We start from the raw sequence: 72,089 nt of genomic DNA on the forward strand, positions 1-72,089 counted from the left end.
TGACATAGGCATTTATCTTTCTTGTTTCCCCAGGGAAAGTGCCCCTAAAAATTGTAAATATAGTTAGCTTATTTTTTTTTTTTTTTGGTAGACCAGAGAAGTGGTTTTAGTTGCCAGGTTAATTTAGGGATCAGGATGACTCAGGTTTGGGACTCTCATCCATTAAATATTTGGGCACTGTTATATGGTGTGGAGAACAAGATAAGTGCCCTCTGTGCAGACTCTCTCCTTTTCCTGTGATTTCTTCCAGCTCATCCTCAGAAACAGCCTGTCCCCAGACATTAGTTTCCTACCTCTTTCCTCTGCCCATGTTTTCTCCTGAATTGGTGGGCGTACAAGGAGCACGTCCCTCCTTCCAAGCGTGCATATTTCCTCACAGCCTGTAGCTTGCTGAATGGCTCTGAAAAGTATGCATATAAAATTTAGTCAATGTAGAAATTATTTGCATGCATTTTGAGGGCATTTACATGCTTGATGTGTATTTGTGCTTGTGCGAATGTTTGTCGCATGGATAGGCATGTCATGTTCATTTAAACAGCATTTCTTTTGAAGGTAGCTGTGAAATTAAGGGCCCTTAGAGTTCACCAGACGAACTAGGGATAGGGTAGAGGAGATGTGTGCAGGAAAAAGAGAATCTGAAATGGGAATGTCGTGTTTTAAGAATGGTAGTTTCCCATTTAGTACTCCTGCTAAAACCAGGTGCCACCCCTCCCCTCTCCAACTGGAGGCACAAAAGGCAAAGATCATGGGTTGAGATAAGAACAATTTATGGGGGACAGCAATGAGCTAAGAAAAACTAACATTAACAGCAACAATATTAACAACAAAAGTGTACAAAAGACAGAGTGATTCATATGCCAAATGCTCATCAAGCCCAATCTGACAAGACCACAGCCGGTGCCCCCCACCCCAACCAATCCATACACCACACTTGCTCCCTGGAATAGAGTTCCTTTCCTCTTCCCCTGGCAATGACATGAGGTGGTATAGAATAACCTCCCTGTCTTAGCCATGCCGCCTGCTGTAAAAATTAACCATGTCCTGGCCAGAACCAGGACAGGAAAAAAAGGGGAAAGTAGGGGAGTAGGTTTCTAAAATATATAGGGTTTTATGGTAATGAATAAAACTTGGGAACTTTATGAAGAGCAAGGGAGCCAGGGGGTCAAGGGGCCAAAGGGTAGGACGAGAGGATCTGTGAATTTATCTACTCATAACAGAAATGAATTGAAGGCCCCAGTGAAGAAGAAGCTACACCTCCTTTTTATGGCCTCCCCAGGTGAGAGAGTGCACAGATAAGACATGGAGCTACAGGAAGGTCTGAATCATAGGCTAGCAGCTCTTTCCTCCAGAAACGCTTATGATTGTACTCTCCCCTAACAGGAAAAGGTGAGCAACATGTCCAAAAAATGTAAAGTGGAAAATATAATTACTGTGAGCATATGGAAAGGGGCAGGTTCTCCTGTGGCTAGTTTTTCTGCCTTCAGCAGGAATCCCTGCTTCTTGTAAGATGCTGTTTCTTCCATTGCCAGGAAAGGGCCATTGCAGGTCTTTTCTTTCTTTGTATTGACATCAGGTGATTTTGCTTTAGGACTTTTCTAAGTCTGTGAAGGACCATGAGTTGTCTCGTAGAGCAAAATGAAGCAAGAGTTAAAAGAAGAGATGTGAGATACCAACTCATATCTCATGTGAGCTCTAAATGGGGCTCATGGGATCTATTTAAAAATTCTGAATGCTATTTTTTTGAATGCCAGTGTTTATAAAAATGTTTATATCAGTGAAATTCCTTCTAAAATGTTACCATTAAGTTTAAATGAAGTTGATTTTTTAAAACAGATTTGTGACTCTTTTTATTTTAATGAGTATACTATGTGCGCGAGAGTTTGAGATGCTTCCTACTTATCTTAAATGACATGCAGGTAGAAATAGAGGTATTGAAAATGCATCCTCTGGTAGAGTATTTCTCTTGGAAAGTATAAATGGGTGCAAAACGGGAATGAATTGACAAACTCCACCACTGCTGATGAATGAAAGAGTGGGGAAAGGAAGGAAGAAAACATCCCATAAAATGCTAAAGGATGGATATGGTACTTGCTTATCTTAAAATCAGAAGTATATGTGAAAAATATATGGTATTTCCTTTACATCTTGAAAAATAATAACAGCTTGTGACTTTTCTTTTTACTTTTGATCTTATTAACTGTTGGAGACTATTTCAGTCATCTACTGCAAACACAAAATTATATCATTACACAATACACACCTTTGTCCGTATCACATAGCTTGTTAGGAGATGGTGGTGGTGGTTTGTAACTAATGAGTCTGTGTTGTATTTGCTGTAAAATCATATCCATCTGTGTAGATGATTTCAGTGAGTTTTAACAGGGTCTCTGTAAGATGTTATTACTTCTGTCATGCAAAGACAACTATATAATGATTTGCATAATTATAGATGGAGGAAAATGTTAGCCTGAATATTTAAAACTGTTATATACATCTCCACCTCATTAAAGGAAATCAGTGGAGCTAGGTAGTGTACTTAGTTTGGAGATCAGGTGGCAAAGTGTATACATTACACAATCTAATTTTCTACTGTTAAAGAGTTCCAGCTGAACAAAACCAATAGAACTGACCTTGCTCACTGAAAAAAGTTAGAAAACTCATTTAAGAGTGCTTCTGTGAAAACAGACACGTTCCTCTCTGTCATTGTAACTCTAACCTTGGGGATCAGTCACTTTGGATGTGCTAAAGAGATGCTTTCCTGAATAAGTGATGATAGGCTTTAATATAATTATGGATCTTAAGAGGCAGAGCGGGAACAAGATTGCAAGTGCTTGCAATGTGAAAGCAGGGGGAGAGCTTTGCAGAGGGGATGCATGTACTAAAATCTATAGTTTAGATCTTTTATTCTTCTGCCTAAATTTGGTATTGTGTAAATTTTTGCTTTCTGGCATCTGTGGAAGTGCTCAAGTCTTGACAACTCTGGATGTCTCAGCACATACTACATGCTATGACTCTGGCAGGACCTCCAAGGAGGCAGATTCTGCTAATCTCATACTTGAAGTCTAGCCCTGTTCTTGTGACTGCTTCAAAATACTACTGAACATGGTCCTACTGAACATACTGAACATATGAACAAATACATGCACTTTTGGTGTGCTTATTCTAATTAAATGAGTAGGAATACAACTTTGACCATGCTATTAATTTGGGTAACATGCTTGCCCTTTTTCCATGTTTCCTTGATAAAAGCACAAGAACAAGGAGTGTGTCTAAATCAGTACAATAAAGAGTGCCTGAAAACAAATTAAGGAAGTGAACCTTGATTATCCACATTTATTAGCTTAGTCCCCGCCTCTGTCTTGGATTGCTCCAGTAAGTTCTCTGAAGGACTGGTCTGTAAGAGGCTAATCAAATGCAGTGTGAACTCCATCCTTGATCTTGGGTCCAGGAGTGCTTCCTGTTCCTTTTTGGCTTGTTATTACAGATGTAATTTAGAGATCTTACCAAATGCTGACGGAGCAAGGATTCTTACAGGCACTGGTAGGAATGGCCTATTCATCCTAGTAAAGTGGTGTGCAGGGGCTCCCTGCCAGGGAGCAGCGTTTGGGCTGTGTAAGGTCCTACAGGATACCCCTGCATATTTCTTGATATACACAGAACTGTCCAAATTCTGCATGGGGATTTTCCAGTTCTCTCTCCAATTTTAGCGCTGGATTAGGAAGAGCCAAAAGAAGCTTAGAAGTAGAGATCTCCAGGATAACTTCAAATGACCTGGGGTATCTGAAGACTGGGAATCAGTGCTGGACAGAGATAAATGCTCAAGACTTGGAAAATATACATCCTGCTCAGAGTTGATAGTCTGTCTGGGGTTTCAGTTGCATGTACCATATCAACTACTGGAAGTCAATCAATGGCAGCTAAAAGCACTGGCTTTCTGTTCGGGGCTCTCATCATCTGCTCACTGGACCACGCCTACACCAGAGAGATGTGAGAAGGCAATTACACAGTTGCAGTTACAGAGAAGCTTGATAAGATGTCTAATAAAAGCATGTCCAAGTCCATCATCTAAGCTTCTGGTGTAACAGAGATTCTTCAGTATCTTCGCTATTAATTTTGCACTGAGATTTAAAAATATGACAGGAATTCCATACTTTTTGTTTATGAAACTGTATCATATAATCCAGATTTAAAGGAAAAACATTTTGACTATGCTATGATTCAACTGAAAATGTAAAAGACACTATTTTAATTAAGAAAGGTTTGAAAAAGACTTTCAGTGGTTTTTTTGGCAGGGAAAGCAGAAGAAATAAGTTTCATACTTCACTTTTAGTGAAAATGTGTCTGGAATTAAAAATTTTGAAGCAGGATCCACTATGTATTTTTCCCTTCTATAAGATTTGGCAAAACATAAATTCAACATGCCTTAAACTATTATTTTGTGATCACTAGTTCTAATAAATATTTCTATTAGGCTGCCATGGTCTTCATACAGTCCTACTTACATCAGATGAATTTCATGAAAAATGAGTGTAGCAACAAATATTTTTGAAGTTTGCAGGTTTTGTTGCAGGGGTGGAACTTGTATTCAAATAAGCAGTGCTAGGCAAATGGATATTATATAAGCTCAGTGAATCATGGAAAGTGATGAATGGTACAACACCTAACTCATTATGCCAAGGGAAAAAAAATAATCAGTTAAAAATATTTGACATGACAAATTTCTTTCAAAACTCCCAACTGCGTTTATTATACATTTAACACATTTTGTACATGCCTCACTCAAGTATTCCCTTACGTGCTAATATGTTTTTTAGGTAAGAAAGCTGGAAAAAGAGGTTTTTTTAGTTATTATTGACACAGGCAAAGTAGCAACAGTGCAACATGCTGACACTGGAAAACAAAAGATTGGGTCAGACTAAATTAATCATAGTCCCCCTTGCCAGTACTGCTTCTCCTGGTGATTTTAGCAGATGCGAGCAAAAAAATCCAAAGTCACTGCAAGGCAGTAGTAGTTTTGTCACTGATTCAGTACCATTACATTTTCTCTGTGATACTTATCATTAGATAAAAGCACTGAGTAGTGACAAACTGATTGATCAAGGTCACTGTAGAAGTATTTTTTGAAATACACGCAGCAATGTCCTAAAATGGCAAGCAAGTTCTAGTTCTGTCATTTAGATGCATGAGCAAAGCTTCAATAAACAGTGAACATTTATAAAACTCCTGCCCTGGGTCTGCTGGTGGTAGTCTCATTTGTCAATAGAGGGCCCTGAAAACTCAGTGCTAAGATGCTTCCAAATGAATTTTGATTCTGCGAGTAGCTACTCACCACAGGAATGATTTGTCTTTACTCCATCTTGCTCAGCTTTATAATGCTTCACCTTTTTATTTTGTAAGTTGGCCCCAAGCAAAACTGTGTGGAGTCTGTTGATGATCCTCTCTATCTCACGCAAAAGTACTTTGAAGACAAGAGAGATAATGCCATCAGTTTTTGAAAGAAGACTATCTGCATCTTTGGTTCTGTGCCAAATCCAATCTTTCTTTTCATCTCAAAGTATCCAACAGATATGGATGAACTTGATGTTTCCATAATGTCCAGAATGACCATTTTATATCTATGGATTCATCAAATACTCCCCTCCCAGGAGCTCTGCTCAGGGACTTGGATTCACACAATGCTGCCTGCAATATAAGCACAGAGCAGAAAGACTCCCCCAAACAATATTCTGTATAAAAAGAAGAAAAGAGGTGGTTAAAGACAAGTGGGAAGTACAAAGGGATGATAAGATAAGACTGAGGGAATCTTGAAAATGAACTGAAAAGAGGTCTTCCTAAAGTTTATGGGGATCATTTCAGAGTCATGAGGGAGGCACAGGTGAAAGTGTGACAGATGTTTTTTGAAAATGCAGCAAAACTGTGGATCTAAGACTGAGCATCAAACAGGATCAGATGATGGTGGTGGCTGGTAAGAAAGGAAGTAAGGGATGAAAAGCACTGTTTTACTCTGATTGTGCCTCCTTTCAGATGACAGACAGGTTCTTCAGTGCTTGTTCTGCTTCTGGTCTGAAGACTTGCATTCTTACCCATCCAGTGTTGCAACTTCAACGGTGAGGGAGGCTTTTCCCTTGTGCTGACAGGGAGTCCACAATGTCTGGAATGCCCTCCAAGGATGGAGGGTTTAAGATCCTCCCAGGCTAAGGCTGTTTTCTCTCCAAAATTGTGGCAGCAGTTGCTTCTGTTAGCCCATTGGTTTAAAAAAGTTGCCAGCCCTAGAGGGCCACTGAAGAGAGGCTGGAAGCTTGCTGCACTGCCTTTGCTACCTGAAACGGTCTTGCTGAGGGGTGTCTTACTGCACTGTTCACAGCAGCAGGCAAGCACTTTGGAAGGGCTGGAGATCTGGTCAGATCTTTCTTATATGCCAGGGCTAAGCACACAACAGCCATAACTCACTTCAGTGTCTACCTTAGTGGCATGCGTTCTGGACCACAATCTTCTGATGGAACATTGTGTGAGTACTTGGAGTGTGCAGATCACAAATGTCTTTTCTCCTTCACATTTTTGGTATTACTATTACATATACAAACATCCTTCCTCCCCAAACTATTGACTGCTGACGCAGTTCACACCTCCTAATTCTTGACCAGTATGTTCCACCAGTTCATTCTGAATAGTCTTGCCCATGAGCTGTGCCTTTGTGAGACCACATTTTAAATGTCTTTGACACCGTTGTCACCACTGTCAACAAATGCCTGAAAAATTCCGAGTATCTGTTGCTCAGAAAGAAAGTATTTCCTAGGATGAGACTCATGAGATGGATGAAAAGAGTCCTGATTCCCATGCTGCAGCTGTATTAGTCTGCCTGCCTGGTGTGAGCTCAGTGTAGAATTGTTTTCTGCCAAGGTCATCTTTGGAAGGTTTTCTTGGCTGCCTTGAGGCAGAGCAAACTACTTCCTTTGGAAGCAGCTTGGATTCTCCAAATGCTGATGGGCTTTCCATGGGAGTGAAGGCACATGGTCACATAATCTCTTGCCCCACATATCCCACTCTGTGTTACTGAGGCATCACACTTGTTTAAATGACATACAGTTTTATCAGTTCCTGTGAGCTTGAAAAGTCTTTTTGATGGTGGAATTAAAGATGCACTTTTGCTTCGTGTTGCATGAAGGTTATTTAATGGTAAGATAAAATGCCTTTTTTTTTTTGTATATCTCTTTGGCTTTCACAATCATCTTCAAGGGACATTCAACATGTTGGGTGATTCCTACTGAGGGACCTATCATGTTTTATACTTTCTGTATCCAGATAAACTGTTTACCAAAATAAAGGCTCCAGATTTTCTGTCTAGTGTTTATCTAGAGTGTCTCTCATGTACAACACTGAAAGATTTTGGAAAGCAGTGGAACTATCCGAGACTAATGATGAGAACTTGTTAAGAGCAAAACTAATATCATTATTTCCTGACAACAATTAGGTCTACGCCCAAACAGAGTTTCACCTGATCAGTTGTGGCTGTCTGGAGGTCTTTATGTCTGAGTACTGCTTCTACACTCTTTTGTAGTTGATGGGATGTGGTAAGCACCTTTGTGGCTCAATTCACTTTGACATGAAGGAGAAGGCATATAAATTCTAGGTGAAAAGTGCCTCAAAATACCTGTTTATTTTTTTAACTATTAGAAGAACCCTTGGGCAGTTGGATCAGATGTGAGAATTTGGCTCTTTGCAAGCTTGAAGTTAAGGAAAATTAATCCAGGGAAGAAGAGTCCTTTCTTATCTTAACTGTAGAATGAACCTCACACCACTCTTATGTGAGCAGTGAGCCTCTCTTTGTGATCAGAGGCACACTAGGGAGTAATCTGAAATCTTCATATGCCTCTAAATCAACACAGGTATAGAAGGCTCCCTGCACATTGGATTCCATAGGAATCATTACCAAAGTGCATTTAAAAGATCTGTATCATCAGACCTGAATCTGAATTTGTTTGCCCTTAAGCAAGATGGCCTAAATGTTAAAAGCATGTTTGAAGGTAGGTATCTGAAAATCCCAGTGATTGACTACTTGATTCTTCAGGTACTTAGGCATTGAGTCCCAGGGGCAGTCCTTGTCTATGGCAATGCCTCTTTTCCCTGTTTTTAACAATGTATTTCAAAGCGTGGGACTTGTGTATAAATATAAATTACTCTTTTCATGTTTACTGAGCTCGACAGGATGCATTTGAGATTTTGAAGCAGTACTCAGCAAATGGTGAAGGAAATACGAAACTGAACAAAATTGTAGATGTTTTTATGTCTTTTGTTTGTTATTGTGGCATACTACAAAGCGTAGATTGTTTGACTTCACAAATTATATCTACTATTGCAAAAAAAGAGCTAGGTCTCTCTCCTTTTAAAGTAAGCTTAAAGACAATCAATTTTTTTTTTTTATCCTTCCAAGATCTCTGAAAGTTTAGATTATCCAGTAAAGGGACTATAAAAGTAGCAAAAAGACAAAAGTACAAAATAAGCAAGAATAAAGGATGCATTTAACCTGGAAGCAATTTGCACAGTGCCTTGTGTTTTGTTGCTGTTAAAGTACAAATGAATGTAGGGGTTTATATGTCACCTGAGAGGATAGCTGCAAAGATTTGGAGTCACAGGACACTAAGCCTAGTGTCCATTTCAAATGAATCCATTTCAAAATGGCTAAGTAGCTTGTTGTGCAGCAAGCAGCAATAGATATTTTGATAAATATAATTTTTTTGCCTGAGTAGTCTTGGGACTGGCCACTAGATGGCACTGGTTTTACATAGCTGGACAGTAAGCAAGATTTTTCCAGAGAAAAATCGAAATGGCTGGTTCCATTAAATTCTATGTTATATCGGTAGGTGGCAGATTTGAGCTATTTATGAGGGAAAAAAAAAGTAATGCTTCTTGCGAAAGTATTTTCATTTTTTTTCTTAAGTTTTCTATGTGTAAAATATTATACAAAATAAAAACTACTGGCTGAAAGAGAAGAGTTTTCTTTAAAGCTTTTGTTTCATCGTTTCAAATTACAAGCAAAAATATACAAGAAAGTAAGAGTCTATTAAAGCCATTTATAAAAAGGGAATCAAAACATAAATGAGTAAGAACACACTTCTAAAACCAATTTCCAGGTAGTGGCAATAAAAAAAAATATTCTAACACGTAAAGAATACTTAAAAGGCAAAAATAGAGAAATGTGTCTTGATTTAAAAATATATGACAAAGATGCTTTTCACTTCTGTGCTGCTTTCAGTCTAATATGACAAACCTGCCATTTTTTTGGTCTCTGTGAGCCCTTTTAAATACTTTTACAGAGGTGAGTAAAAATGGGTGCAAAGAAAATTATTGCCTCGTAACATTGATTTCATTCTTGGATGCTTGTGCTCTGTCTAGAGCAAGAAATCAGGAAAGTAGGCTTGGCTTCCCTGAAATCAATGAAAAGTGTTTTTCATGGAGTGACATTTTTCAGCCTAGCTGTCTTTAGGATCCTAACAATCACATCCAAAACTTATTTGCCAGGAAGGAGTGTGTCTACCTGGAGCAGGTAAAGTTCCAGCTAGAGACAGCTGGGTTAGCTCTGAAGCAAGAGCAGAGTGGCCACAGTTCATGTGATGCTTTGTCTGGGGAAATTAGCTTTCAAAGGGTTGGGTGGTGAAGTTGCTCCCAAGACCTGAGCTATTATTTCTGCAAGCAGTGCACTGTGAACCAGCCAACAGAGACAATTTGAGAACAGGAATCAGTCTTGTCCCCTCTAATATGCTACTATAGCATCAGGTGCCTTCATCCACTTGGACCCTCCATTTTGCTATTTTACTCTCAGAATGTTTTTACCTCTATTTTCCAAAGTGGTATACTGGTCTCACAGTTCTTTCTAATTTTAATTTTTTTCAGATCCAAATATGCTGTTGAAACTGTGTCACCTTCTTACGTAACGGACCAGTGCAGTCACCCAAGAAGGAACAGCCCACGCTCAGCTCCCACATTTCCTTGGGGAGACTGCAATCCATGTTTCACTGCTCCTTGGAGGCACTGTGAACACCTGACTGCGGAGTGCTTGAGTGTGGAAGCTCTCTTTTCACTTGTTCTGTGGATGGTGCACAGCAAAAAACATCACTGGGGTCAGAGCAGGAACAAGAGTACAATCCCTGAGAGATGTGGGTTCTGGTGCTCTGCTAAGTGGGTGCATGCCAGTCTTTCCTTCTGCTTCCAGCACTTACGAAGTTAACTATTTCCTATGCAGTGGAAAACCTCCAGGCTGAGGACTTTAAGCAGCCAACTACCTGACTACAAGAGGCTGTGTTTTTCAGAATCTCCTTTGGGATGTTGTTTTAGTCTTGAACCCCCTCGGGCAATGGTGGGGATTGAATGCAGGTTGCCTCTGATCCAGACCTGCTGTAAGTACTGTGCAAAGGCAGGAACAGAACCCTCCTCTTCTGGGTGCCTTTTCAAAACAAGCTGTGGAAACAACAGTGTTTTATAAAGGCCCTAATTGTGTAGGTGTGTTAGGTGAAAAACACGAAACTGAAGGGGAGTTAGAGTGGGTTTCTAAATGCTAATTGAGGTTGAGTGTGAGATGGAGCTCATCAATGCTGTCAGAACTGAAGGTTTATCTGTGCACACCCAGAAGATCTTTAGGCACTGAGGGAGGTTTGATGTAAAAAAGCATTTGGATACTTTTGTAACCAGTAGAATCCAGGAGAAACTGAGGGAAGGTTTTGTCTTTCCACCCTACAGTATACGTGCTGATTCTTGCAGACACCCAACAGCTCTCTTTTGGACCAGTCCTAAATGGTTAGCATAAGGACTCAGAAGAAATTAATGTATATACTTAACCAGAACTGAGCAAACATTTACTCAGACATTCCCTCCTATTTACTTGGAAGCTCATGAAGATACAGGAGACTCCAGAGGGGCTTGAGTTGCGTGGTCTGGCAGAAGGATAGCAGAGATTAGACCAGCGTATTACACCTAGAGCAGACAGATTCCCTAAGGGATGTGTGTGTAAGACGGATTAGGGAAACCTGGATGAGAAACATATAGTACATAACAACTCCAGGCACATTACACTGATGCCTGCTGCTTGGGCAGGATAAACACAATTAGTTATACGTGCTGTGCTAATCTGACAAATCCCATCCCAGCCAATTCACTGAAATTGCATTCTCTAGCTCCCCCTTCGCTTTTTGTGTAGACATTCCCGTGCCTAATTCTGGGAGCTTAACCAGAACGTCACTCTGCACACAGTTGCTGGAGGGGATCATAGCAGGAGTCATGCCCTCACATGTTCTGCTTTTCAGACTTCTAGCAAATGCTGTCGCTGTCTCAGAGTGTCTCTGAGCTCCTGCAATTCCTGTCAAAGCCAACTCAGTACCCTGATCAAATCCAAGCATGAAATTAGCCAGCATCTCCCTCAGATTTAGAACAGGGCTCATTTCTTTTAGCTTTAACTGTGGAAAAGGTAGATGCTCAAGGGCATCCTCTTTCTAGACAAGAGACATTGTCACCTCCAAAGTGATGGTGCCTATCTAGTTTCTCATTTCAGACCCTGTTTTATGACAAGATGATTTCCCCTTTCTTCTGCTTGATTATGAAGGGGGCTCACAGAGCTGTCTGAGACTGCAAGTTTAACTTTGAGGGTGTCACAGCTGGTGAGGTGAACTCCATACTGTCTTTGTAAAGGAATTAAAAAAAAAAATATCCCCTAGATGATAGCTGTACTCCAGAGATATTGGAACTTCTGTGGTGCTGCCCTCTGCTTCTTAAATCACCACAAGAGAAAATCCTTCCAGAATTTCTTGGGTAGGTTATAAAATATTTCAGACTGGGAGTCTTCAGAAGATCTCTAGTCAAACATAGTGCTCAACTCAGGGCTAGCTGTGGGGTCAGACTAGGTTGCAGAGGACTTTATCTAACTGGATCTGGAAAATCTGCAGTGTTCCACTGCCTAATTTCCCCTGGGAATGAGAAATGCTTTCCTCATACCTGCTCAGAAATTCTTGCTCTTCTGCCATGTACTGCTGCGAACAGCCTGTCTCCATCTTCTCAGTGACCTCCTCAAAGGTGCTGGGATCCGCTGTATGGTCCCTCTGATGCTTTCTCTTCTCCAGGCTGGAAAAACCCACTTCCTTGGCCTCTCCTCACAGGCCAAGTACTCCACCCCAACCATCACGGCAGCCCCTTGCTGAACTTACTGTAACCAGAATGGGAGTTACTGGTTCCCATGTCCAGCCTGCAAGATATCTCTCACACACACTAACAGGAGCTGGACTCCCAGTAACCCCGTCCAGGATGCTATAAGGACCACAGATCTCCTGCTTGGTCTCCCAGAGGAGCAGAGCAAGAACAGCAGCTGACAGGGTAATTATTAAGGTAAGTATCTCTATGTCTGTAAGACTTCTAGTTTTCCTCCTCAAAATTTTCAAGCATGGAAGACAATGTGTGCTATGTGCCCCAGTTGTGAGGAACCAAGACTTTGGCCTTGATCAAGACTAAGCTTTGTGAGTGTTCTAGTGTCAGGCCTGCAGTTAAGAAACTAAAAAAGAAGATAGATATGTGCCTTAAGAGATTTTCAAGGGATATCAATGCCTAATCCACCTCCATTATGACTTGGCTGACTCCTAACTACATTCTTCACCAACCTGTACACCCATATAAAAGCTGCCAAGTTCTTTGTTTGACTCTAGATAGGTTTGCATACTCAGAAAGTGTTATTTCTAGCAGGGTTCAACGCTCATGGTGTTTCTCCTGTGTTTCAGCAAAGCTAGTGTTTCTTCCAGCAACTGGTCTCATTAGAGTGAACGGGAGTAGTTTTTCTCTCCTTTTGTATTCAGCACAAAGCAGTGTGGTTCTGACATGACTGAGTTTAAAATGAAGCAAGCCCTAGCATCTGCATTTATGAAAGAAGCTGCAGTTTGTTCTTGCCACTAGATCTATATGCAGCCTAAAGAGCTGACTGTAACCAGACTACAAATGAGATGCCTGCACTGGTATTGTTTGAATTTAGAGGCTACCTTGTTTTTTTCTGGGGATGGTAAAGACAGCTCAAGTGTCACACCTGTGTCTGCAGTGTCTCTGGACAGTCATCAGGAGGAGGTCAGAGTCACGCTGTCCTCCTTTCTGTTCTGCTCTAGACTGCCCAATCTCCACCTTTGGTAACAAATTTTCGCAGTAGCTCTAAGCTATGTGTGACTATTTCTGCCTGCTGTGCATGTCTCTGTATGTCCCATTGTAGTCCAGGTGAAAAGGCAACAAGGAATCTGGCTCCCCTGCTTGTCTCCACAAACCTCGTATCAGTAGAGGAAAAATTCTTCCCCTCCTCTCTTTCACTTGCTGTAAGAACAGTCCCAGCCTAGGATGTTAACAAGGTCTGGATTTCATCTCGGTTTACTTCTTTGACAAATGTGGGATTCCACTACTGCCTTGGCATTAAGCTCTTTTTCAAATGTAAATTTCTCAGCTGCAAGGAATCACATTAAAAAAAAGTATATTCAAAAAGCAACTGTCTAAATCAAAGACTAATTGGCTGCCAAATTATGGGTTTATGCAACTCCCTCATCACAGCTTGTTTTGCTTTTTTACCAGAGGTAAGTAAAAAAGCATCAGAAAACACACAAAAAATATTTTTGTTTTCCTTTCATAATAAAACATTTGATGTCAACCCATTTACTTTGAAAGCTCTTGCTACCTACAGTGAAAATCCTGTCCACCTGAGATTGCCTGTCCGGCCAAAGAATGCGTCCACAGGGAAATGGAAACCACTCTTGTGATTAACTCCTAACTAAGGGGAAACTGAGGCAAGAAGCATGGTCAGCAGCAAACTATTGGGTGACTTTGGAATGGCAGTAGGTTCCTCAAAGACCTGGCCACCATGACTACCTGCAGAGGGTTCAAAGCAGCAGCACTGAGATCATCTTTCTCTAAATGTATGTCAAAGGGCACAGGGATTCACAGTCTTCTTATACCTGGGATTTTTTTGGTGGATACCCTCTGTGACTGGGGCCATATGGGGACTGAATATGCAACTGAAAACTCTTGAAATCAAAGTGCAGCAGTTGGTTAACTTTATTGCTCAGGTCTCCATGGTGGCCTCAATCTCACACTCAGGGAACTTAATGAGAGGAAGAAATTAGTTCCTTGACAGATGTTCACAATTACATGGGTGAAATGCTCTGAACCATGACCCATGAGGCACTGGGGTTAATGTCAGACCTGAGGTACATTATTCTGGGTCACTGTCTTTGTCATTGACCCAGTACCGGTGTGGAATTTGGAGACAATCTCCCCGGGATGTAATAGGAGTCAGATCACATTTTCCTTTCTTCTTTCTTTCTGACAGTTCCTCCTCCTGCCTCAAGCTCTGTACTTGCCAGCCTCTCAAAAACATCATATGCAGCAGACTACCTGGATGCAGTGATCTTCTTCTCTATATGACCTTGCAATGATGTTTTTCTTCCCCTACTCCGGGCCAGGAGTTTTATCTTAATCCTTTGTTGCAATCTCAGCATGTGAATTCACACTTGCAATGAAGAACAAGGATTCCAGGTAAATTACATCAAAACAATGAGAGTTCCTATGAAAGCATTTGCCTTATTTCTTCAACTTTATTGATTACCTTTTCCTCTAAGTTTTCCCAGTGATTCGTGTTTAAAGGGGTAACAAATCCATTGCCACTGGGGAACTGTACACCTAACACTATGCTGCAAAACAATTACTCAGGAATTCCCATAAAGAGTGGGATAAGAAATCTTATCTTATAAGAAATTCTCCTGCTTCAGCAACACAGTACTCAATACTAGAGTATTGGGGAAGGAGGTGCAGGAGGCGAGGGGGGAACTTAGGCAGGCAGAGAGCTCAGTATATAGAATAGTGTCCCTATTTTACCAGCATAAGGGCTTTGTGAAGCAATGAGGGTTTTATCTAGTAACAGGCTTGCTGTGTGTATGTACATACACTAACCAGGTTAGGAACTGACACTCACCTTTGAAATATGCTCTCTGGTAAACAACAACTTAGAAAGAGAAGGGTAAAAATACCATTCCAAGAGCTTTTCCAACCGTGCTGCATCTTTCCTATGTCAAAAATAAACTGCAAAATGAAAAGATGAAGAATGAGCCTACCATTTTGTGTCCTCACCTCTTAAAATAAAAGAGTAGTTTTAAACCACATAAAAATGTTCTGCCATGATGAATTACACATTTATAACCCTATTTAGTGAAGTATTTTACCTATGTAATTTTAAAACTGTCATTTTGACAAAAAATATAGATGAGCAAGTTGGCCTTTCACATTTAATGTTTTCGTTCTTATTTGCAATTCACCAGGTTCAGCTTTGATTAAAGAACTGGTATAAATGCGATGCATAATGGTCAGGACTTGAAGAATATATTACTCTGACACTGCAGGATAAGACTTTTTTTCTTTGTATAAGCAGATTTGGTTTCTTCACCTGAGAAACTTCTTTATTCTGGGCCTGCTGGCTTTATAATATCTGAAATGCATCTTACCTTCAACTCCAAATTTGCCTACAATAAGGTGCTCGATTTAAAGAGGAAAAGACAAAAGTCAGTGGACAGACATACTTATAAACTCACACTTTCTTTTTAACAGACTTTCAGTGAATTAATCATCCTATGCAATCTGACTTCCAGCCTGAGATGAGGTGGGGCTGCTACAAGAGATCTTAGGGACAACGCTAAGAGGTGATTAAAAAAGGTTCTGCTCTGGATGTGCACCTTCTGTTAACAGGGGCTTTTCTCCACAGCAGCTGCTGTGAGTGCTTGGCATAATGTGACCCTGAATTAGCTCAGAGGAGATATTTCCCTCTCTCCTACTTGTCAGAGAGATGTCATTATGTCTTCAACTTATTGTTCTCTGGAAGTCTCAGTGCTTTTAGGTTAAGTTAAAATTTGTGAATAAAATCCTGAAAACAAGCCCAAACCTCAAAACCAACTAACAGAACAATCCTCTAGATAAAGACTTCCCTTTAAAATAGATAATCAAATACATTAATATCTTCTTTTTCAGTAAACATGTTAAATACAGATTCTCTTCCTTGTGGATAGCTGTAATTATTACACATTGCTTTCTAGCTCCACACTCAAAATGGTTTCCTAATGAAATCACTCTACATCAGTATTTAATGACTGAGGAAAATAAATCCAGATGATCCCTCTGGAAAGACCTTAGGTATGTAAAAGAATTAGTGACTGTTAGGGCAAGTACCTAAGGAGTGAAGTAGGCAGCCATTTAATGGCTAATAAGAACTTTGCACAATTATCTATGTTTAGTTCTGTTTGGTTAAATGGATCTCTCTCTCAAGGGTCAGTGACATCAGAGTTTGCTTTAGGATCCAAGCTTACCAGCTTGGATAAAATGAATATAAATAAATAACTGAATAATAAGAAGAAGACAGATGTGAGAAACAAAGGAGATAACAGAATTCAATTATGCTATTTGGAGATGGTCCTGACAGAAGGCGTGAAACATCGACATATCTAGGAAGGCCAATTTTAGGAATGAGGGTGGAGGTACACTGAAGCATTCATTCTTCTTTTTTAATTTCCTTCTTTGGATGTTGGTTTGCAGTAGACCACTCGGCAGCATCTCTGAGCCAGCACACAGATCTGACACCTGGCTTCCAGCCCCTGTTCCAGGGAATTTGATAAGCAGTTTATGCAAGGCTAAACAGTATGAAGAAGAGATATTGAGCCCATAATTTTAGATAATGTACCCTGTGCTGTGTAGGAACTTGTCTTTAGAGGTAGAAGACAGGGGTCTTAGTCCATTTTAAGAGCTCCAGGTTTTCTGTATCTGGGTTGGTGACAACTGGAGGAAAGAAGTCGTTCTTTCAGGTATTTTTTATGCCAACCTAAGTTTCAGAAAGCCTTCTCAGCTGAAACTATTTGTCAAATTAATGTTGAATTCATAAAATTGTTTTGGAATGGATGAAATTGCTTTTTGGGAATATGAATAGTTCATTCACAGGAAGAAAAATGTGCCCAGCTCTGGCAGATTATATTGGCAGGGATGCACCCAAATGTTGCTAGAAATTACTTCCAGGCTGAAGAAGAGTGATGAATCCCACACTTAACCTTAAAAGTGCACTTAAAAGCTTTCCTGAATGCAAAGTATATCCTTGTTACTGGAAGTGCAGGGCCGAATTCTGCGCTGCTTTATGTGCTCATGTACATCCACTCAGGCTAAGTGCCAAAAAAATGCAACATGCAACACATTTGCAGAAGTGTTTGCTACATCCCCACCTATTTCCAGAAGTGTTTATGCTTATGCAGGTTTCTTTGACAGCAGAGAAGCAGGTCTTTTCTAAAAGACCACTTTTTTTTATACTACATTGTCTCATTTGATTTGCCTGCAGAGATTGTTAAGCAGAAAGTCTCCAGTGAGGTAAATGAAATCTTTTCCTAACTGTCCCTTTTCAGGGCAGTGAAGGTATTTAAGTCAAATATGACTCTTCCAGGCTGAGTGTGACACATCTGTTGTACCTTTTCTTCCTTCATTGTCACTTATCTCACTTAACGGTGTCTTGATTAACTGACTAGGTAGAAACGCTGAACTGTAGCTGAAATCCTCTCTTTTCCTATCAGTTCTTGAAAAGCCAACATGATAAATGGGATTCATAGCTCAGAGACTCACTGGCATCACAAAATGTCAAACCAACTACTACCTGGGTTCAGTGTTTCTTAAAATCTAGTCCATGCCTGCTGTCTTTATCTTCCTATGTATCTGTGTAGGTGCATGTGACAACATATATGTGTGTTTTTAAGGCCAACCTCTGATTGTCTTGAGTTGTAGGCCCAGAGAATGTGGAAGACTATAATACGTCACTTCAGCCTCTTCTACTCATCGATATCCAGCAATTCGGAGATCTGATACACAAAGGTAAGAAAAATAAAGGAAGGGAAAGGAAGATATTTTGAAATTCTAGAACAGCTATATAAGAGGTATGCAGAAGGACTGACAGAATGTCAACTCCACTTGAACCTCCTGTTGAACATAGCCCAAAAACCATTTCCACAACTAAAACCTCACCATACCCATTTCTATAGTGAAGATGAAAAGACCACAATAGAAAAGATGAAAAGGTCACAAATATATAGTATTTCTCTGGAGAACCCAAGAGACATAGATCATGGTCAACCATCCTAAGGTAATTTTTGATCCCACGATATAAACCTTTTACCAACATGATAAGAAAGGCAAGGAGCCTTAAATAGCTCCCATCTGTTGGATTTGGATGGAAGGACCTACCTGCTCCTGAATCTGTGATTTTTTTCAGCCTGAATGTGCAAGGAAGATGCAGTTGCACAGCACCAAAGAGAAATTAGTATTACAAGGAGCACTGGTGTGTCCTGCCCTCTGTCTATAGCTGCAAAATCTACTGTCCTGGACATTACAGTGCCATTGTATCTTCCAATTACAATTTTATCACCCTGTGTTGCGCACCTGTGACTTTTTCAGGCTTCTAATTGTACAAAGCTCATTCTAGTGAAAGGATCATGAGCATTTTCAAGCAGTTTATAATGAGGATGTCATTGCTTTTCATAGTGTTAACAAGATTACCATCATGTGTTCATGAATACTTAAACACATTCAATAAAAAGGATGGGATGTGAAGAGGATGAGCTATTTCAGCTCTGAGATTGTTAATCAAGGTTGTAAATTATCCATATCCTTTAAATTCATGATGGGACAGCAACATCAAAGCACTGTTTCTCCAACTGGCTGTAGTCAGAAAACAAACTTTTTTTTTTTTTCCCAGGGACATTACCATATTCCGTAATCTTTCAGGATGGAATATTAGCTCAGAGTCCCAATGTACATGTGGTCATGAGCTGTATCTGCTTTTGCTTGCTCCTGTCAGCTGATAAATTAGTGATTTGAGCTAGAAGGAACACTTTATTCCATGTATTGGATCTGGGGGAGGGTGCGATACAGGTTTGATGCTTTACAATGTAGGCCATCAGATATACAACTTTGTTTCCAGGCAGCTCCATTTATTTACTTACTGATGTTTGTATTGAACCTTCTTCTGCCACCTAATTCATTCTTGTTAGTTTTCTGGAGTCTGCTGGTTTGCACTCCCTCACTCAGAAAGTTCCCATTGCTACACTACTCTAGGGACACAGGACTCTGCTCTCACAATCACTGATGGGTACTTCTTGAGTGCATCAACAGGCAAAAAAGACAGTTGGGCTGACTTCTGGCCCACAATTCAAGTGTCACTGACCAGTTCCTGTCAACACTATTTAGAACAACCCTTATACTAGAAAATTCTTGGAGTTAGTTGTCATGGTGTAGTACTAAGGAGTAACTAGCAGCTAAGTCATGTGGACAATTAGAAGAACACTCAGGCTCAATCTTGTTTTTCTCAGCAGAGTGGACAAAGCCTCTCAGTAAAAGTCATGTTTCTGTTTGCCTGCTGGAGTTTCTACCATGAAAACAGATTGTCTATGAAAGTCATTTCAGAGCTACTGTGGCTTCTAGTGAACTCTTCAACTTTGAGCACTACTATATTGCCAAAATCCTCACTTGCTCCTTACCTTCTTGGTTCATAAAATTCACTTCAAAGCTTCTGTCACTCTTAAAATTAAAAGGCATTGCTGTACAATGATTTATTATTGCTGTGATGCTGTGATAATTCCCAGAGGCCCAGTTACTAACAGGGGTACTGGGATCTTGCTAGCGCTCAAATGCCTACTTAAGTGTTTTGAATACAGAGGGGGAGTCCTGAGTAAAAATCCAAAATTTTATTTAGTATGGAACACTAGAGGAAGTGGACACAAAAAGTTTCTAGCTATAATATGTCTCTAGCCTCTATACTAGAGAGATTCACTCTCCTATGTTTCATTCCCTTTAGATCTCTGTAGTTCTTCTTAGTTCTATGGCAGATTGTCATGAACAAGGTTAAAGACAAATGGTCCCAACCCTTTTCAGCCTGCTGTATCATTTGGTGATTTGGACATTCTTGTCAAAGGTAGAAGGAAGAGGTGACTCAGAATCTCCTCTGGCAGAGCAGTGAATTAAAACTGGGCTCATGTGCGATTGCTAAAATGACCAGATTATTGGAGAAAAGATGATGTTTGTTCAGGGCTATCAGAGGCTGTTAGACATGTTCTCCCTAATATGCTTAATTTGCTACTGAGGAGGGTGTTGGAAGGCACATTGACCTTGTTGTGCCCTGTTGTACTGTGTTGAATCTAAACCTGTGCAAGACTCAATTAATATAAGCTTATTTGTAACCATCTGAGGGATGAGTCTTTTATATGACACACTGATGCAGGGGAATATAATCTCTAAATCACTCTTCTGCTGTCTCACTTAGGTTGGTGTCAATGTCAAGTGGTCACATGAGTAAGACACATCTCCTGAGCTCCTGAGTTTGATCCCAAAAACTGATGCCTCCAGTGTTTCGGCTGACACTAACAATAATAAAACATCGGAGTCTACCAGGCTCCCATTATGATTAGTTACCACTAGGTTGTGATGACCAGGTATTGGTCTAAAGAAAACAACTTGTCACACCTAGTGGTACTACAGGAGCTGGATTCTCCTTGTTTGTCTTTAAGAGTGGAGCGGAACAACAGAGGAAGCAATCTTTGCAATTAATGTGATTGAGTTATACAGTGTAAACCTTTGACAAATTAAAACAGACTCTGTTGCAAACAGACTTTGTACATAATTTCTCCTAAAGTTGACATGAAAATACACTTTTAATCAGAAAGCCAGACAACGAAATTCTTTCATGTTATTATTGCACTATATCTTTTTTATATTTTTTCTTTTTTTTTTTTTCTGGCACTGTGGTGAGCCTCTAGTATCATAATTGAACTGAACAGATACTTTTCATTAAACACCATGGATCTTTTCTATGCCCCTCCTCAGATGACTTTGAAATTCTCAGAAGTAGCAATATGATTTGGTTCATATTCAAAGCTTCCTTCTTGAGGGGACAGTAAAAACATGTATGATTTCTCTAAACCTTAGTTGAGGTAAATGCAATGTTCAATAACTTCATCAAATAAAGCTTGAATTTTATGGTGCATATGCCAGTCTTCATGGTTCAGTGAACTTTTCCAAATAGTACACAGCCTGCCTATATCAAATTTGTAGAAAGGAATTGATTTTGTTGTTGTTGTTGGAATAAGGCCATTTCAACCTCTTTGCACGCTTTCCTGAAATAATAATGCTATATTAAAAGATAAATGATAAACAGATTACTGGTTTTAAGGATTATTCAAAATGTTAACAACAAATATGACAGATTTGCTGCTGTAAACTTAAATGGCATGTCTCAACCTGATTATTAAAGCTCAGTTTTCCATAGTCATGTAGGATTATAGGGCAAGGGTTTTTTTTCATCTTCTAGACAGAAGCATTATGCTTTCAACTATAACTGTAGACTGTTGTGATTATTTTTTCCCCCCATCTATTTCCTTAGTTTTGTGGTGGTATTGATAAGATAGTTATAGAGACTGCAAAATGCTTCCTGAGCACAGCTAATGTTACCAACTATGGTAGGGGGAGAATATGTGATGAAAGCAGACACATTTAGAATGTTGTCAATTTCCAGACTGATAGTCAATGACACGACAAGTGGTAGATGTTTAATGAATTATTGTGAAACCTGGCTAGTGCAATGAATTCCCCTTGGATTTTTTCTATCCATGTTTTCTAAGGCCATTTGTATATAGCTATTTTTTTCCTGCATTTGTTTGCTTTTATGTATAGTCAGATGATAAAAGGACTGCCTTTAGTATACACGGGAAGTAGCACATTTAAAAGCATCTAAAATGCAAATCTACCTAAAATTTGGGTTAGGAAGTATGTAGTAGCAGATTCTGAACTGCTGTCAGTGAACATAACTTTATTAAAGTTACAGGCATAGTGCTAATGTGTCCGAGATGAGCCCATATCCTCCTTAGGTCTCTCTCAAAGCAATACACGATCAAAGCTTTCTTTGTTCCTTCTCCCAAATAGTTTGTAATCTAGCATTCAGTTCTAATTGGTTTATCCTAATTTCCTTTTTGTCAGTGCCTTTTTGTGACACTGGCAATTTTAAATGACATGCATCTTGGGATTTCACGGGCAAAATTTATGCCAGTAATAATTAGACATCACTGATGCCTAGGACTTAAAGAGGAATATGTTCACCTAGTGAAGATAACAGTGGTGTTATCTGAACGTCTCAGTATAGTCTGAATGCCAACGACATGGTATCAGGTAGTCTTTGGTGTTCAAACAGTATGGAGAAAATGGAAGCTTATTTCAATTAGCCTAGAAAGGGCCACAACAAGGCATTTAGCTCTGCAAGCTAAAGGTAAAAATTACCTGATGGTGGTAATTCATTCATTCTATATTGGAATAAAATGAAAAAAACAAACTCAAACTCTGCAATTTCGGAAAGTTTATAGACAAGAGCTTGTATGAACTTTTATTTGGACAAAGTAACTTTGGACTAAAACTAACAGGTACATTGAGAAGTGGATACTTTACAGAGAAATAGTGGGCATTTTTTAATCCGTTTTATTCTTAATTTGATTTGAAGCCCCCCCAAAACCCTTGGCATTATGTATTGGGTCTGGCTGAGATGGAGTTCATTTTCCCTCAGCAGCCCTCACAGTGCTTTGCATTGTTAGCTAGAAAGGTGTTGAAAACACACCAGTGTTTTGGCTACTGCTGAGCAGAGCTGGCACAGCATAAGCACTGTCTCTCAACATTCCTCCCACTGCCATCAAGGGCAGGATCCTGGGAGAGGACACAACCAGGGCAGCTGATCCAAACTAACCAAAGGGATATTCCGTACCACATGGCGTCAGCTCAGATATAAAAGCTAAGGCAAGGAGAGGAAAGGAGAGTATTAGTTATTTACAATGTTTGCTTTCCTGAGCAACTGCCGCACGTGCTGAAGCCCTGCTTCCCAGGAAGTGGCTGAACATTGCTCACTGATGGAAATTAGAGAAAAAAGTTATTGTTTTTCCTCTTTGATTGTGCGTGCACAAACTTTTGCTTTTGCTTTAGTAAAGTGCCTTATCTCAACCTATGGTTGTTTTTCATCTTATTTTCTCTCCCCTGTCCAGCTGGGAAGGAGGAGTGATAGACCAGCTTGGTGGGCACCTGGTGTCCATCCAAGTCAACCCACCACACATTATTAGGCAAATCATCTGAAATCATTGCCTATAATCACAATCAGTTCTCTCACATGTTTTCCTTGGCTTCTTGTGGGACTTTGAATGCAGCTGCCACCTGCAATGTGGTCTTTGGGGTCAGTGATGCCGCCTTCTATTTCCCCCCAAGACCTGTAACAATGAGGCCCCAGTCCTCATGAATTTCAATACTTAGGTACGAGGAATCAGTAAAACAGGGTTTGATGAGAAAGAGGAATTGCACAACAACCACTAGAGATAAAAGCTAAGGCATAGCTAAAAGCTATGTTGGCATACTTGTTCTTCAAGATTGGGATTTTTAAACCTATATGTCATGAGAACCTGGTCATAGGGTATGCTTAGTGTAGTGAGAATATAATTTATTCAGTTAAGATGTCCATTAAGTTCTTACAATCTGGTTATCCTAGTCATGACAGGTCCTGATCTGCTCAGAAAGTAACCTGAATGTGAAACCGAGTGTGGAGTAGATATGGGATGTCAGGAAATAGATAGATAAATATTAGGGAGTAAGAAAAAGCACTTCATTAAAAACACAGGATTCAGGCAAGGTTAGAAGTAAATTATAGATTCAGCCTGCCTCCAGGTTTGTTGGGAGCAAGGCTGTATACGCTGAAATCTCTTGGGTATGGTTGTCATCAGCTATAAAATAAAGTGTACCACCAAGGGCTTATGTGGGTATTTATTTTTTTTTTGGCTGAACATGAAGTGTAGGGAAAAAATGGGAAAGCTTAAAAAAAAATAATAGGGCAAGGAAGACTGGTAAATACTGGTTAAAAGTATAGGAAACTGACCTTTGACCGATGGTGGAAGGTTGACAAGGTTAAGCCGGGATTCCACGTTAGAGTGTTTAACATATTGTTCTGTGCATCAACATTTTGATTTCATATTCACTTGATAAATAATACAGTGAGAACAGGAAAAGATGCATATGAACCTCCTCTGACATTGCTTGTAACAGTGGAAAGGAATAGACTTGCAGTGCCTGGAATGTCAGTTGCCACACATACTAACAATTATACAGAAAAAACCTTCAGACAGCAAAATGAAAAATTATCCTCTTTCAAGTAACCCTGATGCTGTGCTGGAAAGACTTAAATAAACTTGAATTCCATTTGCACATGCTGCAATGTGAAAAGTGTATCTCTAGCCTATTTATTTTGTGTTGCATTTGAATTGGGCATTTTCAAACCTAATGCAAATGAAGTATGACCTTCAAACTGAGACAGAATTTGGGTTCTTTTTGTGTATACACACACACACGCACACACATATACACACACATGCATACCCACATATATATATGTAGAGAGAGAGAGAGAGACATATGAATATTGCAAATATCAGCTGAATATCTGTAGCTCATCCAAGTCCCTGGGGAAAATCTAACTGGAGACATCCAGTCTCATCTCCCAGAACAAATTGAGACCACCTTCCCCGACCTAAGTGACACTCCTCTTTCCTCTTTCCCAGTGCCTTTGCTCTTTCCTTTTGGGTGTGCTTTGCAGCTTGTCTTCTGAGTGAAAACAGCCAGTATTCTGAGACACCAAATAGTGATGAAGTAATTTTAAAGTATGAAAAAGCCCACCCTTAGGAATAAGAAAGGAATAAGGTTAAGGTTAGGTCCAGTATAATCAAAAGGAGATTTACCACATTGTTTTCTTAATGTATGTTGATGACAGGAGTTAGAAGGAGTTAGGAGTTAATGGCATTTCCTCTTTTATGAAGTTATGAGACTGATTGTTACTTTTGGCTTTTACTATTACCGGCAATCTGATTCAATGAGCAATCACATATAGTATGTGTAATTCTATTATTTATTGCTTTGTTCACTATTCACTTTACAATTTGGCTTTAGATAGCTATCATTTCAAATTATTTGGTTCAGTGCTGCAATTAGACAGTCGATAGTCAGCCCTAAGTAATGCTTTCTTCTGGCACATGGTAATACTTGAAGAATAATTCCATTCTCTCCTTCGAGACAAAGCTGCCGAGAACTGTGCATTCAATTTTCTCCTACTCCAGATTGGCTATTTTAGTTACTGCAGCTCCCGAACTTATGCAGTTTCAGCTGCTTACTTATCTGCAATAAAACTGTTAGAACTAAGGAAGCCCTGAAAGCTTTTCTGATTAACAGGCTTGATGCCTTGTAGAGTGCATTACTGCTATGGTGAGAACTATATGGAAATTAAGAAGCCCGGTAGCCTTGATACCCCAGAAATACGAAGGACGTGATTAAAAAAAAAAAAAAAGTTAGTTGGGTTCATTTGTGCTTGTGCTTGAATGAGGTCAGAGACAGCAAGTTGCATTTTTTTCATGTGTATTGGTCTTATGAGGTAGCTCTGCCATGAAACAAAGTAAGTTCTGCTGGTTAACTAAAGATTCAGGTTGTTTAAAGGCTTTTACATAAGACAGAATGACTATAAAACAAAAAGTTATATTCAGCTGTTGTTAGCTGGCTACCTGTTTCTATTTTTGCCACAGTCTTTGTCCCAAATCTGAAAAAAAAAAGTTGTCAGATTCTGTTTTTGTTACCATTTTTTTCCTCAATAATGAAATATCAACATTTTCATGGTTTGTACACTACATGAAATATAATATTTTGCTGGAATCCTTTGACCTTTTCAAAAACATGTATTTTGATTGTCTGGCAATTCTGCTATTTCCCTGCAGGATAGAGAGGAAAACTATGTTTTGTGGAGGAGGTGAATTTACAATGGCATTGCACTGGTCTTTCTGGCAGGTATTCATATGCAGACCGGATAGAGGGATGGTGGTGATTTGTAACAGTTAGTCCTGCAAAATGCAGTGACCTGGACAGATTTACTTTTTTTTTTTTTTTTTTCCCTGGGTTTCATTGTAATAGGATCTGTTTTGATGAAAAGAAAAAAAAAATCCTCCTCAGAAATTGTCCAATTACCCAAGATGAAACTCAACCCAGGCCTCCAGGAATGATACCCAATTCTGTCTTGGACCTGAAGCCATATTCTTTTTTCCTAGGCACACTGATAAACACAACCTTTCTCTTTAGCAGAGAGGCTCCAGGCTGACAAAAATTCCCTGCATACTTCCCTGCATGTTTTGTGAAAAATGTCAGTGTTGAGAAAAAAACCTCTTTTCTTTTTGTATCAAAATAAAAATCAGACCTTTCAAAATATTTTATGAGAAAGAACAAGTCCGATTCCTTATCCTCTGCAGTGGTATGAAATAAATAGGTGGGACACATATATATGCAAGGCAGAGAGAACAAAAGTAAATCTGAGCCAGCAGTTTTCTTGGACCAAGTGAGGGTGCTGAACAGCTTCTTGTAGTGTCTCACCAGATTCGGACACTCCTTGGAGGTTAGGGTATGGTTTTGACAGGTTGATACAATAACCATAAAGTGCCTCACTTAAACGAATTCCACCTGATCCTACCCACAGCTGGAGAAGTTCTTGGAGCAGCAGCCCTGTCAAGTTGAAGCACTGCTGTCTCTTTATGTACCTGAAGCTCTGTAGGTGCTTCTCTGGTCTGCAGCAAAACTCCTCATCCTGATGGACAATCCAATGTTTTCATCTTCCTTTGCAGCTTATTTCTCCCCTCTTTTTCAGTCCAGCTTAACGGCACAACATAATTACTTTTTCCTATCAGGTATTACAAGTTCCTTATGTACCTGGTCTTTTTGTCGGTCTCCCCTGCATCTTTTCTGTTTTCATCCCTCCTCACTTCAATTTGTTTTAAGTCTTTTTCTAATCTGAAGCACTCTCTCTTTGCATGGCCAGTGTCAGCTTTTAAATTTCTGCATAAAAGTAGTATATTTTCCTTTTCAGGTTTGTGCATATTAGGCACTTGTGTTTCATGCTGCATAAACTTCTGCTGCAATTTCTTGGGCAGTCTTTTGCATTTTACTTCTTTTATAGCCTTACATCTGTTTAACATCTTTGTTGGTAACATGGACAGTGAGATCAAATGTGCCCTTAGCAAGTTTGCCAATGACACCAAGCTGTGTGGTGAGATAAGATGCTGGAGGGAATGGATTCCATCCAGAAGGACCTTGACAGGCTTGAGTGGTGGGTCTGTGTGAACTTCATGAAGATCTACAAGGCCAAGTGAAAGTTCCTGCTCCTGGATCAGGGCAATCCCAAGCACAAGTAAAGGCTGGGTAGAGAATGGATTGAGAGTAACCCTTAGGAGAGAGACTTCCAGATGTAACACAGCTTTCAGACCTTTAATGTTAGCGCTGGTAACATGGACACAACCTGCTGAGAATTAATTTCTTTTTAACTATGGTATGTGATTTAATCTACCATCACACAATTTTTGAGTAATAATTTTCCTGCCTAGTCATTTTCACATTTGACATTCAGTTAAACCTTTCTTATGTTGTAAAGAAAATAGCTTTGATATAGGCAGTTATAGCGTAATTTAACATTTGTGTCTTCATTATTTGGGCATTTCAGTTGCTTAATATGACTTGCTTAACCACCTGATCTCCCCTTCCTCTCCAGTAAAGCTACGTGTATCAGTGAAAATTTCACTTATAATTCTAGTTATTCATAGAAGATTTTCAGTATAACATGCTATCTTACAAAAAAAATCTTTTGACAATGGTATTAGGCATAAGAAAGTGACTGATTTTAGTGAATTTGTAAAAAAAAAAATTCCTTGATTACATCAAATCTTTGGTTAGATTTGAAAACATCATTTTACTGCAGGGAAAAGAGACAATTTTTGCATACATAATTTTTTCTAGAAATTAGTGTAGGAGCATGAACTTCAGTTCTAGAGTTGTTTGATTATCTCCAAGGTAAAATCCAGTACTTTGGATTAGATCTGCCATGAGATATTTATATAAATTATCATTTCTTAAACAAAATATTGAAGGTGCAGCTCGAATCTTGTATAGAGGCAGAACTGCACTCACCTAGTCTTTCACAGAAAAGAGGCATGCAGTAGATTCCTGCTAAGATTTCATCATACATTGTTTTTACGTGAACTGTTACGAAGCTCTGCTTGTATAAAAATGCATTATTAAATGTTGATCACTTAACAAACATTCTGAGTTTTCTTTCAGAGATTACGTGGGGGTCTTGAACAAGAAAAACTGTTTCTTCTTCTCCCTCTGGAAAAAAACAGAGAATGCAGATTTCTCTAGCTAAGTTTTGCTACATCAGAACCCAGTATTCACATGAAAAATGTGTTTCTAAGCTCTGCTATTACTGCCTGTCCTCTTTCTAACATTTGTGGAAGTGCTGTAAAAGGAAGAATTGCAATAGTTATAGTCAACAAAAAAGAAATGAAGTCTGCCATGAAAAATTGCATAGCAACTCCGCGCTTCCAGAGCTTGGGCTTAGAGGGTGCTTAGAGGGTGCTACAAGCTCCATTGCTCCAGTAGCTTTCTAAAGCTCAGCTGTACAAACCGATATATTAGTTTTAAAGGGAACAGAATAAACCCTTCCTTTTGTAAGTTCAGTGAAGTCTTTTGCAATTAATGGGTAGGTAATTGATCTAACAGCTACAAGACTTTTTTAAAAAAGATAAGATAGTGCTCTGTATACAATTATATGAATTTTAAACTCTAACTGTTAATTGGAATGTATTAATTTTTAGCTTTGATTCTGTTATGGTGTTTCTGCACACATAATGATTTCTTTACAAGATCAGATTTCTTGAACCCATACCTTGGCACAAATGAATATCTGGTTTACTGAATATTTCACAAATTTATTGTCTTTACTTTTCACTCTTAAAACTCACATTATCCTTAACATAGTTTTTCCTCATGCCACACCTGACTGCACCTTTAAGATTTTACCCATAGTGTGTTTATTGGAGTCAAATTACTGTAAGATTTAAAATGGAGATGTAGTTAAATATCTCTCTTTACCTTTTATTTTTTATTTTCAAGCCTTATTTTCCGAGAAACACTTGAGCAGTGTGGGTCTGATCACATGTCAGGGACAGCTCAGGCTGAAGGGATGAGATAATAGAGAACAGCAACAGCAGAAAATTCTCCTCCAAAACCTAGCCTGACTGTTCAATTTCTATTCTGTCCAGAGGAACTATAAAACTAGAGAAAGGTGAGTAATAGATTTGAGAGTCATCAGAAATATAAATTGTAGCTAGACATTTGCTATCAGCATCCCATGCAGTTAATGATAAACAGTCAATGAGATGTATGCACTTCTAGAATTTTTATAATGAATCTATTGCTTCCATGACAGCTTTCTGTCAAACATTATGCTTTGGAATTTATAACTTTTGATACCATTTTAATAGGTGGTCTGGATATGCTAAAATCTATTCATTTTCTTTTGTAGGAGTATGACACTTTCACCTAATGAACCTACCTAATGGAGTCCAAATGGTTCTGCAAACACATGCACCTACACACAAGGAGGATTTTCTTCCTTCCTTCTTTCTGTCTCCCTCCTTTTCTCTCTCTCTCTCCTTCTTTTCTTTCTTCTAAATTACTGCCAATCAAAAGAGAACAAACAATATTTTTAGAGACTAACATTTCAGTGGCTCAGAGGAAATGAAAAAAACAAACACAAATGAGATTATTTAAAATCTATAATTGCATAAAAAAGGATCACTTCTGTACTTACCTCCTGATTTATTACTGATCTTCCTACTAGTTCTTTGTGTGTTTACAATCTTATATGCTAGGTGTTTTCAAAACCATTCAAATAATGACTGCTCTGCAAGCATGGTTCCTCTTTGCATCATTCCAGATTTATTTGCCCAGGAATCAGTGATCAGATCAGATTCAAGAGATGAGTATTAGATCCCTGTTACCAGAAAAGCAGGTTTCACCTTTGAAATTATGTTCAAATATCAACCTCTTCACTCATTCGGGTTCGATTCTGATTGTTTTTAGTGGAAATATTTACATTAAAATTTTCCTGCCCTTTGCATGCACCCTACCCCAAAGGAAGCCATGGTTTTAGGTGACAAGAAATGTATTAGGTTGAACACAATTTTTTTTCCACTAAAAAGGTCTGCATGCTACTTTTATGCCAGCTTAACTCTACTGATTTTATTAGCTGCCAAGGCAGGTGAGCTGTTTGTGAAACATTTCCCTTTTCCCACACTGCCTGCCAGGCAGTTGCAGCCTCCTTGTCCTCAGACTTCTCCATAGTTATAGCTCTCAAAGGCAGGTCAGCTTTTTCCTGGCTTTATTGCTGGTCCGGTTTTTCCTCACAAGCTCTTCTTCCTTTTTTGGCTAACATGTGAGGGATGAGGCCTCCCTTGTAACAAATAAGTTTTGGAAAGAGTGGGTGACATATTCAAGTCATGTCTAGAGGACTTGCTTATTGCAAGATAAATAGCACTGAGCATCAAAATGTATGAAAATGGCAGTCTAGGCCTTTTGTTTAGTTTTGTACTTTATAATTTGAATATTAATCCCATCATTTAGAAGAGTATCACATGCTCACTTTTTTATAAGTACGGGCAGGGCATTTTTATACTCTTATAACAGAAGTCTACACAGGTGATAATAAGCCTGAGGTTTTTTAAATAATTCCATGCTGAAGTTGAAAAATCACAACTTTCTTTTGTTTTACAACAGAAGAGCCAACAATTCTCTAACATCTCATAACATATGCAGTTTTCATGTATGTTCATTACCTGGAGTCTAGGAACTTCTACCTAATTGCATAATCAGGCAAGCAGTTACAGAGGAACTGGTAGCTAATAGAGCTAACTTTGAGCCCCTCAGCTGCTACAAAGGTTGCATATAAATGTGACAGCAGTATGTGTGACTATCCTACTTACTAAAGTCAAGATGGGAACAAATGAAAACATGAAGGGAGAGCTCCACAGAAATGGGTGCAGAGCAGTATAATCGACAGGCTAAATGGCAGAGGTGGTGAGGCAGCAGCTTAAAGGCAGGAGAGAGGGATGAGAAGGAGAATTTGTAATGAGTGCTATGGACTCTATAATCAGATTTTCAAATGTTATAGGGCACTTGGAGCAGGGATGTGAACAACTAATAAGGGCTGTGAGCAAATTAGGATGGAGAGCCCACCGGGATAGGGGGACTGAGACAGGCCAATTTTCCAGGAGATAAAGCTGTTGCTGTCTATCTGAGAGACTAGTATAGGCAAGATTGTTGTGAATGGATGTACTGAAGAGGAAGCTGATAATGAAGCCACAAATATGGGTAAAAGAGTGCACAAGAGAGAGAAGATAAAATGGAAAAGACTATGATAGGTGTTCTGGAGAGGAATATATAAGTGAATATAAGACAAGGGGATCTGCTACATCACCCCACACTGCAGGAAGAAAATGAACCTTAGTACAGTCCTGTGTAAAGGTGTTTGGTTTTTTTCTTTCCCTTTAATTCACTCACAGGGACAATTACAGGCTGAATTCTGTAATTTTGTCTTTTCTATATTTTCTTGAAGCAAATTATTCTAAAGTCTTCTTTCTGGTGAGTAACTGAAGGGTTCATAACAAATCATCCCTTCCAGGAGATCATTCATTATTAGACATATTGATGGCATGTTTGAATCTCTAAAGTGGTAATTTATGCTATTAGCTTAGTTGTCTTGATGACCTTCACTACACTAGTATTTTACTCATTCTTTCATATTCTTGTACTTCATACATACCAGAGAATAATTCATATCCTTGGTAACCTTTGCAAATGATTTCCCCAGAGGTTTTTCTTCATCAATACCAGAGAAAACTAACCCATTGTCATCATCCTCTAAAAAGTAATTAGCCATGAATAATTGCTCCTTTCTGACATCTTTCTAACTTTGCACTGAATTGATTTTTTTTTAAAGTAGATCTATTAATTGTGGAAGCGTTAGGCTGCCTTCACACTTTTATTCTCTCATTTCTTATTCTATGCTTTTGTTACAAGTGCTCTGGATTACATTTTGTTTGTCTTGCTTAATGTTGCTTGCACAGTTCCCTAGCTTTATGATACTTTGAATTCCAGACTGGTAGAATAGATTTTTCTATGCAGTGTTATTAGATTCGATTTTGGAATACTTTTACTCTGCAAGTTATTTCTGTGGAAGTTTTATGCCACTTTCATGGGACATTTTTTCTCTTATTTACCCTGCACAATTGACAGTTTGTCTCTGCCAAGCAAGATCTAGGGAAGAAATATTGATCAGCTGTGGTCCCCTATCTTTTTGTAACTGATCCTTGCTTTATGTATCTGGCACAATTTGTGCTTCATAGGGTTTTCTGCAGTTAGCTAAGCTACTGCCCAGGGCTCAAGGATGTGGCCTACCTGTGATACACCTATGACTCACCCTAAAAATCCTAAAAAAAGATGTTTCAGAAGTAAAAGAGAGCAAGAGAAATGCATTCACATGCTTGCACGGTGTTCTCCTGAAGGAAGAACCTCTTTTCATCAGTGTTGATTAAGTTTCCCCGTTTCCCATGGAGGTATTTTTATAAAGATGGGTTATGCTGGAAATGTTTCTTCAATGGAATATGAGGGAGAAATGTGTTTTCCTTCAGCATAAGGGAACCCTTCAACCATACTGCTACACAGCAAGAAAAACTGTTGTTTTAAACCGCTGCAGCTCCATTGATTTTAGCAGAGCCATAGTTCTTTTTAATAACATGAGAAGAGGCAGGCAATACACTGTTTTGTGTTCCACATGTCTACGCCCGTGCTTGTCCATATGAGTAGAAAATCACCCTATTTTTTCCTACTGGCATGTCTGAATCCTTCCTGATACTGTCTGAGTTCTGCTACACTCCCATCTCTCTTTCATATATAATGCAGTGGTGCTCAGTGATGCTTCAGAAAGCTTTGAATCCATTTTAATAATTAAAATAGCTTTTTATTTAAATTTCTAAAGAAATATCTTCTGGTGCATTTCTACATGTTTTTTCAGCCTTCTGGATTTGTGGGCCTCTTTCACCCAATGTATTTTAAAAGGTATTTTAAAATCTTTTTTAATCAATCCTGCTGTTTTGCTTGTCTGGTTTGTTTGTCCTACATAATTACATAATTACGTTTTATTCTCTGTATTCTTTCTGGTTTAACATGTAAATTTAGAGACTCTTAATGGAGTTGAAAAATGTGGTGGATTTTAAAGCTTTCTTCCCATTTTTCTTGGTAGCTTCTTGTTTTTGTAAGCCTTATACACGTCAGGTTCTCCTTGATTTCCATTAAAGTTCTGCCTTTAGGACTGAACTCTTGTTTACTTAAATCCTCCAAGTGCTCCTTTCTGAACTGAAAACCTTTACACTGCTTTATTACATGAACTCCTTCTTTACTCTGTTGGATACAAGCATCCAGTAGTCACTATTTTCAGGTTTATCTATCTTTCTTTTTTTTTTCTGGTTTCTTTTCTATCTGTAAACATTACTATAGACTGAGGACATCTTAGCTGCTAACTTTGGTAGTTGTTTCATGAATCCTAAAGTTAACTTCAAAAGGATTTAGACATTTGTTTTGGTACATATATCAGTATACCCTAGAAATATAACAACCTAGCATGTTAGCCCAGGAATATTTTATACTTTTCCTTTTGAATGTTTTGATTATGCTTTCCTTTTCTATTTGTATCCCAACTATAACCTGTTGAGATAGCAAATATTTCCTGGACCATAAGACCACATGGCTTGTTTTTTCTGTCTTAACCTCGAATGCAGTGCTCAGATTGAAATGATGACTGCTTAGAAGGGAGATTAAAGGACTGCCATGAAGCTACCCAAGGACAGGGAATCTGTGTTCTTCTGTAGGGAAATTCTAGCTATAGTTACAGATTCTGGTTACACAGTTGCCATCCTAACAAAGGATTTATATGTATTCACTGGTAAAAATCTATCATATTTATGTATATACCTATGACTGAGTGGGATCAGCTGAAAATGGAAAACGTTCAGATTATATATGTATGTGTGCAGTAGGGAATGGAACTTGTCTTAAAGAATTTAAAAAATTAAACATGTTTTTCTTTTTTCTTTTTTAAAAAAACTTATTCTGATTAAAACATATTGGACTGTAATAATAATGGACTTAAATACTAAAGCAGCATCTTCATTGATTTATATCCCTCTGGCATAGCTCAATCTACAAAACGTCAACAAACAGAATGTAAATTTTCTCCCTAATGCACAATCCCTTCATGCCACCACAGACTCTGAGAGATTCCTTGTTATTACTTTTGATCTCTTTGGGTCTTGATATTACAAAATCCCTCTGTAAACTGAGCTGCACATTTCATCTGTAGAAAAAACACTTAAGTTGACTTTATATTTTTTTCCACCTTCAGAATTCTTTGTTTCTGTCCATATGAAGCTAAATTTCTCAGGGAAAGAGGGATTGAAGCCTCAGTAGAATGGGAAACAGGGAGGAAAATCCCCTGTTGTCTACTGGGTATGAAAAAGATTCATAAGCATTTCATTGGAAGTGTTATCTAACCTCAGATACTTCTGTGCTGCCTTATATGTAATCCAATATTTTTCATTTGGAGTCCAAGTGCATCTAATTACTTTTACAGAAATGTAAAATAAATCTGCATATAAATTATAGATTAGGAATGAGGATACTCTGGTAAGTAATTCCATATAGTTCAACTACTTTTTTTGTTTCTATTACATTATTGGTTTAAGTTTGAAGCAATAAAATCCTTTTTTAAACTTTTAGAATTACTTGCATCATTCCTTATTTCTTCTTTCTGAAGCCTCCCTGTATGAAAGGTTATTTATCGTGGCATTAGCACTTGCTAAAGCTTAATAGGAAAAATTCTTGTAAGCGTCACCATGGTATCTGTCACAGTTGCAAGTAGTAATTTTGTTTCCAAAATCTGCCATCTCCTTTTTTTTCCAGAAAAGATACCCTGCTGATATGAAAATTGCCTGTGCTCTACTCAAATGGACAGTGAAAAAACACCCAGTGCCAATGTTTTTCATAGACAAACCTGGTGAAATTCTTTATCTAGGTGAATTTTTACCTTATTCAGGTGAAATTACTTATGTCAGCAATTAATTTGGCCCCAGATTGTTCTAAAAAGCATTTCAAAAGTTAACAATATGAGTCTCACTGTACCGGGAAATAGTGCTGACTTTTCCATGTCACTTCAGGGTCACAGTATTGCCAGTTTTTGATTTTAATGGAGTCTCATGATATTTGTTGTTGTTGGTTTTTTTTTTTTTTTTTTCCCCTTGAAGTCCCAGATTCTGGGGCCATAGCTCATATTTCATTTTTAAAAGCACAGGTTTATAGCTCTCATGGTACCTCAGAAACCCTTGATAACTTGACTCTAGTGCACCTTGTGGTCTCAGAAACACAGACTTAAATAAAAGAAACAAGCATTCATGAGACTGCTAAAAATATAATGGTTTTTTTGGCCAGTATTATTCCTTGGAAACTGTAGTAGAGATAATTTGTGACTTTTGAATGCATGCAGTTAGCTGTGCAGAGTGCAGTAAAGCATGCCTCTGACTGGTGTGTGCTCAAAGCTCAGTGAAGCCCCACTCACATACTCTTCTGAGTAGCACCTTTTCAACTGGGGAGAGGGCACTTTGACCATACAGGCTTGGGCAAAAAACAGACTGAGATCAAACCAGAGATATCCTCCAGCTTGTCTTGGTGACTACTGACAACCTATGTGTGACTTCATCTCTGCGATAACAAGATAGGACTAATATTATTTGCCCTTGGCAAGGCTGTTTTGAACATTGACTTATTGTTTGAAGTGTGTTTGATTACCATGAAGGGGTGGAAGGCAGAGGCACGTTGAAACTGGTGGGCAAAGTATGTGTTGAGAGAGAAGGAGATACTGTTATTTACCCTTCATAAAATTTTGGGTATATTTATCTTTTTCCGATAGTTCTAGATACACAGGAATATATTTATGCAATATGTGTATTTTATGTATTTCATACATACCCTTATATATTTACAATTAATTTCTTTGTAGTTAGTTGAATCGCTCATCCCTTTTTCTCTTAGGCATGCCCAGCACAGCGTATTGAGGGTCAATGTAAACTCTGCTCATGTCTTGAGGTGGCCAAAATCTGGGTGCCATGGTCCAAGGGGGATGGGGCTGTGGCACAGCATGGATGGGTTCAGGAGACAAGGTAGGGTGAGCACGGATGGGTTCAGGAAACAAGGTAGGGGTGCAGATGGAATGCTTTATTGAGGCGTGCACCGGATTTTTTATCAGTTCAGATGGGGAAAGTGCCAGAACATGGGGTGGAGCATGAGACAGACAAACGGGGGAACAAATTGGGATAGGGACACAGGCAAAGGGGGAGGAACGTGGGAGGAACTGGGGAAGGAAAGGGCAAATGGAGGCTGTCTCCTCTCTGCAGCTTCTCCAGCCAATCAGCAGGGAAGCAGGGAACTGGACAAGCCTGGGCATGCCCGGGAGATACAAATTCTGGGGAAACATACAATGTGTATATACATAATAACTGTAAAGTCTGTATCATAAAGTCTTTTCAAACGCTGTACATATTTTTCCACTTCTGAAATTGTTCCCATTCTGATTCCTGGTCCTTCACATCTCACCCTTTCTTGTTTGTTTGATGCACGGCTAGAAAATATCTGTTGTGATAGTCCTCTTACAGCATGCTGTGACACAAGAAATAGTTAATAACAATACAAACAGAGAAAGCAAAATTTCAAAGCAAGTTAAAAAGTGTTTATTTAAATGGGCCTGGGGGAGGACAGATCTGGATCTTCCAAATCAGTTTGGACAGCTGTATCTGCTCAGTGACTCCCCCCTAAAAAATTGTTTCTAGCCCGAGATGCTACTGCTCCATGGTGTCTAAAAGCCCAGTGATAGTGCTCTTCTGTGGACTACGAGATCCTGAAAAGTAAACAGAACATGTTAGAAATGGTCTTTCTGCTTGTACAGTTGTCGTCCAATTGACTTGGAGTTCATAGCTGACTGTGAGCTCCTCATCTCGTGACATGAGATTCATTAGAGAAGTTGTGGAGATCATCTTTGCCACTGGAGAACAGTCCTTTACTTCTACAGGTGGAAGGGAGACAAAAATACAAATAAAAATGTTATGTTTGTTAACTTCAGTTAGCAATGTTGGTAATACTGTAATTCCTTTCTCATGTGCTGTTAGGTGTGAGATGACCAGATAGGTTTCATTTGGGTCTAATTCAGGGTCAGGGTCAGGTGGTGTGGGCACAACTTGCATAATTTGTTTATCTGATTTAAGTTGAACTGTAGGGAATGGTAGATTTAACACAATCCATTCTAATTACTGTGGTTTCCTGGCACCTGTTGAAAGGACAGGCTGCACAGGATGGAATGCAGTTGAGGGGGTGTTTGTGTCATCACGCCACCCCTGGCGCTTGCTGCCTCGTTTCCTGACAGCTCACAGGTGCACTGTCTGAGGTCTGGCAGTGAATTAAAAGTCACTTTTCTCTTTAAGTCAGGTGACTTTTTCGGGGGTAGCAGCTCTCCATAGATATTAATGAGGGACCCGCAATCCTTAGTCCAGTGTCTGCCTTTGCCACATCGCTTGCATGGTGTGCTGGTTTAAGAGTTAACCAGCAGGGGAAATGAACTCAACTCAAAGGAGAGATTATAAGTCAGAATAACAATTTACTAAAATAATACAGTAAGTACAATCATACAAACAAACAATTGGTCATAACCCACAAAACCCAAATGTATAACCCAGTACCCTGGGGCATGAACAGCGTGGTGTTCCTTGGGCCCCGCTTGAGTCCAAAGTAAAGGGAGAGGGGAAGAACCTGCTGGTGGGAGAGCTGTTGCAGTCTGGTCAAAAGTGGTGATTGCAGTGAGATGCTGGGGGGAGAGCTGTTGCAGTCTGGTCAAAGTGGTGACTGGAGTCCAGTATAGGGTGGTGGTCCAAGTCTGTTTGAGAGCGATGAGCCGCAGTCCTTCTCTGGATCCCACAGAGTGGTTCAAAATGTTCCAAGACTCCAAGATTATATATCCTGCAGTTCAGGCAGAAATGCTCAGCACTTCCCTCAGGGCGGGGAGTTCCACAAAGGGTGTGAGGACAGGAGCATCCTCCTATCTCACAGGCCTCTTAACACCTAGTTTATAGCCTGAGGAGTCAGGCTCTATGGGCAGATGGTGTAAATGGTTCATTGATAACAGTTTCTGGGAAATGGCATGGAAGGCTATAGAATACACAGTTTTGGGTTACACCCATACCCTGATGAACTGGTCTCAGTTGTCCTAACTAGGACATTATCCACCCCTTATTCTATGCCATCCATGTCATGCCCAAATTAACCCCCTTTAAAAAACTATATCCCTTTAAAACTATATACATCTATATATATATATATATATATACAATGAAACATTACAGACCATTCTCACTCAAAATTAGGTCCCCTTGTGGTACACAACGTGTCTCCCCATCTTTTTGCATTACCCACCAGGTGGAACCAGGTCCTTGAGCAAAAACAATCCCTCGGATGGGTTTGCCTTTGCTTGAGGTGGGACTAATCCAAACAGTCTTCCCTAACATTCCTCTCATATGTACCACGGGGACTTTATCTCCATCTACAGTATGCAAAAGTTCTGACTGGGCAGGGCCAGCTCGATTGATGGAGCCTCGGGTGTTGACCAACCAGGTGGCCTTTGCTAAATGCAGCTCCCAGTGTTTGAGAGTCTCCCCACACAGTGCCTTCAGGGTGGTTTTCAGCAGTCCGTTGCACCGCTCAACTTTTCCAGCAGCTGGTGCATGGTAGGGGATATGATACACCCACTCAATGCCGTGCTCTTTGGCCCAGGTGTCTACGAGGCCATTCTTGAAATGGGTCCCATTATCAGACTCAATTCTCTCCGGGGTGCCGTGTCGCCACAGGACTTGTTTTTCAAGGCCCAGGATGGTATTCCGGGCAGTGGCATGAGGCACGGGGTATGTCTCCAACCATCCAGTACTCCCTTCTACCATGGTCAGTACGTAGTGCTTGCCTTGGCGGGTTTTGGGGAGCGTGATGTAGTCAACTTGCCAGGCTTCCCCATACCTGTACTTTGACCACCGTCCACCATACCATAGAGGCTTCACCCGCTTGGCCTGCTTGATGGCAGCACACGTCTCGCAGTCATGGATGACCTGTGAGACAATGTCCTTGGTTAAGTCCACCCCTCGGTCACGAGCCCATCTGTATGTTGCATCTCTCCCCTGGTGACCGGAGGCATCATGGGCCCATCGAGCCAGAAATAATTCTCCTTTGTGCTGCCAATCCAGATCTACCTGAGACACTTTAATCCTGGCAGCTCGGTCCGCCTGCTCGTTGTTACGATGCTCCTCATTAGCCCGTTTCTTGCCTACATGAGCGTCTACGTGACGGACCTTCACACTCAGCTTCTCTACCCGGCCAGCGATGTCCTGCCACATCTCCGCCGCCCAGATGGGTTTCCCTTGGCGCTGCCAGTTGGCCTTTTTCCATCGCTCCAGCCATCCCCACAGAGCATTGGCCACCATCCATGAGTCAGTGTAGAGATAGAGTCTTGGCCACTTCTCTCGTTCAGCTATATCCAAAGCCAACTGAACGGCTTTAAGCTCTGCAAACTGACTTGACCCACCTTGTCCTTCAGTCGCTTCTGCAACCCGCCGTGTGGGACTCCATACAGCTGCCTTCCATTTTCGGTTTGTCCCTACAATGCGGCAGGAGCCATCCGTGAAGAACACATATCGCCTTTCATCTGCTGGTAGCTTGTCATATGGTGGGGCCTCCTCAGCCCGTGTCACCTTCTCCTCCTCTTCTTCAGAGGATAGTCCGAAACTCTCACCTTCGGGCCAATTGGTGATAATTTCCAGAATCCCAGGGCGATTAGGGTTTCCTATCCGGGTTCGCTGCGTGATCAGAGCGATCCACTTACTCCACGTGGCATCGGTGGCGTGATGTGTGGAAGGAACTCTTCCCTTGAACATCCAGCCCAGCACTGGTAGTCGGGGTGCCAGGAGGAGCTGCGCTTCGGTGCCGATTACTTCTGAGGCAGCTCGAACTCCTTCATAGGCAGCCAGGATCTCTTTCTCAGTTGGTGTATAACTGGCTTCAGATCCTTTGTATCCCCGACTCCAGAATCCCAGCGGTCGTCCTCGGGTCTCCCCAGGCACTTTCTGCCAGAGGCTCCAAGAAGGGCCATTCTCCCCGGCTGCGGTGTAGAGCACGTTCTTCACGTCCTGTCCTGTCCTTACTGGCCCAAGGGCTACCGCATGGGCAATCTCCTGTTTAATTTGTTCAAAGGCTTGTTGTTGTTCGGGGCCCCACTGGAAATCATTTTTCTTCCGTGTCACAAGGTAGAGTGAAGCCAGGTAACACCTGAAACATGAATTTAGTAAAGCAATGTAAGGATTAGAGAGAGTTAAGCACAAATGCAAGCTTTCAGCAAAAGCACATAGGGCTCAGTATTAGGAAATAGCGGAGACAATAAATCCACCAGGATACGGGACACCCTGACATAGAAGAACATAAACCTGAACAGAAAATGCTAGCACACACAAAAAAGGACATATGGAAGAAAACAAAGAGAGATAAGAAAAGGGATAAGCCAAGAAATCAGGGACTTCTGCCAGACACTGGGAATCCCTGCCAAATGCACGAGGAAACTACCCAAATTAGGGAAGGTTCAAAAGTTTAAGAGGAGGATGATGGTGAGGACAGCAGGTTCATGATGAAGGAAGAACGGAACGACCACCAAAGTTCTCCCCAAATTGAAGACCACGCCTCTAACTCCGCCTCAACTCCGCCTGTTATGAATATTAAAAGTAGATGTTGCAATGTAATGAATATTCATAATATGTGATGTAATTGCTTAGCAAAAAGTGTATAAAAGCTCAAATTGTAAGTTCCTCGGGGAAGCGGTTTGTCCAGGGCGACCTGGCCGCTTCCCGGCCGTGAAAATAAATACCTCCTGCTTATAGACTGAAAACTCTGTCTCTGAGCAGTCTCTTTACGCCTTCTTTGGGGCATAAATTTGGCATCAAGAGAGGGCTTACAATCTGACTATACTCGGGGATATGCATCCTCCAAAAGCCCACAGCGCCTAGGAAAGCCTGTGTTTCCTTCTTGCTGGTTGGTGGGGACATGGCTGCTATTTTGTTAATCACCTCCATGGGAATTAGGCGGCGTCCATCTTGCCACTTCACTCCTAGGAACTGAATTTCCTGAGCAGGTCCCTTGACCTTACTCCGTTTAATGGCAAAACCGGCTCTTAGGAGAATCTGGATTATCTTCTCTCCTTTCTCGAAGACTTCGCCCGCCGTGTTCCCCCATACAATGATGTCGTCAATGTACTGTAGGTGCTCTGGAGCCTCACCCTTTTCCAGTGCAGTCTGGATCAGTCCATGGCAAATGCTGGGACTGTGTTTCCACCCCTGAGGCAGTCGATTCCAGGTGTACTGCACACCTCTCCAAGTGAAAGCAAATTGTGGCCTGCACTCCGCTGCCAAAGGAATGGAGAAAAAGGCATTGGCAATGTCAATGGTGGCATACCACTTGGCTTCCTTGGACTGCCAGCTCGTACTGGAGCTCCAGCATGTCCGGCACAGCAGCACTCAGGGGTGGTGTGACTTCATTGAGTCCACGGTAATCCACCGTCAGCCTCCACTCTCCGCTGGACTTACGCACTGGCCATATAGGGCTATTAAAGGGTGAGCGAGTCTTGCTGACCACCCCCTGGGTCTCCAGTTCACAGATCATCTTATGTATAGGGGTCACAGAGTCTCGGTCGGTGCGGTATTGCCGACGGTGCACTGTTGCTGTGGCTATCGGTACCAATTGTTCTTCAACCTTCAGCAGTCCCACAGCAGAGGGGTCCTCTGAGAGACCAGGCAAGGTGTTCAACTGTCTAATTTCCTCCGTCTCCACAGCAGCTATGCCAAAAGCCCAACGAAGTCCTTTTGGGTCTTTGAAATACCCACTCCTCAGGTAATCTATGCCAAGGATGCACGGGGCCTCTGGGCCAGTCACGATGGGGTGTCTGTGCCATTCCTTCCCAGTCAGGCTCACTTCAGCTTCCAGTACAGTCAGCTGTTGGGATCCCCCTGTCACCCCAGAAATGGAGATGGATTCTGCCCCTACATATCTTGATGGCATTAAAGTGCATTGTGCGCCGGTGTCCACTAAGGCCTTATACCTTTGTGGCTCTGATGTGCCAGGCCACCGAATCCACACTGTCCAATAGACTCGATTGTCCCTCTCCTCTACCTGGCTAGAGGCAGGGCACCCCTAGTCCTGGTCATGGTACTCATTGTGCTCTTCTTGTGGGTATGACCTGGAGGTCCCTTCAAGAGGATCAGACGTATCATCATTCCTGTACCGTCTGGAGTCTTGCCCACGAGAGACTGGAGCAGCGTTTACCCTTGAAGAGTTCCTTGTGGTACTTGTTCCTCTTTTCAGTTCACGTACCCGGGCTGCTAAGGAAGGGGTGGGTTTCCCATCCCACTTCCTCATATCTTCTCCGTGCTCACGGAGGTAAAACCATAGATCGCCACGTGGAGTGTACCTTCTCTCCTTAGCTGGGGGACGCTGGCTCCTAATAGCAGAGACTCTTGTTTGTCCTGGTGAGATATGGAAGATCCCTTCCTTAATTTCCTCTCTTAGCTTCTGGTGTCCCTCTTCAATTTTCTCTTCCAGGCTTCTGACGTGTTCAGCCAGTTTGGTTTCCACAGATGAGACGTGGGCTCGTAATGGGGCGGTGACAGTGTCTTCATACATCCTGAGTTTACTAACCAATGCTCCCACCTTGTCCTCTCCCTCCCTCCATTGCAGCGTTGCTAAGTAGCGGGAATACATTTCTGGCCCGAGTCGTGCAAACTTTAACCACATCTGGGAGGTGCACTGTACGCCATCTGGACTTTTAGGGAATCTTTCATCGTCTGAAAAGATTATCTCCAGTACAGCTAACTCCCTTAAGCACCGGATACCTTGTTCCATCGTGTTCCACTGTCCTTGCTGTACGTGGAGGTCCTCCTTGCAAAGGTATCTCTCCCTCACACTGCACAACAGTCGCCGCCAGAGGCTGAGAGTTTCCTGCCTCCTTCCAATCCCCTGATCAATGACTACATCTCGAGACAGGGACCCCAGCTGTCTGGCTTCACTCCCATCTAGGATTGTATCGTTAGCTGCGGCATCCCAGATTCGGAGCAGCCAGGTCAGAATGGACTCGTTCGCCTGTCGTGTGAACTCTCTCCGGAGCTCGCGTAGCTCACCCAGGGATAGGGACCGAGTGATTATTTCTGGCTCTGTCTCCTCCAGTGGATGTGAAGGTCCTGCCTCTTCGTCATCATTTGCTATACGGACTGATTTAGTCTTTGATTTCCTTTTCTGGACAGGGGCGACTGCTATTGGTTTTGGTTGTTCTTCTGGCTCCTCGATGGTTTGTGTGGACACGGTGCCGGTTGGTTTATTTCTTTCTCCCTCTGACTCAGCTGTGGTTTGGGTGGACGTGGTGCCTGCGGATTTGGTCCTTCTCTCCTCCCCCTGACAGTGCTGTACCATGTCAAGTAGTGTCCGGTAGGCAGTGGCCAGGGCCCAGCAGGTTGCTGTGAGCTGGCCATCTCTGGAGCTGCCAGAGCATTTTTCCTTCACCAGTCTTATCATGCTAACAGGATCCTGCAGTTGTTCAGGGGTGAATTTCCAGATCATTGGAGGAGAAAACTTCTCCAAATACTGGCTGATGTCCTCCCACTTCCCGTGCCACTCAGCATTATCTGCTCCCAGGGCAGGTGTCCAGACAACCTCCCTAGAAGGCCCTGTTCTGACCCTAAACATGGTGTACACAGTACAGAGCAGACAGAGCAACACTAACAATAACATTATGCTGTCCTTAACATCAAAAGGGAACTCAATATTTTCAAAAACTGTTGTAGCAGGTCTGAAGGGGAAGAAGGAGGTGAGAGGCTGGAAACAACCATCCCCCCCTGTTCCCCCAAAGGGCTGGGTACGATTTTTAATGAGGCCCCAGAGGTAGCAACCCAAACCAGGACAGGCAAACAGGACTGAATACACATTTACAATGAAACTCATTGCTTCTGATGTTAGAATGACATAAACATAATATACTAATAAAGCAATTTGGATCCCTTTCCCTGGTCTTAAAGAGAGCATCAAAACAGGCAAATAGTGCCCCATCTGTGGAAATATGAACAGGCTCAAATACAACATCCATGTGAATGCATCAAACAACATGGTGATCAGGGAGTTTCTATATCCAAATAGACAAATGCTTAAAGTGAAATTGTGATTCTGACTTCTCTCTCTCTGCCCCACGTTGGGCGCCAAAAATGTGCTGGTTTAAGAGTTAACCAGCAGGGGAAATGAACTCAACTCAAAGGAGAGATTATAAGTCAGAATAACAATTTACTAAAATAATACAGTAAGTACAATCATGCAAACAAACAATTGGTCTTAACCCACAAAACCCAAATGTATAACCCAGTACCCTGGGGCATGAACAACGTGGTGTTCCTTGGTGGAAGCTTGACAAAAAACAAAAAAAATGTGAGTGCTTAACTGGGCTAGCTGTGTTGGGTCACTGTAATGATTTTGCATGTGCTGTTAGGTGTGAGATGACCAGAAGGTGGTGATTGGGGTATTAGGGTCAGGGGTGGTGGTCCAAGTCTGTTTGAGAGCGATGAGCCGCAGTCCTTCTCTGGATCCCACAGAGTGGTTCAAAATGTTCCAAGACTCCAAGATTATATATGTGCAGTTCAGGCAGGGATGCTCAGTGCTTCCCTCAGGGCGGGGAGTTCCACAAAGGGTGTGAGGACAGGAGCATCCTCCTATCTCACAGGCCTCTTAACACCTAGTTTGTAGCCTGAGGAGTCAGGCTCTATGGGCAGATGGTGTAAATGGTTCATTGATAACAGTTTCTGGGAAATGGCATGGAAGGCTATAGAATACACAGTTTTGGGTTACACCCATACCCTGATGAACTGGTCTCAGTTGTCCTAACTAGGACACATGGTGTCTTTGGAAGCTCCGGTTTTGTGGTTAGCTGAGGGCAGTTCTTTTTTATATGTCCTGTCTCACCACAGTGAAAACAGGTTTGTGGACCAGCTAAGGCTTCAGCTATTAGCCTTGCTTTATGAGAATTAGACCCCACATTCTTACAAGCTTCCATCATCTCCAGAAGTGTGGGATCTTTTAGCATTTTTAAGGCTTGTTGGCAATCCTCGTTAGCTTTTTCAACCACAAGCTTATTAAACAGAATGTCTTGCCTTTCTTTCTGCTGGACTTGACGTGCTATAGCTTCCTTTAGTCTGGTTATAAAGTCCACAAAAGGTTCTTTTGGGCCCTGATGAATTAGGGTGAATGAAAGTGTTTGGACATATGAATCAGCAACCTTTTTAGGGCTTCCATTGCTAGCTCTTTTGTAATGTCCAGATATTTTAAATCCACAAGAGCCTGATCTTGTCGGCTGGCATAGTTGTCCTCTCCATACAACATGTCAATGGCATTGTTTATTGGAATACCACACCTTTCCATCTTTTCATTAACATATTTAACTATAAGCCATTTCCAATCTGCTTCCTGGTCCTTCACATCTGGGTGATTGGGGGAGTGTGTTGCAGCATGCTGATGACGAGTACCTGGCTGGAGGCCCCTCTGAAGGTGTGGGTCCCACCTACAGCTCTGATGCAATTCCCACCATGATGCAGAGGTGTATGATGGGTATCAGGGCCATAGCTGGGGTAAGGATTGATAGCTAACCCAGCTCCTGCTGGGTATAGATAAGTCAGCAAAGACAGAAGATAAAAAAAAGAGGATTTTAAAACAACAAAGGCCAATTTGCATGTCTATCTTACTTGGGTTGCTGCCAAGTGCTGACAGAGGTACTAAATAGCCTTCCTGTTCACTTTCAGCTCTAATGGCTGCGGTTAGAGCTGTAACCTCTGTCTGTCTGTGTCCCTTCATGGCTAGGCTTCGCGAACGAAGATTTGGGGAAGGCTCTACCCACGTTTGTTACAAACGCGCTGATGGCTAAAGAGGCCAATATGAGATAGACATATCCGGTTGCAAAAGGCACAGCAGAAAGACTCCTTAGGTAGTATATTCTGCAAGGCACGATTCTTTCTGCATTGTCTTTTCTCCTCAAGAGCGAACCTGCGTGCTTTCTCAAAAGCATCATCAACATTAAAGATAGTGTGTCTCCAGACCTCCTGATTGGAGGCCAGAGTAGACCAGTTATGTTGATCAGTGTGGCCAAGGCTGAGATATTGCTTCATGGAGTCCTTGCATCTCCTCTTCGGGGCTCCTCTCTTGTGGCAGCTGGTGGCAAGTTCACCATAAAGCAAGATCTTAGGGAGGCGGTGGTCCTTCATCCTTGAGACGTGCCCTGCCCAACTCAGCTGTGTTCTCAGCAACATGGCCTCAATACTTGTGACTGCTGCTTGTTCTAGAACAGATGTATTAGTCACATAATCTGACCAGTGAATGTTAACGATTGTACGGAGGCAGCGCTGATGGAAGCGTTCTAAGAGCTGCAGATGGTGACTGTAGATGACCCATGATTTGGATCCATATAAGAGAGTAGACAGCACTATGGCTCTGTAAACACTGATCTTTGTACTTTTCTTCAGGTGTTTATTTCGCCAAACTCTTTTATAAAGCCTTCCGAAGGCACTGTATGCCTTTGCTAACCTGTTGTCTATCTCTCTGTCAATCTTACCATCCGAGGAGATGAGGCTACCCAGGTAATTAAACTGCTGGACTGATTTGAGCTCTGATTGGCCAATGGTGATGTGGGGATGATGGGGGACTTCCTGAGGTGCCGGTTGATAGAGAACTTCTGTCTTCTTTAAGCTGACTTCCAGCCCAAAAAGCTCAGCAGTGTCTGCAAAGCAGGATGTTAAATGCTGCAGGGCTGCTTCTGTGTGAGCAATGAGGGCGGCATCATCAGCATAAAGCAGCTCCCGGACAAGATGGTTTAAGGTCTTGGTGTGGGCCTTCAGTCGCGTTAGGTTGAATAGGCTTCCATCAGTACGGTATCGAATGTAAATACCATCCTGACCATCGAGGTCTGCCGTGGCCCTTTGGAGCATCATGCTGAAAAAGACTGTGAATAGGGTTGGTGCAAGAACGCAGCCTTGTCTCACACCATTAGTTACTAGAAAGGGCTCAGAAAGTGCATCACCATATCTGACTTGGCCGTGCTGATCCTCATGAAGTGAGATGATCATTTTAAGGAACTTGGGGGGACATCCTAAACGTTCCAAAATCTGCCATAGACCTTTTCTGCTCACAGTATCGAAAGCCTTGGTGAGATCAACAAAGGTTACATAGAGACCTTTGTTCTGTTCCCTACACTTCTCTTGCAGTTGTCTGAGAACAAATACCATGTCTGTGGTGCTCCTGTTGGTTCTGAAACCACTTTGGCTTTCAGGTAGAAGTTCTTCTGCTATAGCGGGTATTAGTCTGTTCAAAAAATTCGGTAATTTGAACAGTCTATCTCCTTTCTTCTTATACAAAGTGATGATGACTGCATCACAAAGGTCTGATGGTAGTTCGCCTAGTTCCCAGCAGTGCACCACAAACTCATGAAATTTAGCATGGAGTGCTTGGCCTCCATGTTTCCAGACTTCGGGTGGAATTCCATCACACCCAGCTGCCTTGCCAATTTTCACCTGCTGTATGGCCTTGAGGGTTTCTCCTAAAGTGGGGGCAATATCCAATTCATTCTTCACCGGTAGTTGTGTGATGGACTGAATAGCTGAGTCTTGGACTTCATGGCTAGTACTGAAAAGGGTCCGAAAGTGTTCAGACCAACGATTCAGAATGGAGGTTTTATCTGTCAGAGGTGTCTGACCATCTGCGCTGAGTAGAGGGCTTTGGACCTGGTATGTAGGCCCGTATGCTGTTTTCAAGGCCTCATAGAGTCCTCTGTGATCACCTGTATCTATGCATAATTGAGTTTTTTCAGCTAGATTGATCCACCACTTGTTTGGGATGTCGCAGAGTTTCTGTTGGAGCTTGCTGCATGCAAGACGAAAGGCTGTTTTTCTTATGTGACAGGATGGCAGTGCAAGGTGTGCTTGGTGAGCAGATATCTTCTCCCTCAACAATTCCTGGATCTCTTGATTGTTTTCATCAAACCAGTCCTTGCTCTTCTGGAAGGAGAACCCTAAGGATTCTTCAGAGGATTGCAGGATGCTGTTTTTAATATGGTGCCAAATTGTTTCAGGAGAGGCATGTATAGAATCTATGGAATGGTTTTCAAGCCTAGTTTGAAGATATGCCTGGAATCTGTCTCTCACTGTGGCTGATTGGAGATTGTTAACTTGGAGTCTCCTCCTTGGGATACTGCCCCTTTTGGGTTTGAACTTAAGTTTAAAGTTAAGTTTACAGCACACAAGCCGATGGTCTGTTTGGCATTCTGCACTGGGCATCACGCGGGTATGGTGGACATCGCAGACATCTCTGTCGCACCAAGACAAAATCGATGAGGTGCCAATGCTTAGATCTAGGATGCACCCAGGTTGTCTTCAGACTATTTTTCTGCTGAAAGATAGTATTAGTGATGGTGAGCTGTTGCTCCGCACAGAATTCTAGCACAAGTCGACCATTATTGTTGCAATTTCCAACACCATGCTTGCCTAATACTCCTTTCTAGGCTTCAAAGTTCTTTCCTACTCTGGTGTTGAAATCACCAAGGATAATGATCTTACCATCTGCAGGAACCTTTTGGGTAAGGCGGCACAGGTTGGTGTAAAATTTGTCTTTTTCGGCAGGGTCAGCTTGGAGAGTTGGGGCATATATACTAAAGAGGACAACGTGTTGCTTGTTGTGTAGTGGAAGGTGTAGGGAGATAATGCAGTCAGAGTGACCTGTCAGCAGATTTTCGAGTCGCTGTCAGCCCTAATGGCTGTGGTTAGAGCTGTAACCTCTGTCTGTCTGTGTCCCTTACTTGCCTGGGAAAAACCTATCCCCCTCTGCAGATAGAATTGTATTTTATTGCAGGAATCTTTTATCATTTCCTCTTCCTGCATTTGTAAATCTCCCATGTGTTTGTCAAGAGGTATCATGTCTGAGGTTGTTTCTTGGCTTTCCTCATTGTTTCCCAATTTCTATGTTGATTTTACACACCTTTCTCCAGTAAGCCATACCAAGTTAACTTGGTATTTGGGAATTAACACAGAGCAGCTCCATTTCTGCCACAGCCTGTTTCAACATTACAAATAGTCTTTGGGTTTTTGGTGAATACTCATTCCATTTTTTACAGCGTTGAGTGAAAAAAGACCCACTTTAACAATCAAGGCATTATTTTATGATAAGCAAAATAACATTTTACAAAGTAAAGGCATGGTTGTGAGAAGCTTTGAAACAGAATTTTTGAACCTCTCAAAAATGCATGACTTCTTTTCTTACACTGTGAAATATTTGGACAAGGGTTTTACTGCAGCGATTCCTACTCGGTAGTTTTGTGAGACTGTGATAGTGCAGGAATCAGAAGCAGGTATGACGGGGGAAATCCTAGTCTGGTTAGAAAGCTGCCAAGGACTTAAACTAAGCCAGGGCTTTGCCTGAAGTTTCTGCACAGCAGAAAGCCTGCTATAGGAGGAGTGGAGAGCAATCTGATGTAGTCTCCTTTCAACCAGTACTGGAAGTCAGCTTGTCTAACTTAAGCTGCCTGGAAGTCCAGTATCTACTCTAAACCAGTTTTCCAGGCTACCCTTATAATTAATAGGAGGAGATAAGCTCCAGAGGGCAATTCATGCTGCTTTTCTGAGACACCTGCTTTAGCACTGGATAAATCAGTCTCCTCAGTGTTTTTCATTCTTTGCTGACTACAGGTGGATGCCAGACAAGTAGCTTAGACTAGACATTTCCAGTTAGGGAGGTGAATAGTTTGCTTGTTAGCTGCATGGTTTCGTGCCTGTGGAGTGTGAGTACCAGTTCCTGGAGGATTCCTGCTCTCTTCCTCCTTGTGATTAAAAAGGGAATCGATGTTCGGAAGTGAATTTGCCCCTTACTGTTTTCAAAATACAATCCTCAACTGTGTAGCAGGGTTGGTGTGGAGTAGAACACAAATTAGACTGCAGACGTAAAACACAGATGCAACAGCTTGTAACCAGGAGTGTCTCTTGAGGTGGTCACCATGCTCCTCTCAGGCACTGTGACTATTACAGTATTGAACTTCAGCCCACAGGATCAGACTGCTGCCTGCTGCTAGCCAAGGAGCAGACACAAACATAACATCCATGTAAAACACAGTCTATACGACCTGGGTGAAATCAAGAACGAGCAGGAGTGACTGTCATGTAACTTGTGCATGGGATGCATAGACACATAGTGAAGATGAGTTTTTGATAGCTGGATCAATTTTCTGTAAGCCATGCAGTCCTCATGCATTACTGCATTGTGGTGCAGTGGCATGTGTAGATGTTCATTGCTCCACACCTTGTTATTTACAGCAGAAGAACTAAAGGAGAAGAGGACTCGCAATAGCTGTCTAAACCCTTGTAAATGGCAAGGGGGCAGAGGGAGAGTCTGCAAATGACAGAGAGAGATAGTTCTTGAGTTTGACAGGCTAAAGAAAAGTTAAAAAACAACCAACCAAACAAGCCTCTAAGTAATGTTTGTCTAACTATTTTCAAAGATGGCATTTTGAGCTTTATGTTGCTTTAGTCAGTATGTGTTTTAGCAGAGAAACAACAGGAATCGCGTTGAGCTCATCTCAAACACACATAAAATATTTTCTTTTCTTTTCTTTTATCTCCTCTTTAAGATACAGCTCAGGAGAACTATGTTCCAAGTGACAGCATCTTTGACAACCTGTACTTTTTTGTTCTACCTTTTGTTCTTCTTCCTGTGAAAAGCCATGCGATGAAGATTGCTGGAGAACATTGATACCGTCCCTACTTAGGTAAAAAAAAACCAAGAAGAAGTAACTGTATACTTCCCAGAGGGTCAGACTGAGCCTTTAACTGCAACATCAATTGAAGGGCTCTGTATCTCTGAAGCAGCCCGGGGCAGGATGTATCCTTGCCAGTATGTATCAAAATGAAGTAGTAGAGCATTGAACAGAATTCTTCGCTCTACTGCTAACAAAATTCCTCACAATAAGCTAATAAGTCTATGCAGCACCATGGAAATGCCATAGACTGAGTTTTCTGAATGTGCTTCCTCCCTTTGTGCCAGCAAATGCTGCTCTGATGCTTGGAGAGAGACAGATTTTGAAAATGTAGGCACTATTTCTTAACCTCAAAGTTACTGATTTCTTGAATTGGAACATCACCTTTTTATTTTAAGAATTTCAAACTTAGGGTTTTTGCATTAACTGCACCTTTCTTGAACTTGGGCCAAAGACAGCAAGCACTTACGAATGTATTAAACTTTAGTCATGACTAATGATAAGCCCAAACAAAACTAGTTTTTGAGAGGCTTTTCTACAACCCTTTATCTCTTGTAGTAGAGGCTTTCACAAGAATAATGAATTTTCTTCACAGAATCCTAGTGAGATAAAGCAATGTTATTATCCCATTGTACAGCTGGGAGAAATGATGATATGGAAATGAAGTGCTTTTCTTAAAGTCTTATTTTCAGTTAAAAAAGAGGTTACTATTCCAAAAAATGTCATTGTATTATTTTAATTTAATTGATCTTTCTGTCCCAAAGACTTTTTCTGCGTATCCATACACAAAGCAAGCGGTGCTCTTAGGTTGCTAGTGATCATTTATGATGACAGACCTCTGCTGGGAAATGACTAAAAACTCTTTTATAATGTGAGCCTTGTGTATGTAAGTGCATGTGTGCTTGTTTGAGAGCATGTTTTAGAGTTTAGAGACACTGCACTAAAGTTTAAATCCTCTAGGTCTCCCAGCAGGGCAGAAGTTTCCAAGAATGCTGGAAATCAGAAATAGAAATCAGAAGAGACTGTAGAGAAGGAGTGTAGAAACACACACTCTGTATTTTCAAAGCAAGGTCATTGTTCATTAATATTGCTATGGAGAACTTAGCTATACACAGAGTTCTTCACAAGCTTTACTTATCAAGGTGCTTGGTACTCCAAATCATCGCCTGCTCGTACAGCAACATGACTAGTCCTGCACTTACACAGCTGGGAGAGTCGGCCGAGATATGAAGACGACTTCAGATTCCTGTTGTTTTACTGTTTGGAAGTAGCATGACATTCTTTGAGAGCTGTATCCCACTGACTGCAGAAGTTCAGAGGCAAGCTGTTTGGAGTAGTTGGAGCAGAATTCAATTGATTTCAATTATAAACTGGAAAACACGATGAGGGGCACACCCTCCACCTGGCATCTGCTGCAAAAATCCACCCATTATTATCAAACTTGGTGTTCTCTCCAGATTACAAATCAAGTCTGCGGAAAAAGTATCTCCTTACATAAAAGCAAGGTCCGTCCCAACCAAATTTCAAAACTCTTCTAACTTCATGGGCAGGAAAGGGATAATGAGAGATGAAGACCTAGGTGGAAATTAGAGGCACATGAGCCCCGTACAGAAAGCAGAAGACACAATGGTCTCTGATGTACTGGAAGCAGAGTAATAAAGAGAGCCACAGAGGCACTGGAATTGGAGAAGATGGAGGAGGTGAATGGAGACATGGGAGGAGAATGGGGTATTTTGGTGCACAGGGTGACTATAGAAGCAGAAAAAAAGCTATTACTCACCAGAATGAAAGAATTACAGATCCTTGATATACAGGAAGGAGGGCTGCACGTCCCTAAAACAAAGGAAAAGGGTAAATAGCACACAGAAGGAAGGTGAAGGTGAAGGAGATCTCTCCAGTGTGTCTGCAGTAAATCTAGGCTAGTCTTCCAGTAAATCCAGGCTGCAGAAGATACAAAGTGTTTACCAGTTTATGAAGCAGTACATCCTTGGATGTGCCTGTTCAATTTTGAATCTGTTCAAGTTCCTATGCTGCCTTCAGAAGGATGGGCCAAGGACCACCACAGTTGAGCCTCCTCCCTTAGATGGCTGTGAACACTGAATAGGTTGGAATCTTGATGCCTTCACTGCATCAAGAATTTGAGAAATTTGGTGTTAGAAGCAGCTCTTACGGACAGGAAATTACAGTATTTCTATTTCAGCGCCCAAGAGTGATCACAGTGATCCATAGTTAAGTGGAGAAGGGAGCATGGTAGTTAAAACTGAATAGACAGTCAAGATATGAAGGCAGTAAATCTTTTTTCTGTGAGAAAGCTATAGGATCAAATTATATGTTACCAACATTACAAAATATTTGTTTATTCATTAACAAATGCTCCCTTGAAAGAATTTCACAAGTCCCCTCTCCCTATTCAGTTAAATTTAATACCTGAGGTTTCCCAGTTATAGGGATTTCATTGCATTATCATCTTCCACATGCAAAACAGATGACAGCCCGTGATAGGTCACTAGTTTGCAAGTACCGTTCAGGTGTATTTTTACCCTTCAGCTGAAACCTCACATGTGGAAACTGTGTGAAGTTGAGGAAGCAGATAAAGGCAGTGTGGACAACTCAGGAAGAACAAAGAGGATGATTTTTTTCCCAGTGTTTTGAATGTAATTTAAAACACTGCTTCCAGCTACAAGAGAAAACAAAAATACAAGCTATTAAGGTGTAATGAAGATAAAACTTCAGATCTTCTTGAAGTATAATATATATGTAAAAGCAATAGATTGTTATAGTGTTTTGTAGCAGAGACTGTCAGACCTTTGAAGAAATAGACCTTCCAGAGCCCCTGCAATATGTTTGAGCTGTTGTTTCCATTTCACAGAAGATTAAAATGAGTCCTCAAAAGATTCATAGGACCGAAGTAAAATAATTGTGAAGGCCGTGACAGGTTTTAGTATACCACCCCACTCCCAGGCCTATGCTTCATCTGCATAGCTGTCTTTATGTTCGCCTGCAGCAAAACAGAAGTTTAAAATAATAGGCAAGTTGCTATACATGTATTAAAACTCCTTTCAAAATACATTAAATTGTATGTTAATATGAAATTCTATTTTTAATGCTTTCATCTAGTTCATAGACATAAACAAGAAGGGGAGGATATTTATAGGCATGTTCTTAGCAGACAACATTTTGTAGCAGGAAAGTTTATCTTCTGTGTGTTAGAGCTGCTGCAATCTTCAAAACACTCACTACAGCATTCTGCTTTGGTAGTCCCAAAATTCTCTTTCTTGCAGCTACTGCACATCTCGTGAATTCTGTGATTTGACTAGCTTTTAATAAAACCAGATAGCACGTGAATTAGGACACTCTGGGCCAAAAGAGTTTCACCTACTTACAGCTGGACTGAATTTTGTCCTGAACAACACTTTGACCGCTTTTCAACAGAAGAAATAATCAGAAGGACATGCAGCTGCTGCATAAAGGCCAGGGGAAATTAAAATGTTTCCCATAAGGAAACAAATGAACAAAATACATATGCAGCTTGATTAGAATTTGCATTGTAACATCATTAATTACTAAAATGCCACAGGTGGGAACGACATGAGGCATGAAAATATTATTACGAAGGGGGAAATGATTCTGTGTCAATAGCACAGTCCTTGCAAAGGGGCATCAAGCTGGTAAATGGCTGTCAGAGCAATATCTTAGTAGATGAAATATTTCATAAGAAATAAGTACATAACAACAGAATGTTTTCAATGCTTACTTTTTTTCAGTCCTTCACAAATATAATTTTTTTTTCTCCTGACAGGAAACTGTGTAAACACTTAGTTAGCTACTGCCAAGACTTGGCAGTTTATAATTTTATAGTTAGGGAAATGAAGGAGAGAGATGCTCAGGTAAGGCAATGAGTTTGAAGCAGAACTGAGATTGACAAACCCTGTGTTTTATTGACAGCACAGGCTCTCTTTGATTGTGATTTGTCTTGTGCTACCATACTCTTCTGGTAATTCTGTATAGATGCTTCTGCCTGGGAGCTTTACTCTAGGACTCCATTGTTGGCACATTCCAGACTTTAAAAAGTTGTTGCAAAATTTACAGAAATATCTGCAGATTTCACATTTTTTTAAAAAACTGAGCTAATAAATTGAAGTTCCAAGGAAGAACACCAGGAATAGATCCAAATAATTATCTTTACAATTATTTAACTTATAAAATTTTAAACCAATTTTACTGAACATCAGGCTATGTAGGTAAAACTAGTTTAGCTAACTAGCTAAATGTTGGAGATAAATGTTATGTAGGTAAAACTAGTTTAGCTAACTAGCTAAATGTTGGAGATAAATGTTGGAGAAGCTGACAACCAGCAACTAATCTGTTCTTTTGTGCTAATCTTTTCTTGCCACAAATGGCAAAACAAATGGAGCAATACTTGGGAAGATTTTTCTATGCTTCTGAACACAAAGATCCGTCCCCTTTCAAAGAATTCAATAGTGGAATTGATAAATGAAATAAATCTTCCCTTAAATGCTGAGAAACAGATATGGATGCCTGTGATGTTAGCAAAATGAGTAATATTCAGAAAAAGGAGTCTTTCACACCTTAAGGATATGTTGAGATTCTCCTCAAAGAACAGGTCTGACAGACAGAATAATTTTAGATTGGTGACAAAAAGCACAACAAAAATTTTTAAGATTGGGCTGTGGCCACCAGGCCAGAGCCTCATGATTATACAGTATCCTCTGACTGCTATCCCTCACCCGCTTGTGACAGATGAAGTGGAAAACCACGTATTTATGTGCAGGGCAGTTTGGGCAGCTGACTCCAGTGAACATACCACTGTGCTTTTTATCCCTCCTGGGTGGCTTATATGAATTTTCAGCTATAGATATTTCAATGCAATTTGAAACACAAATTCTGATATGGGATGAATGAAGAGGAGAAATAGAAAACAAAACGAAACGACTCAGCAGCAGCATACGACTGTGCAGCAATACAAGTCTTTACATGTAAACAGCAGCATGGATGAGAACACAGCCTCTGAAAGCTGAATAAATAGTCAGTATGAGCCTCAGCCTGTCTGCAGTGCACTGAAGCCTTTTCCCTTCTTTCCCTTCAGAGTATAAATTTTTTTCACCCTTTTTCATATTTTCTCTGAAAAGAGGCTATTCCACCGTGCTCAAAACAAACCAGAAAAAAGTAAAGCAAACAATCTGAAGCAAAACCCAACAACTTTTGTTGTTATATGATTGTTTTCTATCTCAAGTAAAGCAATAAAAATATTGATTGCTGGAGGAAAGCCTAAAAATCAAAATGATTTGTCTCAGTAGTAGTCCCTAGAAGAATGAGCTCCTCAGCAGCTGTAAATTGGCCTACTTCTATGGACTTAGATTTTAGTGCAATCGTCGCATGTGTCTGAAATGTCACAAGAGCTATGAAGCATTAGATATAAGATGGTAAAAATAAATAGAAACTAACAAGGTTTGCCTTCCTGCTCAAGCCTTTCAGTCATTCTCTGCCTTGCTTTTTCTAACCTAAATAAAACCAAAGGACTTCACTTTATTGCTGCTAGCACAACTCAGTGATCACTTGTAGTCATGGAATGATTCAGTCCTTGAAGCTCCCCTCCATCACCACCTGAATTCAGATCAATCAACCCTGCACAGCATAAGCTTCACCATGTCATTATCAACAGCAGCTGGTTTTCTTCTGACTGTAAGAGACTGTGCCTCAGAAAGGGGTAGAATCACCAGATTCTTTATAAATGAGGCCAGAGGGTGGTCTCGAAGCCCTATCAGCAATGTGCATGCTGCACACAAATTGTCATCCTATCTGAAGAAAATGTACCTGCACAGAGTTTCATTTTGCTGGGCAATTTGAGGAATCACAGAACTGCTGCCATGCCTGTGCTTTGGGGACTAGGGTTAGCAGGGGCCGGTTGGGAGGGCTGAGGGGGATCCTGCCTTAGAAAGAACTACACCATACTGCAGGAGTGCAGCTATTCACTTCAGTTCCTCATCCTCAGGCAAACTTTTCCTTTTTAGACTTTCTGTCTCATAATATTTTTCACTTGCACCATTTTCCCTTCTGCCTTCATATATATCCTCCAGTTATTTTTTGTGCTCCTTTTGTGTTGCATGTCCTCTGTTTTCCACTGTTGGTGCTTTAGCATTCTGAATCCAAACTCAGTAAGCTTTGCCTGTGGTCTAATCATTGTGCCAGCTATGTCTTGCTATTCGAATTTGCCCTCTGCCTTCTCATCTGTTTCAGTAATCGACCACTTTATTTGTTAGTTTAACATTTTCATTCCTTGCTTTAGTTATTGTCATTATTCTACTTATACGGACTCACTAATGTTTAACTCCATAGTCATTATATGGAGAGAAAAGCTGCAAGCAATTTGGAACAGTAAGTCCCTCTAAAAAGAGGAAAAGCTTTAGAACAATTTTCCCCCCTCTCTCCAAAGAACTGTTTTTCAAAGCTAATCAACTAATACACCAGAATAAACTACTTTGTCTAGAGAGTCAACACATGGCCATCTGTCCAGTAAACAGGAATGAAACAGTGCCTCATAAATGCCTCAAGGAGAATGACATTTTCTGCATCTTCTACATTCAGGAGAGAGAGAGTGGCCAAAATATTTACTGCTGATAGACATTAATATGCCCCTTGAAGGCTGCACTAGAGAAATTGTTTTAAGATAGGCCAAATCTCCAAATATGTTTCCTGTTCCTGCTGCTTCTGTAATTTTAATTAAAGTCAAGTTTTTCTCCTTAACTTTGCAGTATGATTTTAAAATAAATATGTTGTATTTCATTTCAGAGGCAGCAGCTTGGCTTATAAATCTAGGCTCAAATGGCCTAGGCAGGCCGTTTCAGCCATCCTCAGCCTAAAGATAGAATAGCTATGAGTAAACGTTTCTGTCTTTCACGTATCCCTTTTAAAAAGCCTGGTGGTAAGACTGCCCCATATATATCATCCAATCCTTAACATTAGGAAGTTTTTCATAATGTCTCATCTAAAGCTTCTTTGAAACAGTTTAAACTTACAACCTCTTTCCCTACCCCTAATAAACAGAAAGATCAATTTATCACTTTCCTTTGTTTTTTTGCAGCAAACTTTTACATGTTTGAAAATGGTGGCCTTTTAGTCCTATGAGTAAATGTTTCCAGCTGGACTGTTTTTTAGACATCCAGTCATTTTTATTTTTGTCTGGAGTCTTTCATGTTAGTCAGCTGTTGTCTTGAATTATGAATGTTCAGTGGTTGACATGACATTACACTGAGACTTTCTTTGCCAGATGCTAAGGTTTACTTTTGCATATGACTCTTACATATAACTTTACATATAACATTAATAGGTTTCAGCACAGTGCTTGTTTTCTTTTTTCATTTTTAAATTGGTTGGACAGAATTTGTTTATGGCAGCTGTAGCAAAAATGTGAGTTGCTAGCTCAGCTACAGAAGAGGCTGCAAAATATTAGAAAACATGTATTTTCATGCTTGTCTTTCCCTTTCCTGACCTCCGTATAGTTGTTGCAAAGTCTCTGACTAGTCAAAAGACTTTGAGAGGTAATGTGATGTTTAATACCACTCAGTTTTTGAAAAAGAGTTTCTCTTTCAAGAAGCAAATATCGGTGCTGATCCCTCTAAAACTTGCTTTCCTGCTGATCCCTCTAAAACTTGCTTTCCATGTACAAGATTACTGCTTCCCTTCCTCTGCCTCTTGCAGAGGACTGGACTGATGCTTCCCTAGTAATCCTGAAACCCTTTTGCAAGCATGTGGCTACTTTTCGAAGTTGGTAAAGTCTTATACAATCCTCAAGTTTCATTAAAAATGCACTTTATCTCCAAAGCTTGTGAGCTAATACAGTGTAAAGAAGGACAGTGCAGGGCGATATTGATCAATGTATTATTCTTTGCATACGTCTTTCTTGTCTTGAAGCCACTTACTTGGTTATCTTGACTCTAATCTTTCTGGTGCCCTGCACACTGAGCTTCAGCTGAAGTTAATGGTAGAGCTGCATGTAAACTTGCAGGTTCAAGCCCTCTCTCAGAAGCACTATCTCCTACACTTGCAGATTCTGTGATACCATGAAAGCTTTACTGTGCGATTGCTTTCCTCTTGTAAACAGGATCAAAGGCAGCATGTCATCTTTTTATTTTATTTTATTTTGGTCTGCTGTCTGGTTGCTGTCATCTCTTTCTATTCTGGCTCATCGTGTATTGCACCTTGAACATTATATCTCACAGCACTTCACAGTTTGGTTCCACCCTTTTTGTGTGGTACATGACACATTTGAGTATTTTTCTGCTATCGGGTATAGCATTTTGTATGATATATGCTACTCTGCTGAAATAATTGTGACAAGTCATGCTGCTAGATCCAGTACAAATGTCCCTTTTCCAAGGTTTCTCTTGTGCTTACATATCCTTCACTTTCTAAGCATGCAAGTTCTGTTTTCCTAATTGATCTGTTTGTATGACAATTTGATAATGTAAGCCCTGTTGCAATTTTCCTAGGACATAAAAATACAGGCTTTTCTGGATGACACCTGAGAATAGTCCTGAATATCTATCACATGGACGGCATAAAGTACATAGGTGGCAAGTGCCCTAAATGTCTCAGCATTGCAACTGTGAGTATTCAAACAGCATTTTCCCCCCTTAGCCCTTATTTGTAACCCTTTGGCAAAACTAAGCAGCTGAAGTGAATGCAAACTCCTCTGAGCTGAGGAACCTCTCTCAAATCCCAAATTACACTAAACAAGGCCATCCCTGCAGTTCTCAGCAGTTTCAGGAATGTAATTGCAATCCTTCAGTCAAAGATTCAGTCTCAAAGCCATTGAGGATTTCAGTCCTCAGAGGCATTTTCTTTCTTCTTTCACACCTGGATTTACACTCCTGCCTTTCAGAAAGAGGGCAAAACCTATCAGATGAAACACCGACTCCTCAGAAATGAATTACATTGGGGGTACATGAGCCTAAGTCATCAGAGGTGGATGTAAGGGGTTGCTGTGGGATAAAAAAGATGGGTTTCTATATATAAAAGGGATAACCGAGAAAAACTAGTGCAGTAGTCATTCCTCTGTGCTCTGCATTGTTAGGGGTACTATGAAAAGGTGCCCTTAGCTCAAGGAGAATAGGGAAAATCTAACAGGGATAACATCAGAACTTACCCTCTTCTACTGACTGAAGAAGTGGTTGAGAGGCAGTCACTGGATTTATTTACTTTTCACTGGATTTTGCTAGTTCTCTACAGAGAGGAGTTTTAGTAGCTGTGAGAGATACGTAGAGAAGGGCTCCAAACTTGCTGACCCACACCAACTGAAGCATTGCATCAGAATGCCAAAGGTAGACATTATCCATAAATAACAAAACGTATCTTTGTAGCAATGAGTTTTAAATAAGATTCTCGAAATTTCTAACTACACATAGGAAACACTAGTTCCACGGATTGCTAACACTTGGGGAGAAATCAAGCTAGACAAATACCACAAAGGATGTAAAAGTTCCCCATTCAGTCCTTCTCTGCTGAGGCTGTAGGGAGAAGAAGTTGGGTGTTCCCACTAACACTGAGTTGACAAGCATATTGGTTTTTGTCTTCATGATCAGGAAAACTCTCCCCCAGGGCAGAACTGGACACTGCTCCTTTGTGGTACAGATGACCCACTGGTTTGGTTCTTGCCCACTATGCCAGGTTCACACATTTAGAGGCAAAGGTGGCTTCTTCCCGATTCAGAGCATCAAGGGCTCTGGGTTTTTCCTGTTGTACAAGAGTACGGCACCTCTTTGTTATCTGGTGTTGCAAAGGTTGTGGGCATTTGTGGTGGCTCTGTTTCAGCTGATCTCTGTCTGAAGCACTTAACAGTAAGGTCTCAAGGGAGCTGAAATGTTTTAATTTGAGTAACATTACTGGATTTCCTTAAGGGGAAGAAATGCAATGGCCTGTGATACAGAAGAGGTGACCTTCAGCTCTGATTTTAAATCCTTTTATGAATTCCTATGCACAGATATTGCTGAGGGAAGGTTTTGGCACAATATGCATTTAATTTAACAGTCTTGTTTATTCCATTAGTGCAGAGGTGTTCTAGCCTCTTGTATGAAAAGTTAAATCCAGAGAAAGTCATTTTAACCAAAGAGTGAGATGAAAAGCCAAGCTACATTATAAAGATACTTAAGCAAACATACTATATTTAATCTACTCTCATCTTAAAACAACTTCCAGTTTTCACTTTTGCTTACATTTCTAATGCAGTGGTATTTATTACTTATTGTCTACCTTACCAAATGAGCAACAATATCTAGAGATACCTTCTCTCTGATTAGAAAGTTCTCATTGCAAAATAATAGATTTATGAAATATACATGAAGAAACTTTTATTAAAATTACATTAATAGCCAAATTCTGCACACAATTACACTTGGCTATTGTGGAAATCAATGAATTGCACTAGGATAATAGAGAGCAGAACTTGCCCTGACTGAATAATTTTAGCTGATTAGAAACAATGAAATGAGATATTAATATTGACATTCCCTGTTTGTAATACTCTTGTTCTATGGTTCCAGGACTGATGATTTAGGGCTTTGTGTGGAAGAACAAAGTCACTCTGCCAGCAAGCTCTGACAGTAAGACCATATATACTTAGAAAAATGGTCTCATATATAATTCCACTTCTGGGAGGCAAAAAGGAGGAGAATCCTATTCCCTCCTTCTTTGCACCAGGTCACATTTAATATTCCCCCTCAAGTAGCCGGTAATACATACCCGACTAAGCTTTAAACTCAGTAGCTCAGGTGTTGAAAGCAATGGAGCTCCAGCAGCATAGAGTTCAATAGAGGTTAAGCACCAGAATACTTAGTCTGTCTGTTCTGTCACTAGTTAGCTGTGATACCTCTTTTAGGTTAGCTACAATATGAGGTTGGCTGCAGTCCAGTAAGCAAGTTTATTACCTCCAACACAGAACTGGGTGTATTAGCCCGGGTATAGTACTGTGCTAATATAATATATATGATACGGTATAGATAGGGAAGTGGCTTTAATTCTTCTGGCCTGCAAGGTAGCTCATGGCTCTGCACCGTGTTTTATACTCCAAGGGAATTATATGTTTCCTCACCCGAGGAAACATCCGGCCTAGGGGGAAAAAAGATCTAGGGCTAATGACTGTGCTCAACTGTTTGGATGTTTAGCTGAGTGTTCAGATTTTCATGCAGAGGAAAATGGGGCCTGGGAGAGATGCAGACTTACTTAGACAAGGACTCAGAAAGCAAGGGATGTTTGGCAACTCATTGCTACTAAAAGAGGTGTACTGGCTAACAAATGCTGTGTACCCTCCCTGTGTCAGCTGGAGCAAAGGTGAACTCAACCCTTTCTTCCCCTTCTGTTTGGAACTGTAGGGTTATGCTGCAGGAGGGTTTCTGAACTGTGTGAGAACTTCTTATCTCTTAGAGCTGTGAGACCCTAGTGTCTTTAGAGCTGCCTAGGAGGTTTGCACAGCTCCTTTGCACAGGCTACCTACCAGCCCAAACAACCAGACCTCAGCAGGCTCTTCCCTGCTTGACTTGTCAGCATCAGAGACTTGCTGTAGTACAGAAACCAGCATAATTACAAAAAGATGTGAAGACAATGTGTAAAAAGCTGTACTGCTCACTTCAAAGGTGTTAAATGTCTGCTTCCAAATCACAGAATAAGAGAATCATAGAATAGATTGGGTTGGAAAGGACTTCTTTAGAGGTCATCAAGTCCAACTCAGCTGCAACAAGCAGGGACATCTTTCAGCTAGGTCAGATCTCTAAGAGCTCTGTCCAGCCTGACCTTAAACATTTCCAGGAATGGGGTATCCGCCACCTCTCTGGGCAACCTATTCCAGTGTCTCACCACACGCATTGTAAAAACCTTCTTCCTTTATCTACTCAAATTTTACCCTTTCTTAGTTTAAAATTATTACTCCTTGTCCTATACTACTGAAGGATAAATACAATAAAGGAGGGCTAATATCTGAAAACTGCTAAAAGAGAAGAGTTTGAATACACTGACAGGCTGGGAAGAGTCCCACAGAAATAAATTAATTACACTTCAAATAATGAGGGTTGTACTTCCTGACTCAAGTGTTGAGGACCTGGAGAGAGGAAGAAATTGTAATGAAATACATTGCTTCTCTCTTTCTCTTCTATGTCCTGTTCCCAGGCACTTCATTTGGTGGGGTAAAAGAAAAAGCTATATCTTTACTGGAGAAATCGGATTGTTCAGCCAGTTAATATGTCTCTAGTCACAGGTCCCAGGTAAGAATATTTGTATAACTGAAATGGGACCTGGGGGACTGCAGTGCTTGGGAAGCGAATGTGCCAAGGAGTTCAGGGGTGCTACAGCAGAAACCCACAAACTGAATGTTTTCCTCTGTGGTACCCTGGCACAGAGGTATATTCTCTAGAGATCACTCCAGGCCCATGACGTGGAGTGGCAGTAAGAGGCTGGGGAGCAAGACTCCTGCATCTTTCTCATTGTGTATGCTGAAAGGAGCAGCTGGATTAAGATGCCTCCTTCCCTTTGCAACTCTTCTTATCTGCACCGAAATCACCGGGGCAATAATATGTTGGAAGTCTGAGGACTTCAGAATGGATGCCCTATTATTTCTCTCTTTTGTTTTCTTATAATAGGTGTGACCTTCAACTGCTTTCACACACTTTTCACTCTGTGGAGAAAATACCATGCTGAATGGCTTAACTGTGATTTCAATACAAACCCTACCAACAAAAAGAGCATTTGGGACAAAAGCAACAATGTGGGCAACGACATTCAGAAGTGTTAGAAGTAAATCTAACTGCACACAAAGCAGAGTTCAGCTGAGTGTCACTGCCAAAAATCATCTTCTGTTCTCTATGAAATAAAGTTGGAAAAGAGCTTAATCGAGTACTGAAACTCATTGGGTGCATAAAAAAACATTGGGAGGAAAGGGATATACCTGCTCTGGAGGACTGCAGGCACCTGTTCTGCATCTATGTGTATTTGACAGACAGGATGCAGAAGGCCAGTCTTTGAGCTGGTGTAAAAGCACACAGCGATTGCTTATGCAGAGGATCTGCTCCACAGCCTGCGCTTAATTCGCCCAGGCAACACTTTAGGAAGTAATCAGATAGTCCTTCATATCTGATTTTGAGTGTACAGCTGGAGGGAGATGCTGTAATTCCTCCTTTTCGAAACACGTTTCCATAAAAAAGCCATCTATTTTAATTTCCTTCCTTATCTTCACCTGCTCTTCTCTCTCAGTTTTATTGCTGCTTGGAATAGGTTTAGTTCTACACATAAGGCACACAAAATGTTGCCTGGCTGGACTGAACGAATAAAGGAAGATCCCCCAAATTTCTGAACGGTGCTATGCTGTGACACACAAGTTGCTTTCAGATGCAAGGGGTGATGCACAAGCCAATGCTTCATTTGCATGCTAAGGAAGGTCTGAAAGCCTGCTCATTCTCTGCTTGGATCACTGTAATATGCATGAGTGAGAAAGGAGGATAATAACCAGTAGAAGGAGTTGCTTTTATTAACATGTAAATGCTTCTGCAGTTTTTCTTTTAGATGAAAAGTTTGGAGGCAAATATTTGCTTCCTTTGCTTATGTGTGAGAAAACATCCTTTTTGTCTGTGTTTCAAATACTAAAAATAGGAGGAAAAGCTTTCAATTTTGATTTTTTAATCAGAGGAAAAACGAAAATACCCATGTGGTTTGATAGAAGACATAAAATGCTTCTTCAGAAAACACCATTTTCCACACAGATGCAGTGAACAGGGACTTTGATATTTACTTCAGATTGATGCCGATACCAAAACGACACTTCAGGTGAGAAGTTTGGCAGTCCCACTACCCTGCCCACCTTGCACAAATAAACCCTTAAAGCAATTCGTCCTTGTCCAATTATGGGGTTTGTTTGTTGGCTTTTATAAACGACAGGAATTCAGGAAGAATTTCAGGCTGGTAGGGAGTACCACCATTGATATTCTCAGCATCCTCCATATATAGGGCACAGGAGAACAGTGTTCACTGTTTTGGTCAGCTTCACCATTGCATGTTTTTTTCCTGAAATCCAGGAAGCCTACAGTGAAGTATTTTGCTTTTTACAGAAAACACGGGATCAAGGAGCAACAGACGGGAGAAGTAGCAAACATTCCAAAAATAATTGCTCAAGAATCAGAAGGAATTAGAATACCTTGTTCATCTATAGTTTGCAGCAGGAAATGAATATTTATGTCTCATATGTTATGTTAAAACATTCTTCCTTAATATGTATTTATATACAACCTTCCACAAAAAAATCTGCCTTCAAAAGCAGCAGGCACTGACATCCTGTCTTGCCAAAAACACAACATCTCGTCAGATGCTCAGAAAGAATTTATATGAGACTTTGTGAAGTGCCTAACAAATAGCAGGCATTCTACTGAAGAAAGCATCAGCATTTCAAGATGAAGAAGTAAATCTGTTCAGTGCTTTAGGAGTTTGAAGCTACTTTAGGAGTTTAAAGAGGCTTCCTTAAAAAATGTAGACTCCCAGCCTAATGTTTCCTCTGGACCCCTCTGGCTAACAAATGACTTGTTTATAGCATTTCTAAATATAGACCCGGGTAACTTGGATTAAATCCCATTCAAAACTCACTTTATTTCTCAGCAAAATTAATAAAGATTGTATTGATGTCATAGTTTTTACATACATATGTAAACAAAGCCTCTGAAAAATTCCTTATTAATGTACTCATCATTTTCATGTAATCCAAATATACAGTCCTTTTTCCAAATAAAACCCAGAATGTTTTTGAACACTTTTCTGCATTATTACTGACAGTACTAATTTAGGATAAAACCAACACTTGTGGCAGAATTCCTTATATTTGGATTTTTTATTACATACAACTGTATAATCCCTTGCTTTTTACTTTATTCTTTTTTGTTTTCTTAATCAGTTCCTCAAACTTTCTATCTTCTAAATTTATATACATTTCTGTCGTGTTGTCCTTTTTTTCATTACCTCCCACCACAACCCTCCCAACTGACACACGCACACACAGATCACAACTATATTTTAGCTTTCGTAGGTGCTTTTATTCTTTCTGCTAAAGTCAAGTTGTTTTATAACTAACATCACCTAATTTTTCAGCGTTGGGATGTTAGCTTTTTGACCATCAAATAAAATATTTAATCAGTTCTCCCAAATTATTCATATCTTTTTCCAGTTCTATCAGCCTATAGTTGTTTTCAGTTTTATGAACCTGTCTCTTTTAAATCACCAACCATATTTATTACTGATTTGAGCTTTTTTCAGTCTGCATATAATGAATGTAATTAAGTCATGATGACTTGCTCCTAAAAAAATCTTTGTTTTTAGTTCTTAGATCAGTGCCCTTTTATCTGCCAAGATGAAATCAAATTTATCTTTCCATGACACTATTTTTAGAGTTATGAAATTGTCATAAATTTTTTTTAGAAATTCCAAGGTAGTTTTTGTACTGACAGATCTCTGATATATATCACTCACATCAAGATGTCAAGTTCTCAGCTTTTTTTCCCTAATATAGGACAGGCAGGTTTTTAAGGAGCTGTTGATGCTGTTCTGAAATGTGATATGATGGTAGGAGCTGCCAGTGGTTTGTGCCCCAGCTTGCACTATATTGGCTAGAAAATTGATCCATAAACCTTCAAGATCACTTGCACAGGGCTGTGTTAGTGGCTCAGACATGAGTATTTTGTGGAATTTGAGCAGGTATATTAAATGGTACTCTCGTCCCCTATTCTGCAAACCCTGATCTGTCATACAGCTTGTTCCTTAGTGATGGGTCCCTGCTGCCTTGAATCTTCAACAGTGGTGCTTTCCAGATGTGTTTTTTTCAAATATCCCTCCTGTATGTTGTGTGCAGTCATTGTCTTTCTTTCCAATCTTCCTTCATCTGCTTGGTTCCAAAGCACATCAGGCAAATGATTTATATATAAATTCTCGCTGCAGAGTCTCATTCCATCAGTAATCTGGGAGGGATTAGCTACTTGATGATTTCAAGCACTGATTCTGATCAAAGACCTGCTAGTCAAGGCCAGATGGGTCTCACGGAAACACTGTCAAGTCAATCAGTATAGCCTAATAGGAGACTGAGACACTGTCCCCACAGCCTTCCCAAAGGACAAAACTTGAAGAGATAATGCACACACACACACACGCATGCAAATGCTCTCCCAACTCACCTTCTGCAACTGCTTTACCTCTGAGTACAGTCTGTAGCTAACCCTTCAGAAACTCCCATGTTAGCTGCTCTGTGTGCTGGGCTCAGCTGTTTCATTCAGCTTTTGATTCTGAGTAAAGTTATTTCAATGGCTAAACAGAAGGAACGATACATGCAATGCCCTTCTGGATTACCCCAAGTTATGAGCTGTGAGTGATGGTGCAAACAGTAATATACATGTATCATGGTGAAGTGAAAGATGGCCCCAGTGATCACAAAAGAGAGGCAGAGGATAAACAATTGCCAGAAGTAGCCTCGCTGGCTGAAAGAAATATCTGATTTCTACTAAAGCCAAAAGAACAAAAAACATTTTCAAGTTTGCCGAAAGACAGATGGAAATGACTTACGGAACTTGACACAAAGCAATTATGGATGCTCAAACACAACAAAGATTTTGAACATGAAAAGAGAATACTAAGAGGATTTTTATACTTGACAGTTGATTTCATTGTATTCTCTTTTTATATTAAATTATTAAAAAGAGCTATATCAATGTGTATATTTTTGGTCCCTTTTTGCCAGTTTAGCTTATTAGAAAAGTTTAACATTTCCCAACAAACTATTTTCATAATATTTCACAAATGTTACAATTTGCCAAGTTTTGCCCGCAGTAAATTATTATTGGTTGTAGCCTCTGATGGGCTAGTCTTCCCCTCTCAAATGAAACTTCCTTCATAATTTAATAAAGCACTGAGAGTGGGACACAGATAAGAGAAGTTGCTGATCCTCTTTGAAATATCTTTGAACCCTCATCTTTAGTACACCACTGAATTCAACAGCACCATTATTTTCGGAAGGTTTTAACCTCCAAGAGCTTTAATAGTATGTTAGAATGATATAGACATCTAATTCCTTTACTCATGATTCTTCCATGCAGCTGAATGTAGTTAGATGTGTGCTGGAGCTTTGGTGGTTACAAATCAATTTTTACACTGCTTATGACTGCCATGTTTTTAAGTTCTTCTGTATCACATTATGTAGTATAATATGTCGATTACAGGCATCCGTTCTGAACTGTTCACATGGTCCGCTGCTATAATGTATTGTCAAGGATGCCTTGAGAGAAAGCAAGCCATCCCACCTCAAGACAATTGTGTAAGTTAAGAACACTAACATTTCTGTGGAAATACCCATCTCTGCATTGAATGTAGAAGGAGCTTGGAGACCAGCTTAGCCAAAAGCTAAACATTTGAATTGCTAAAATTAGGTGAGATAAATCCCACTGCAGGAGCTCAGTCTTGCTGCACAGTCAATGAAGAGGCAGGAGACAAGAGCCTGAGTTAGGAGTTTGTGTCTCTCCATCAGCTGTGTAGAGACTTCACGAGTCTCACGTAAGCATCTATATGAGACAGTGTAATTTAAATGCCCACATTTAACGTCAACAGCTATGTGATCAAAGCACTTATTCACTCTACCAGGACTCATAAGGAGCATGCTGTGCTGAGGTTATACAGTTCTACAGGAATTTGGGTTTGCAATGTGCTTACAAGCCAGTTTTGCTATGGATATGTACAGAGTGACAACAAAGTTAAAATCAACTCAAGTTGTCATGTGATACTATTTAGGGAACTATTATCTGCTCTTCTCCACTCTGAGTTATTACTTTCTGCCTAAATGCAGATTATGTGCAGGAACCAGAACTTTTATATGACTCAGAGGTGCTGTGTACTTTCCTGGCACTATGATAATACACAAGGACTTGCATGCAGCCAAAACACATTGATACTGCTAACCAATATTTTAAATTCTCTGTAAGAAGTCTGCATGTAACTTCTCCTCACAGGCACTCCCATCCCTGTCACATGCATCTTCTCTCATAACACGGCTTTAAGCAAGAACCAAAAAAGACCTTGTTTCTAATTTATGTTTTCTTCTCCTAGCATCCTGGCCAGCTGCTGCTTCTGTTTACTACTTGAAAAACCCCTGGAGTACTGGAGGAGCTGCTAGTTCTCAGCAAGAGCTGGAAAAGCTGGACATTATTGCAACTCAGAACTTGATGTGTGCTCCCTGTGGGTGGCTGCTCACCAAATAAATTTTGGGTGAGATACGTACTATTTGCAGAAACCATATCATATGCGGGGAAAAAAGTTTATAAGATGTGAATTAAAATCTCTTTTATTACCTTTACAAAGATACTTTGTTTTCACTAGGAATTAATTACATTACTAAAGTGTGCTGCTGTATCTGGAATTCTTTTCCTTGAGTAAACCATTTTCAAGTAACTACCAGGTATAGGTGCTACTTTTGCAGTGAAGAGAAATACTGAAGCAACAGAGATGAACCCATTTCACCCATAAATGAACTTTCTTCCACATTCAATGATGGTGTTGGGAGACAATATGTGATGTCCATTATTGCTGATCTTGGATTCTGTCACAACTTTTTTCCCAGAATAGTCTGAAGCACTGACAAGAATAAGGAGACACAAGGGAATTAAGAGAGGGTTAGTAAATGACCAGTCTTGGAGAATGAGGTGCAGGTAGATTCATACCTTCTGTGGTTGTCACTTTGGTAATCTTTCACAAAGCATTCCATTTTTCTAAACCTAAATGTGTGAATTCTTATACAGTATCACAGCTAACTGCAAGGGGCAGTCTCTTTCCAGCTGTTCCTTTTCCTTTTCTCAGAATGGAGACCTCTCTGGACACCATGTGCCAGTATTTGACCATCCTCAGAAAGTAAAATTGTCTTCTTGTGTTCTGATGGACTTTCCTGTATTTCAGTTTGTATTTCCCCATTGCTACTGATCCTGTTACAGGGAACCACTGAGAAAAGCCTAGCTCTGTCTTCTTTACACCTGCTCTTCAGGTATTCATATGCATTGATAAGATTCCTCCGGAGCCTTCTCTTCTCCAGATTGAACAGTCCCATCTCTCTCAGCCTCTCCTTGTATCAGAGAGGCTTCAGGCCCTTAGTTATATTTGCAGCTCTTTTCTGGACTCTCTACAGTATGTGCATATCTCTCTTATACAGGTGAACCCAGGACTGGACGCAGCAATCCAGATGTGTCTCATCAATGCTGAGTAAAGCGGAAGGATCAGCCAGTTTTTAGCCTGCCTTACTGTCTGTTTATCTTGCCTGTGCTTCATCAGTTTGCCAATGGTGATATCATGAAAGATGGTTGAATGCCTTGCTAAAGTCTACTTCTGCTCTCCCCTCGTACCAGATTACTCATTTCTTTGTAGAAGGCTATCAGGTTGGTCAGACATAAATTACCTTTATAAATCCACGCTGATTACTTCAAATCACCTTGATATTTTTGGAAATGGTTTCTGGGATTATTTGGTCCAATACCTTAAAAAGAATTGAGGTCAGGCTGGCTGGTCTGTAGCTCCCTGGATCCTCTTTTTGCCTTTCTTGGTGTGTTATTTGAATTTAACTAGTCCTTGTGAACCTCTTCCAATCATGATGACTTCTGAAAGATAATTCAGTGTTGACTCTCCAGGAGAGCTCCTTCAGCATGGGTACATCTTATGAAGTTCCGCGGACTTGTGTTTGTCCACTTTGTTTAAATGTTCTCTAACCTGATCCTCCTCTAGCAAGGGTAAGCCTACCTTGCTGCAAACTTCTCCACTAGTCACAAAGGCTTTGGGTTGGTGAACGTGACTTTTACTAGTAAAGGCTGATCAAAAAAAGGCACTGAATTCTTTGGCCTTTTCTATGTTGTTTGTCACCATTTAGCAGTGGGGCCACATTTTCCTTCACATTACTCTTCCTTTTGCTGCTGATATACCTGTAGAAGCCCTTCTTGCTGCTCTTCTCTGCCTTTGCCAGATTCAAATCCAGGTGGGCTTTGGCTTTCACTGCCTCATCTCTGCATGACTGGACGGTGTCTCTGAGCTGCTCCTCGGTCACCTGCCCCTGCTTCCACCTCTTGTCTGCTGCCTCTGTATGTCTGAATTTTTCAGGGTCTCCTCGTTCATTCACGCAGGCCTCCTACTGTTTTTATTCAATTTCATGCTCATCATATTGACAATCCTTGCACTTGGAAGAGATATTTGAAAATAAGGCAGTGCTCCCAGATCCCTCTTCTCCCCAGGATGGTATCCCATGAGATTCTTCTAAGCAGATCTCTGTACAGACTAAAGTGTTCTCACCTATATTCCAGGATTATCGTACTGCTATTTGTCTTGCTCCCTCCTTGAGAATCATCATCTCATGGTCACTGAAGCCAAAGTTGCTCCTGACCTTCACGTCACCAACATCCTTCCTTTGCAATATCAGGTCCAGCAGAACTTCTCTCTCTCTGGGCCCTTGTCTTGCTTTGCCTTCCCTTCCCCTCATACAGAGCTCCTATTTAATCTAGTGCAGAATGCTCTTTTATTGTTTTGCTTGTACTATTCATTTTTTTTTTCAAACTAAATGAACAATGGAGCTATTTGGTCTGAGGACATTTCCAAGTAAGTCTTTCTTAAGCAGAATCGAGTACCAGGAGCTATGAACACAGCCTTTTTACAGATTGATTGGTATATTAATCCATATTTACTACTATTATTTTATGAATTTGGAAATCTGGATTCATATCTTATTCAGATAAATCTTCAGCTGAAGTGAATGTAAGTTTAGTCTGTGTAACAAATTGGTAATAAATGAGTAAGACCTTCAAGATCTGGCATGCTAATCATTATAATTTAACACTACTATAGCTCTTTCCATCTTCAAAGTGCTTCACGAACATTAACCATTCTAATTAATTTCATTTAGAATTGTTCCTACTATATCTTTCTCTACTGAGCACTGTAGTACACTCACTACTGTATTGTAATTCAAAGGTTGTTACAGTAAAGATTTTGACAAGAACAGAGAATCCCTTGTGAAAATTTGCAATTGTGCTAATTACATCAGAGATCAGATGTCAAGATTATCCTTGAAAAGGATTTTAGTACACAC

General features: G+C 40.6%; 1 long non-coding RNA gene across 1 annotated transcript; it reads left to right on the forward strand.

The window, feature by feature from the left end:
- The first annotated feature begins 15,670 nt into the window (after nucleotides 1–15,670).
- Nucleotides 15,671–50,928, forward strand: LOC120323575. Its single transcript, XR_005564188.1, has 3 exons — nucleotides 15,671–15,698; nucleotides 17,809–17,895; nucleotides 50,825–50,928. It is a non-coding gene; the product is annotated as an uncharacterized LOC120323575 (long non-coding RNA).
- Nucleotides 50,929–72,089: the final 21,161 nt, after the last annotated feature.

This window comes from Pipra filicauda, unplaced genomic scaffold (assembly GCF_003945595.2).
Source record: "Pipra filicauda isolate LSUMZ 115617 unplaced genomic scaffold, ASM394559v2 scaffold28_size6257848_pilon, whole genome shotgun sequence".
NCBI classification, from domain to species: Eukaryota; Metazoa; Chordata; class Aves; order Passeriformes; family Pipridae; genus Pipra; species Pipra filicauda.